The sequence below is a fragment of the Poecile atricapillus genome, chromosome 1 (genome assembly GCF_030490865.1).
Source record: "Poecile atricapillus isolate bPoeAtr1 chromosome 1, bPoeAtr1.hap1, whole genome shotgun sequence".
Lineage (NCBI taxonomy): Eukaryota > Metazoa > Chordata > Aves > Passeriformes > Paridae > Poecile > Poecile atricapillus.
In genome coordinates this window covers 110723239-110788108 of record NC_081249.1, presented here as the reverse complement: position 1 = coordinate 110788108, position 64870 = coordinate 110723239, and the positions used below count along the sequence as shown (strand labels likewise).

Below are 64870 nucleotides of genomic sequence, written 5' to 3'. Positions count from 1 at the left end.
TCCGCCACTTCCTTCCTTCCTTCCTTCCTTCCTTCCTTCCTTCCTTCCTTCCTTCCTTCCTTCCTTCCTTCCTTCCTTCCTTCCTTCCGCCACTTCCTTCCTTCCTTCCTTCCTTCCTTCCTTCCTTCCTTCCTTCCTTCCTTCCTTCCTTCCTTCCTTCCTTCCTTCCTTCCTTCCTTCCTTCCTTCCTTCCTTCCTTCCTTCCTTCCTTCCTTCCTTCCTTCCTTCCGCCACTTCCTTCCTTCCTTCCGCCACTTCCTTCCGCCACTTCCTTCCGCCACTTCCTTCCGCCACTTCCTTCCTTCCTTCCTTCCTTCCGCCACTTCCTTCCTTCCGCCACTTCCTTCCTTCCTTCCTTCCTTCCTTCCTTCCTTCCTTCCTTCCTTCCTTCCTTCCTTCCTTCCTTCCTTCCTTCCTTCCTTCCTTCCTTCCTTCCTTCCTTCCTTCCTTCCTTCCTTCCTTCCTTCCTTCCTTCCTTCCTTCCTTCCTTCCTTCCTTCCTTCCTTCCTTCCTTCCTTCCTTCCTTCCTTCCTTCCTTCCTTCCTTCCTTCCTTCCTTCCTTCCTTCCTTCCTTCCTTCCTTCCTTCCTTCCTTCCTTCCTTCCTTCCTTCCTTCCTTCCTTCCTTCCTTCCTTCCTTCCTTCCTTCCTTCCTTCCTTCCTTCCTTCCTTCCTTCCTTCCTCCCTCCCTCCCTCCCTCCCTCCCTCCCTCCCTCCCTCCCTCCCTCCCTCCCTTTTTTTATTTTTTATTTCTGTAAACAAGATGATGCTTGTGCTCCAATCTGTGCCAAGATGAAAACTTCATTTCTTCAAATCTTGCCAGTTTTAGAATCTGAAGGTTGGGGACAGCTAAAGGGAAAAATAAGAACACAAAGTCTCTGGAGCTGTAGGAATTTTGTTATTGTTATTTTCCTTTGTAAGATAAAAGGGATTTTCTGTAACCTGAAACCACTGGATTTTCTTCTTACTTCACAAAATTATTTTATTTTGTTATTGATATTGCATAGGAAACCATCAGTCTTTGTATGAAAGGCCTAACTTCTCAGGATGCTGGGACCACTTTGATAAGGCTGCTTTCTGCCCTTCTCTTACAGGAAATTATTCTCTTACAGGAAAAATTTATGAAAAAAAATACCACTAAAAATGTTATTCTGCCTTGCAATGGGATCATTTCTCTGACAAAGATGCTTTTAGGGCATTTGCACAACCATATTTTGGTGAGGTACATCTCTGGAAACATATCTTGGGTACTTCCCATTCAACCTGGATGTTCTGGTATTAAAAGTACACAGATGTGCTTTTTGTTCAGATTAACATAGATTGGAATGGCTGTTCACCTTGAAAACAGTGAAAGGTGTCCCAGTCCTGTAGGAGGGAGTGTGGTTATGAATCCTCAGTGGGAGAGTAGGTGCTGTGTTTTGGTTTAGTGTTTACCCAGTCCTGACCTTTCTGATAGCTCTCTGAGATGTCGATAGAGAAAGAGAGGGAGGCTGTGGCTTTTTTGTATGTTCTTGACAATCAATAAATGTTCCAATGCACTGGAATTGCATTTCTGCAGAGGTGGAAAAAGTTGGTGATGTCAGTGGGTCTGCAGGAGAACGCTAGCAGCAATGTATTTGAAAAGACTTCCCTTTGAGCGCAAAGGATTTCTACCACAAGTGCTGATTACCAAAATTAATTTCCTCTACACAGCACATATGCTACAAAATTTCACTTGTCTTTTCTGCTTTTTCCCTAATGGTTTTCTGGGTAAGCAATGGAAAAATGTAGTTGTGTGATGTTCTCACATCTTCCTCTTTTCTGCAGCAAATGTTTTTAGCAGAATTTAACCATCCTTTCTTATTAAATCTTAGCTTCTCTTCTGCAATACTCCTACCTATTTAAAGCTGTTTCTGGAGCACACAGAAGTGAAATGATGAAGGCCTAATCAAGTGCACAAGAAACCTTATTTCTATGGGGATTTTGCTGTGAATTGGTGGGCTTATACTATTCTCTGCAGTGCTCAAAAAAGCAGTGTTTTCTGTACTGTGACTTCAATATATAGGAGTCCTTCAACTTTGTTAGCATCCTAAAGATGCATAACACCTCTTCCCTTGAACTGATGGATTCCATGAATCAAGGATATGATATATGCTTAGGGAAGCTTTAGGTGATGGAAAAATTATGACTTCTGCCTCTGATCAAAGCCGAACAAAGCACTTGGCTGCTCCTCTCTCTCTGTTACTTCAGTCTCCTTGCAGTCAGGGAGATCTCCAGAGGAGAAGGTACCAAGAACTGCAATGCCTAGGAAAAGAGAAGGAACCCTGAGAGAGAATAACACCCTTGAGTTCAGCTCTCTATCTAAAATTTAGGCAGCCTTAGCTGGTGCATGTTCTTCTGCGTGTAATAAGGGGCTGTGATACTTCCTTTACTACAGTCTGGCAGCTGATGAGCTCTGTTACTCTCCCTGGGACTGCTCATCCAAAAGCAGGTTAAGTCCTGAGGAAGAGATACAGATGCAAACTTAACAAGCTGGAGTTTCCTTCTTGTTGTGATATGCTAATGGCAGAAATACGTATTTTTAAAATGCTTGAATTTGAAATGGAAGTGAGGTGATGAACTGTACAGCTGTAACAGGGTTGCCAGTAACTCTGTAATGATAAGGATTCATGATTAGACTAGCAGGAGAAAGTTTACTCCATCTGACTCACAGAGAGGCTGTCCCTGCCTGAGAGCTGGGGCTGTGACTTAGGGAAGGCGTGTATGGCTGGCTGTATTAATGATACTTTCTTCTTCTCTGAGCACCATGGAAACACTTCTACGTAAACCCGTGGTGCTACTGTCATCTGCATTTGCAAACCATGCTGGTAGAAAATGCAAGGATGGAGTACAAAGGTACAGGATTTAGATCATAGCCCAAAACACAAAACATAGGCACTCAAAACCCTGCAATGTAGAAAGTGCCAGTCTGACTCAATAACAGACTCCTCTCAGCCATTTCATATACAATGATTTTCTCTCTACAGAAATGTTAAAACCTGCATTTGATTTCCCTACAGAATACCATCATTTTAATTATGTCAAAATAAAATTCTGATTTGTAATTCAACCCAGTCCATCTAATCTATCTAATTCAAGGGACCTGTACTGAAGAAAAACTGAAGCAATGTAGCAGCAAATAATTTCTGATAGAAAGGATGCATTTCATTTAAATCCAAATAATTTAAACCAGCAAACCAGAAATCTGCATTTAAATAAAATATTTTACTCTTGATTTGTATTTGCACTTTTTTTTCCTCCTTGAAGAGTATCAGGTTTTATTGGTATGCAACCCTCTTGCTGTGATTATTACAGGTAAATAAAACCCCTTACACTGTAACTTCTTACACTGTACCAGGGTTTATTTTATTTTGCAGGAGGGTGTGCAGTATCTGTACAAATCTACATCACTTAGCATGCATTTACTCTCTCAGGCTCTTATTTACTAACTGGTTTGTTTTTCTGTCCAGGATTTGCTCTGGACTGGCTGTGTTTGGCCCTGGCTTTGTTTGGCCACTTGTGTTGGTGATGGCTCTGCCCTTCCAGGCTTTAAAGCAGGGATGGTCCATGCCTCTCCCCTGCCCCATCCAGAGCTGGGTGAGCACTGGGTGCCTTCTGGGGAAGGCAGGACACAGTTCTGGGGAGCAAGTGCTCCCTGCACTTCCACCTTGCTGGTGGGTGCTCTCTGGTGACACCACAACCATCCACATTCAGCCCTGCTGTCACATCCTACTCCCTGTCCAGGTGCTCAGCCATGACATCCATCACGTGCAGCCTAAGCAATCCTTCATAACATTTTCTTTGGAAAATCCATATCTTGGTGGATTGCATCCTGCCGGGCCTGAAACGGTGGTGTGGGCATTTTGTTTCATTTCAAACCTAACTTTATACAGCTATTCCCAAAGCAGCGTCAGGGTTTCACTCGGCTGCATTTGAACCTCCAAAGCCCCCAGCACTGCCTGACACGTTCACAGGCAGGGTTCTTCGGTCTGACACCCTCCAGGCTGGAGGAACACCCGGAGCACCCTGAGAGATGAAGGCAATCGGGGTGCCGGGGGCGGCTGCATCCTGGCGCACGCCCCACGAGGAAGCCGTGGGCGGTGTGAGGTGACTTATGAGGCCGAGCAGCCTCCAGGCACCGAGACTTCCCCCTGCAGCCTGTCAGAGAGGGTTCTGGCAGCCTGTGACAGCAGCCAGGCCCCCATGGCCTGGCACTGAGCCCCCTGCCTCCTCCCGGCCTCAGGGGTGGCCTCGGTGCTGCTGGACCAGGGAAACCACAGGTACCAGGGCAGGGAAATGGGGCAGGCTGGGCTTGTGCTCGGGGGTTGTGGTGCTGGCAGCAGGTAGGAAGGAGAGGGACGCAGTGCAGGGTGCTGTGACTCCTCAGGCTCTGCTGCCCTAACCATTCTGCCCTCTCCTCCCAGCCCAGGAGCTACAGGAAGATGATGTGCCTGCCTGCCTCCCCACCAGCGCTGGCGTCGAGGACGTGCCTGGGGCTCGGGCTCTTCGTGCTCCTCTGCCTTGGGATGGGTAAGCAGGAACCAGGATGGGAGTGTGGGAAGGGGCTGGGCACCAGCAGCAGCACCCCTGTGATGGTCACCAGGGGATGGTGGCCCTCCTCAGGACAGTCCTGGTGCCTTCTGCCAGGGCTGAGCCCAGGCCAGGGTTTGGGGCACTGGCACTTCAGTGAAGAGCCCCCAGCTCTCAGCTTCCCAGGCTGCGGGCTCCCAGAGAGGCAGGGTGATCTCCCATCGCAGCCAGGGTGAGAGAAATGAGGGTGGTTTTGGTCAGCTGATGTCTGTGGGGAGCACATGGCGCAACCCCTTGGGCTTCGGCCTCGGTGGCGGGGTGGTTTCTGCAGCTTTTTGGGTGGTTAAAAGTGGGTGTGTGGTGGAGGTGACAGGGAAAGATGGCAGCTCTGAGTGCTCTGCACCTCCTGGGCAGCTCAGCACAGAACAGAGTGAGTTCTTTCTCCAATAACACAAATCTCCATTGAAGTCATGCCTGAGCTGTTTCCTGTCCTTTTCTGAGGACTTGACACAAAGCTCACACAGATCACTCTTCACCTCAACAGGCTTGGGATGGGTCTTCTCAGATGTGTGAAATGTTAACCTGGAAACCACACAAAATTCACTTCTGAGCTGGAGTTTGTTGTGGCTGCAAGATAAGTCGTAAATTTTAGTGTTTCACTGCAGCTAACAATACTCTAGAGCAAACCTGGGCTGCACTGAGGCTTTCCTTAAAAATCAAGCAATGCAAAATTAGGAACTTTTCATGCTGCTATTGTGAAACTGGGAGATATTTGATGCCAGGTTTCATTTTGAGTTTCAGTCTCAGAATTTTAAGATAAAACTTGGAGAATTTAGCAGGGAATGAATTGCAGAACTCACTTGTAAAGAAATCAACAACCTCAAATGCCTCTCTGGGATCTCTGCTCTTCTGTCTTCCCCTCACTCTTTCCCCTATCTCTGTGTTTGCAAAGCATTTATCAAGCACAAATATATTTTGCTTGTATTTGCATCAGGCAAACAATCTATCATGAGCAGAACTGTTTCTCTCTCAGTGGTTTAAGAGCTTGTGGTATGTTAATAATGTAATTATGAGCATATGGTAATTCTCCACTCATGTAATTTCTCTGAAAATGATTCTGGTTCCTTGGCTAAAGGATGTATACTTGGATGTATAGTTTGATGCATTCTAATATCCACTGCTAGAAATACAAGTTTGATAATAGAAAACTAAGTGTTTATCTAGTTGTACTTTTGAGACACAAATTTTAGATGCTTCTCTAGCAACAAGTCAATGGAAGTCACGGTGCTTCAGGAGCAGGGGCTTGGCAGACCAATAAGAACAGGACAGCTGATGCACTTCTCTCTCTGCATGCACTCACACACACTCTGAACCCTTTCTCTCCAAAGATCAGCATTCCTGCATTAGATTGCTCCATGAAAATACGTGGTGCAGTACCCACAAAGGACTGGGCTTGAAAAGCTTTCCTGGTGCTTGTGGGCGATGCCTTCTCAGCATTGCCCACAGGGACCACAAGGACTGGGTTCTGACCTTGTTGTGGCGAAATAGTGGATCCCTGGGTGTCTGCCACCACCCTGGCAGTGACTTCCCATGCAATACCGAGTGAGTCACCACAGCCAGCATTTCCAGGACTGACCCCTCATGGGGCTGCTCGTGGCCACATCAAGGCACAGTCAGGGCTGGCTCCCAGAGCCCGTGTCCTTGGTTTGGTCCAGGTGTCCTGATGCTGGCACACCCCCCTGATGTAGCACTGCAAAAAGTCAGGTAGCATTCTAGGATGGAAACAGGTGCCCTCTGTAAAGCCCATGAGAGTGAAATAGTAACAGAGGGGATGCCAGGCTGAATTTTCACATTGTAGCAGTGGGAGGCATTAATGGGGGGCTTAATTAGAAGGGATTTGAGGGTTGCCTTTCATAGGAAAGGTTGAAGGTTGATTTGATGGTTGTCTTTCATAGGAATTTCATGTACGTGCAAGCTATGTAGATCTGTTTATTTTCCTTTGAATTGAATTTTGCTATTCTGATGTTCACCTGAGGTGCCTCCCTGAAATGCCAGTGTAATTTAGAGCTGTGTCTGGGATGTCATCTGCTGCTGGAGACACTGATGTCCATGAGCAACACCCCATTGTCTCAGCACAAAGTGGCAAAACAGCTTGGTTACAGCACAAACTTTTTTATTTATGATCTGAATGCACTGCTGGTATCCCCATAGGCTTGGTTTCGTCAAGCCATTGCACCTTCACAGCTACCTACAAACTGTAGGTTGTTCTCAGTCCCCAGTTTATCCTTGAAAAATACAGCTTGAAGTCCCTCAGTATGACCTTTCCCTGCCCTGTGTGCAAGCAAAGCATAGGCACTGACTTCAGTGACACAGCAACCCCAGCTTTATGTCCATGGAGTATTTTTAAACTTCCCTGGAGTATTTTCTTCTAGATGGGGACCACTTAGCTCTTGGTTTCTTCCCAGGGGTGAAATTTTTTGAGAAGTTTGGAAGAAAATTCCCTACAGCTTTTCTAAGTTACTGGAGGGTTGGGAAGGGAGGGGAAATATACACTTCTGTGAGGGACCACTGGCTCACAAGTAACACATTCCAGGAATCCCCTTCCTTTGTGTTACTCCCAGTGGAGAGCTCAGAGTGGAGCTGGGTTTCAGAAAGGGACAATGAGGGCTGAGAAAGAATCCCTGTTTTGTGGCCAGCCCTAAATATTGAATTGTCTGGCAATTTTAGGTGCTTGGTGTCTAATTTCCGTGCCAGCTCTGGTATGGGTTGTGCTGGGGCAGACTTCTCGGCGGAGATGGCATAAATTTTTCTTTACGTACCGGATTTGCCCATTTGATCGCTGGATGCAAATTGAGTTTCTGACTTATTCCTCTTCATGCTTTCAGCTGTTGTTTTAATTTCTTTTTTTTGGAAGAGTTTCTGTCTCCTGTTCCAGACATGCAGAAAAAAAGAGTCCTTCAAAAACAAGGGCCGCGGATCTAAGGAACTCCTTTTTCTGTCTGTCAGTCTAGCCAGAGTGAAACCTGCTGTAAGAGGAGAAACAGAAACCCAGCTAAACCCTACTGCTTTTTGCTTATAGAGACTGTTTTACTTCTTCTCTTGAGCACTTCTTAAATGAAAGAATTATTTAGGAAAAATTAAACCCACAGAAAATTAAACTTGGACAAGCTACATTTTTACACACAAAATACAGTCAAAAGTCTAAATGCCAAGTTTGTAAGGCTGTGGGTCAAATGTTCCTTTCACCCACATAATTTCCTTTTTCCAGTTTGATCGGAATGAACCCACATAGCTCCAGTGACCTCATGTTGCTCTGACTGCAACAGCTTTTTTGCATTTCTGGGATCACTGAGACTTTTGCAGTGTGCATGTTGGACATTCCTGCATTTAAACATGCAAAGTTTGGAGTGGACGCTTTTACTGATTGTGGTAGATTAATTCTGGTAAGCAGAAGGTGCCACCCTTACCCCTTCACACCTTTCCTGCACATCACTGCCTTGATTCTGAGTTCCAAATGTGGTTTAATGGGGGTAATTAACCTGACATAAATGACTGATGTTATCCCTCTCCCTCTCTCGTGGTGAGTTAGTTTTTTTCTGAGCCAGTTTGCTTTTGCACCTATGCTGTGCACCCTGGAGGGGGACGGATGCTGACCAAAAAGATGATGACGGTCGTTGCCACCAAAAGATGCAGTCCTGCTTTTCTCTGGCTATGTTATCCTCCTCTTCTTTGCACATGTCTGATCCCTGGATGATCTACTTCATCTTCCAGCTTAGCAGAAAGTTTCTTTTTTCTTTTCTTTTAAGACTGGTATCTTGAACCAGACTCTGGAGAGGACTGGAAGAGAAAGAGGAGCCAGATCCCCTCTGCTTGCATGGGGAAGGCATGAGATCAGTGTGAGTTTGTTGTCTGCCTGCATCCCAGGGTCATGCCAAGCTGGGAGAGAATTTCCACATTCAGAGAAATTCTCAAAGAATTACAGAGTTTGTGTTGGAAGGGATCTTAAAGCTCCATTTGTTCTAATCTCCCTGCCATGGACAGTTCCACTCGACCAGGTGGCTCAGAGTCCTTCCCAAATTGGCCTTGAACACCTTCAGGGCTGGGGCATCCACAACTTCCCTGGACAACCTGAGCCAGCACCTCACCCCCCCCCCCCCCCATAATAAATAATTTCTTCCTAATATCTTATCTAAACCTTCCCTCCTTCAGCTTGAGGCCATTCTCCCTTGTCCTAATGCTATATGCCCTTGTGAAAAGTCCTTCTCCAGCCTTATTTAAGGCTCCTTTTAAGCACTGGAAGGCTGCTCTAAGGTCCCCCTGGAACCTCTTCTCCAGGCTGAAGGCTTCTCCTTCCTTTTTAAACGTGTTTCCCAGTACAAATGCTGTGCACATGTGGATGTGGCATCTTCCATAGGGTGGCAAGGCAGGATGCAGTGAATTCTGTTCACTTGGCAGAAGGAGGTCAGCTCTGTTTTAAAATAGATTAACTTTATGTTAAATTGTAGCTGTTCTGTCCCCTCGGAGGGGCATCAGCATCGGGAGTCTCAGGAGTTCATTTGAGAATATGTAAATCTTTCCCAACTCAGAAATGCCACAGGCTTTGCTTCTGCTTTTTCACTGTTATGCTTTTAAAATATCATTGGTCCCAGGGGACTCCTGACTGAAAAGAAAGTGCTGACTGATGGCTAATGGTGGCATTTCTACCTATCCTGCACTCAAAGGACAGCCACCTTTTGGCGAGCTCCAATTCCTAGCACATCGCATAAAAGGTTGTTAGAAAAGACGATTGAAGCAAGTCTCCCTGCACAGCACTGTTCTCGCCTTAGCTGGTACCCTCTGGTGTCGTTTGAAATGCCCTGCAGACAAGGATTTGGTCCCTGTGCTGGGGGAAGTGCTTCAGAGAGAACAGAGCTCGCTGTCAGACACCGCTTCCTAAAAACCGAGAGAGCCCCTTTTCCCTGCCCTCAGTGCTCCTGGACGGTGCCTCCAGCAGCCCCTGCCTCTCATTCCACTCCCTCTGCAGCTCCTGGAGCTTTCAGAGCCCTCTGCTCTGCTCTGGTTCCCCGAGTGTCCTCCAGCTCATCATCATTCTCCATGCCACGCTCTTATCTAGGGCTGTGTAATCTCTGCTCCAGCAGCGGGGTGACTGACAGAGCATCCGTGAGTCAGTGCCTGAGCACAGACCAGTTTCTCTAACAAGATAATGGCTGGCAGGCCTGCAGCGTTGGTAGCTGCACTGGTGAGTGTTGCTATGGCTGTGGGCAAGTACTTCAGCAGGGAAAAAAAAAATAAATGAAAAATTGTAATTTTTCGGCTTTGAAGTGGGCTTCTGTGAGAGGTATCATACTTGATTTTCCTGATTACTGGGTACTTTCACCTCCTATCAGTTTCAAGAGAGGGCTGTCTGCTTGGGGAGCATGTGAGACAGAGATTTAGTCAGCACTGAAGAAAACTACAGCCTTAAGCAGTGGGGAGGACCTCAATTTCAGAAACTGCTGTGAGGACAGTAGCATGCATGGCAGTGGTATTGGAGGAATTAGGAAAATTATCTGAGAACATCTTCAGCTGGGAGATGAATATAGAGGAAGTACAAAGTGATCCTGTCAGCAAGAGATGGAGACTGCAGGGGGAAAAATTAACAAATTTATTTTTGTCTGTCTTTGTGACAGATCTCCCCCACCAGCTCGTCTTACACAAATGCCACATCTAGTTTCGGCTCCAAACTGGGAAATCTAAAGAAGTGCTGAGCAAGATACAGGAATTTGATCTCTAAAGGAACTAAAATATGCAAATCTGAGGACATCCAGATTTAGGGGCCCTCCCTGCCCTTTTTTATTGTAGCAGGGTGACATTCCACGGGCTGGGAGTGCAGAAAGGGAGAAGGCTCAGACTCTTCTTTTGCTCATTTCTCCAAGTCAAAGACGTCCTTCTGTCCCCACGGCCGTGTGTCCCTGCTGGTTTGCAGGGGACAAAGCAGGGTCTCTCCATCCTTTCCTCCTTGAGCAGCGTCCGTGTGGTGCACTCTGCAGAGGGGGAACAGATCTAACACACGATCTAGTCCCCATCTCCAAGTAATTCTGGTTCCATATCCAGCTCCTTGCTTGGGTCTGACCTCCTGGCCGGTGCCAAGATGGGAGAATTGCCGGTGATTTGTGCAGAGTTGTGATTTTACTCACCTAACAAACACGGCAGACTGGACATACCCGGCCAGCAGGCTTGTCCCAGGCTGACTCAGAAAGCAGATTTTGATCTCCTCAAGTTCCGAAAACTGAGCTGGAGCAAGAGGTGTCAGCTGGCTGGAGCCAGCCCCTCTACCAAAGTATTTCAGATTCCCTTTTGTCTTCTCAGATGCTAATTGCAGATTGCCCTCTGGTTTTCACAGCCACTTCATGGCTTCAAAGATTTCTTCACTAAAGGTGAAGATGTCCAAACAAACACAAAATAAAACAGCATTACAGTGAAACAGAGGAATACTGATGGAGAGGGACACCAAAACACCCTGGGAGCATTATAATAATTGCCAAATCTACAGTTTAGAGCTGGGCAAGCCAGGGTTATTCTTCTGTTTAGCAGGAATGTGGCAGTGTAAAGATGGGAAGTGCATAAAACCGTGTAAGGGGTACCCCGAGGTTACAGCACAGAAGCAAGCAAGGATGGCCTTCTTTTCTGCTCCCCTCTCTAACCACGTTTGGGATAGGTAATGGAACTTGACCTGAGCAAAACATCTGGATTTGCAGCTGCTTTGTTTCACCACAGCGGCCCAGAGCAGCAGCAGGGCTATGGTTTGTGAGGAGAGGCTGGGCCTGGGGTTATGCAAGGGGAAAGGGCCACTCTTCCTTTTCATGTCTGCCAAGACATCTCTTTGCATGCTGAGCTTGCTGGAGTGGAGTCTGTGAAGGAGGAGCCTCAGAGGCTGGTCTGGCACTCACACCTGGGTTAATCTGCAGCCACAGGCTCCGTAAAGAGGACAGCCAGCACGGCCTTACAGCACCCACTTTTCTCTGTTTCATCCCATATTTATTAGTGCACAGAGTCTTTACAATGAAACACAGAGGAAGGCAGTGTTTTTATGCACTTCTGAACCAGTGTCTCCACACAGAGGTTATCTGGGCATCTACCAGTGTCCTTCTGCCATCAGTGTGTTCTCAGGAGTCACTGATTTAAACATGGAACATTCCACATACTCCCATGTAGCACAGGACATTTGCTGGCTTTTGGCTCCATGGAAAGCCTGGGGAGAATCTCATTCCTCGTTGGTAAAATCACCAGGGATAAAGACAAGATCAAGGGGGAGTGTCTAGTCTTTTAAAGATTCAGCTTTTCAAAATTGGTTTTTCGACTCATTGTCTGTTTTGCTTGGAAATCCCTGCAAAATACTGCATTGCTCTCAAAGGATAAATCAGGCAAGTTTGGGGTGAATGTGCTGTTCCCAGAAAATGAGGGGTCGGAGCTGCAGAACTACCTGCAGAGTGGCAATCCCAGGTGCACAGTCCTAGGCAAAGTCAGTGATGCCAGTAATTTACAAGTAGAGATACCAGCTGCTGTTGCAAAGATAAATAGGGAACCAGAAGGGAAAAAAGCAAGGCAAGGCTCAGAAGGGCAGAGAAAGGGGGAATGCAAGAGAAAAAGAATGGCTCAGGAGCTTCTGTTAACCAGGACTTATTTGGAGGTTTCCAACAGTTTGAGGCTGCTTCTCCAGAGCATTGCTAGGTCTTTAGTTGCCTTTTACTGTCAAATGTCTGCAAGACTTCTGTGCCAGAGGAAATCTGCTCTCATTTGCTGTCTGACTGCATTTGTGGTCAGGATAACAAAGCTCTCTGTGGATGGGGAATTTCTGAGTCAAGGCTTGGGCAAAGAGTGAGGGAAATAGGGATATGGGCTCAACAGCTCTCCTGACTCTCAGAGCAAACAAGAAGGAACAGTTCTTCGCTATATTCCTTTCTGTTCCAGCTAGCCCCGCTGTTTGGGGCATCTGCAGCACAGACATAGTTTGAAGGAAGCAAGCTTTTCTGCCCAGGGAAGAGAAAGTCAGCCCTTCCATCAGTTCAGCATTGACACATGCCACTTCCAATGATGGAGTCATGTGTGTGCACAGCAAGAGAGTGGTGAGCTTCAGAGGGGTGGGAAGAGGAGAGATCTTTTTCTAGAAAAGTCATTAAAAATGATTTCCATGGTGAATACCCTCCCCACAGCCTGGCTGCAGAGAGCATTCAGCATAGAAACGGCACAGAACTGGATTTTCATTTTTGCTTTGCAGTTCACCTCTAAAGCGAAAGGGGACTTTTGTAGGGCTGAATGACTCTTCATGGACTTTGGTTCCTTCAGGCTTGCAGCATTCAGGTTGCAGTTTCAAGGGTGCAGAGCCTTTTAAGGGTAGACATGACATCAGCAGGAGTTTCCAGCCCCTGCACATGTACTCCCAAGGAGGTTTTTGTTCTCCTTTTGGCTGCAAAGGAGACTCTAAGGGGCAAGGTAGGGAGAACCTCATGCAACTCATGATGTGATGTCACCCTGACATTTTCTATACGCCTACTCTTCCCCTATTGCTGCCGAAGAAAACAGAAAATGGTCTTTATCAATCCCAGATTTTGACTGGATGTTTGATTGGCTGCTCTTTCGAGACTCTCCAATAATAATAAGAGCTGCACTGTGAGAACAAGCGAAGATGTGGTCAAAGATAAAAGCACATGTACACACAAACACACACAGAGGTGCAGGAGAAGGAACTTAAAGAATCACAGCCTGAAGTGGGCTGCTTTTAAAGAGAACAGAAGGAAATGCTTTCTCACACAGCATGTAATCAAACTGCACAAGTCATTGCCAGAGGATGTTGTGAATGCCAAAATTATATGTGCATTCCTGAAAGGGCATTCCTGAAAGGGCAAGAACTCTTCCTGCAGGGTAGATCTAGCAGTAGCAATTTAAATGCTGATGTCAAGAAATCCTGAATTTTAGGCTGCAAAGGTTGGCAAGACAAGGCAGTTTCTCTCCTGTGTGGAAGAATTAATTTCTCTCTCATTTTGCTTTCAGCTGATGGCTGACAGAGGTCAGTGTGAGCAACTCCTGGTCTGCCCCAGCTTGGTTGCTCAGGATCTGCAATGCATTAGAAGGGGAAGTACAGGAAGTAAGGGGGAAATATAGAAACTTTCCCTTTGGAAGACCAGTGGAGTGGCTGAGTGGAGGGAAACCAGTTAAATAAGAAGTTTCTAATTTAATTACATATTCTATTTTATTTAACTAATGTTAAAACATTCCATAGTGTCACCAGGACATCCACAGTATTTTTTGGTGTGTTTCCTACAGATTTAATGTCAAGTATGCAAGTGGTGGGTGGGCAGCGGGGGAGGGGAGTGAAATTTATTCCACAGAATCACAGAATCATTTAGGTTGGAAAAGACCTTCAAGATCTTTCAGCCCAACCTTTAACTCAGCCCTGCCAAGTCCACCAACAAACCCTGTTCCTAAGTGCCACTCCACGTGTCTGTTAAATGTTCTGTCCCAGGCTTTGTGTCTGGGCTCTACTCCAGCAATCAGCCCCGAGCTCCAGCTGCGGCAGGGCACTGGCCGAGCATCCCCTTGTCTCCCCCCAGCACAGGCAGCTGTAGGACTGTGACCAAGTCACAGGGCTGTGCCACAGGGCTCCTGTTGTGGCAGTGGCCCCAGGGTCTGTGTGTCACCCCAGGGTCTGCGAGTCACTGCTAAGCAAATGAGGCCTGGCAGGAAAGCAGCTTGTGGCTGCCGTGGACGGCGGCTGAATGCAAATGCTGCAGCATCCCGGTCACAGCGCTGCCTGCTGCCTCTGGACAGCGTGGCTGCAGCTAGCCTGGGACTATCAAGAGTGAGCCAGCACCAGCCAGGCTTTGCTGGGGAGGTGGCAGTTCTGAGACTCAGCTTTGTGCATTGCTCAGCTCACACTTCAGGCAGAGGCTTTGCACGTGGGCTCTCCCCTCCACTGATGGGTGATGCTGCGCTGTCCCTGTCAGTGACACACCGCCTGTCAGGACTTTCCTGCTTCCCCTCTCAGGTGTGGTTACTGAGATGTGTTCTGCAGGGAAAGAAGAGGGAATCTGAATCTTTTCTGTCCTGAAGACAGCTATTTCCTTGTTTTTCTGCTCTCAGTCAGTGGAGTGTAACAGATTGATATCCCACTTCCACCACTGGAGATGAGTGCTGAGGCAGCGAGGCCGAGGCAAGCAGGGCAGAGAGCAGCCTGATCTGGACTAACCAAGCCGAGTGCACATCATCCCCAGGCTTGCCCTAACTCAGGTGAAAGCCCAGGCACCTGTCCTGTGGTGCAGCACAGGGTTGTGTGTCCATGCTGGGTCACCTTGCAGCAGCAGCAGGAGCTCCTTGCTAGGCTGCTCCCTGGATGGCAGCCCCTGTGAACCTTTACCCACTGGAAAGAGGAAGGAGTGGCAAAGCAAGGCGGATCCTGGGAGCGGGGTGCTTCGCAGGGGAATTACTGCTCACGTGGCCAGAGTTGTACCTAATTGCACCCTGCAAGGGTCTCAGTGTTGTCAGGACATGGCTGTACTCCAGGTGTTCACTGCACAGTCACAGGCCAGGAGTTGGGGAACATCTGTGCTGGTTCCAAGTTGTCCCATGAGCTTTCACAAAGATAAATTTGTTCTACCTAGACTAGGCAAAATTGTTCACTTGCTATTGCTGGAAGGCTGATGACAAGTGTGGCTGCAACCTTTGTGTATCATTGTAGGGTTGATTCTAGTTTCTGGGATCTTGAAAGTTTTGGGTCTCTTTTCTTTTACAAAAAGGTAACTACCAAAAGTCCCCCAGCCCTCCTGAACAAATAGTACACTGTGGCCCTGTTAAGCATGCAGAGAACCCATTGGAGAGTGACACAGATTTTTCCAAACACCAGGCTCTGAAAAGGGAAGCAGAGGAGATAGCAGTTTGTGCATGTGCATTTCTATCCCTATTTTTACAGGGGCCAGCAAAATTTATGTTCAGGCAAGCAACTCTCCTGCCTTTGCCTTCAGCAATCCATGCAGCAATCCTTGTGTGCCTGCTGGGTCATGATCCTGAGTAGCAGTGGAGCATGATGTAGGAGGCAATGCCCAGGGTGGCTCCCCTCAGTGCAGAGCTGAAGCTGTGAAACAGCTCGGTGGCTGATGAGGGACGTGAGCAGTCACAGCCAGAAGGGCTGAGCTTCAGGCAGCAGGTCCTGGCACAAGGCTGTACCACTGACTCACCGATTTTGTTTGCTCCTCACCTGCAGGCCAAGCACTGGAGAAGAAAATAGTCAGAAGCAAAGTGGGGGAAAAGGTCAGCCTGCCTTGTTGTCATCAAATTCCCAGCTCAGAAAGCCTACACAGGTACCGGGTCTACTGGCAGAAGAACATTACTGACGTGGTGCTGGCCTACTCAGAGGGGAATATGATCTCCAAGCACGAGCGGTACCGGAACCGGATAGAGATGGACCCCTGGAACCTCACCCTGTGGATCTCCCTCGTGGAAATCCTGGACAATGGCTCTTACCAGTGTGTGGTTCAGCACAACTCCGTTGTTGTGTGTGATGAGTCTGTCATCCTCTTTGTGACAGGTGGGTGGATTGCATCCTGACACCTGAGGCTCTCCAGTGCCGGCCTCTGGGGGTGAAGGATGCTCTTCCAAGCTTTTTCATACTGTAGTAGGTGTGGAAGGTGTGTTATCTGCTTCCATTCCAGCAGCCTCCCTTCTTACCTTTTTTAAGCTACCCCAGGTACAGAAATTTTTTCCCACCACCAACCCAACCTCCTTCCCTTGATGCCTTCCTCTTGTGAAAGGATCCCTCCTGGGGCCCTCCCCAGACACCACTGGTGATGGTGCCTGAGGCAGCCCCTGCTGTCTTTGGGGCAAAGCAAGATCAAGCCCTTAGTGCCTGGCAAGCACTCAAGCTGAAAGAGAAATAGGGTGGCCAGGGCAGCATCCCAGCCCTGCATCCAAACCCCTGTGGAACTGGCTGCACTGCAGCTCCACAGCCTAAAGCCGAATTCATCATAGAGCTTTGAGGCTTGTTACATTAAAGAAACTGAGTTCCTTTGTTCAAAATGAATCTGAATCTTTTCTTAGAGGCCACAAAAAGTTCCACTGACATTTTCCATTTCCACCAGTGTTTTTGTGGCAGTTGATTTCAACCAAGGATACTGGTGACATATATAAATATATGCATGTATTTTAATACCTATAACAGCAGATAGTTACATGAATCTTCCAGACAAGTCAGTGAAGGAGCATGCCTCATCTGGAAGGAGATTGGGCAACAAAAAAAAGACAAGCTCCTGAGGTCTGGCCATTTCCTGCTGGCCTGAGAGGGCATATGTGCAATGAGATAAATTCAGTGATCTTGCTGGGAATTGGTATGAAAAAAGGGAAGTGTACTGCCAGCACCCTTTTTTAACCATGAGGGTTGAGAAGTTAACTGCATAAAAAACATAAAACTATGGATCTCTTTTCCTGTCTGCAAATACTCCAGTTTCTTTCCAGACAGAAATCCCCTTGGCCAGCTGTAATAATTATGGCAGACTTCTGCTCCCTCTGGTGAAGTGGGATCAAGTTATTGTGGGGATCAAGAAAGGGAAATGCTGGAATCAGGCTGGGATGCCTGAAGGGATTTTCCAGGCTGGATGGCAGTGTCGTATTGCTCAACAGACAATGGGCCTGAAGAAAAACTGTCTCTCCTTGCTTGCCACTGGTCAGCCACACAGTGTTGAGCAAGTTTCTTTCACTAGTGACTGCTTGGTATCCTAGACCATGGGCAGAAAAAACTCCCATGGTGACTGCCCTGTGAGTGGGGGGTCCTTGCTTTGACTGTGGGTTTTGGGGGCTGCAAACCTTGCTGTGACCTGACAGAATGGTAACCAAATCTCTCTCTCGCTTCAGCTGACTTCAGCAAGCCCAACATAACTGCTGAAGTGTCCACTGATTCTTGCGAGCTGACTGAGATGGTGATAACATGTTCTTCTCATGGAGGTTTCCCCAAGCCCAAAATCTCTGGAGCCCTCAACAACGTGTCCATGGAGTGGAATGCCAGCTGGGTGTCTGAGTCCAGCCTCAGCCCATACAATGTCACTGGAAAACTGCTGCTCAACGTGACCAAAGACGTCAACATCACTTGCTCCGTTGAATACAGTGGCTTTGCCAAGTCCACCAGTTTGCTTCTGAGTATGTTTTATTAATGTTTTTTGTAACAAAACCATTTTGTTGAATCTGCTGGGTTGCCTTTCTGAGAATGCAGTAGATTTTGTGCAAGTGTTCATGCAAAGATCACCCAATGATCCTGCCTGTGAACTACACAACGAAATATTTCAAAGGCTGCAAGATAGCTGGAGTGGGAAGGGAGAATTACAACGGTGACTGACAAGCAGAGGCAGTTCTGTCTCCCTGCTGCTCTACTCCCAGCTGGGCTGGGAGCTGAACTGGATCCTGTTGTGATCTGGTAATGTCACACCTGGTGGCTCCCACAGGCTGGGGCTGCCACCATCCCGTGCCCCTCTGTACCAGCCCGGTCTTGCTGCCAGCTGTGTGACACAGACCTGGTATTTGAACGAAGGGACCAGAGAAACGTGTGTGCTTTAAAAGCCACAGGCTGCTCTTTAAAATAATTTCCTCATTTAACAAGCTTGTTTGTCCCTGTTTCAGTGAAAGAAACTGTCAGCTGGGGTCTAGATAAAATTCTGCTTTCAAATGTAACATGGGGTTAACTCATACGAAAAGAATTCCATCACTGAGCATGGCTCAGAAGTGATGGCATAATAGATAAGTCTGTGCTTTGAAAAGCTTGAGGCACAAATGGAAACAGCATGAGGGAAAGCAGCACACTACATTCCAGATGTTTTGCAGTAGAAGGGGATTTGCAAGAAAATTCGTAAAACCAAAAGGATTTTTTTTTTAATGTTGTTACCAAAAAAGTATTCTGAAATGTCTCTGGGCCTGATGTTTTTACTGTAGAGATAAGGGCACCTTCAAGGGAAGATAGAGAAGCAGTATGTTTCCTAGGGAATTATACCTTATTCATCAAGGTAGCTTATTCATCTATCTTACTAAAATCAAAGGGGCTTGTGGGGAGAGGTGCCATTCAGCTTCAGAACAAATGCCAGGAACTAGTGCTTTATGAATACTGGCTATTGCTGGATTTAGAGCATAATGTCCCTAATGAAGGGAGAATAAGGTTATGAATAGCTCACTACATAGAAAAAGAAAGCAACAACAACAACAACAAAAGCAGTAATCAGAGGAGGGTGCAGCCAACAGTGACACAGCCACAGCAGTCACAAACCCCCCACTTTCTGACTTTTAGGATGTGGAACCACTCCCATTTTGGCATGGTGTAAATGATCCTCCAAAAAAACCTTTCATGAACACTGAATTACATACAGAACAGAGCCTCTGGTAAATGTAGAAGGCAACCCCTGCAGAGTGAGGGGAGGACTGAACAGCAGATCAGGCTAATTAATGGCTTAGGAGTGGAATGATGCTTACCTGTGCCAGATGCAGATGGTGGAAAACTGAAGGTTTGTGCACATAGGTCTGCAGACCTATGGACATGCAGCAAGTCCTGTCCTGTACAAGAATGGCCCAGTATTTATATATCTATCTATCTGTCTATCTATCTATCTATCTATCTATCTATCTATCTATCTATCTATCTATCTATCTATCTATCTCTAGAATCCCAGTGGTAGAATGGGATTTTCCACCATCTCCAATGGTGAAAAGCCAAAGGCTCCAGACCCACTAAAACTGAACTCTGCCACTGTTCCTGCCATGCAGAAAGAAATTATATTCTAGACTGTTAAATGCATCATTCTCCTTCACCTGTAGATCCAAAGGGAAAAGAATTAGGCATAAATCTGATTAAAGCAGTAAGGAAAACTGCAGAGTACCTTTGAGAACAGAAATTTTCTAGCTGTGAATGCAGGCTTTCCCACCAAGCCTAGCTCATTTCCCTGAAACAGCTTCTGTGTTTTAAAATATTTCCTGTCTCAGTCCTGTTCTGGACAAAGACACAGCTTTTTTAATTCTGTGGATATGTTAAAAATTTCAGCCCATAGCAAATGTGGGTGAATGGAAGAAATTTAGGTGCCAGCTTTGTTTGCTTGTTTATTAAGTCCATTTTCAGGCTGAATAGCTGAGTTAGAATTTGGCCAGAACCCCTGAAATTCACATACCTGCTCTCACATGAAAATGCCAATATCCTGTTGGGCCCTTTTTTAATGTTTTATTTCTCCTGTCTCAGAAAAAACAAACGACTGTGTTGTTCCTCCTGCGCCTCCACCTTATAATGTCATTACTGCTTCAATTATCATCGTTATCACCTTCCTCCTGGCTATCACCCTGGCAGCAAGATACCTCCCAAGGCATGGTAAGTGCAGTTCCTTTTTCAAGAAGGTGTCTCGGTGCTGATGGAGTTTCTATGTAGGATACACATTTATAGAAACTTTACTGTCACACTAGGTATTTCTGTACCTTCTTATTTTTCTCATTTCCTTTTTTTTTTTTTTTCTTTTTGCTCTTCAGCATCCCATGTCACAAAATCTAAGTCTAGCTCATGATTTTTCTACATTTTGTGTGCAGGCAACACTTGAGTTCAGGTTTGAGGGTGAAGAGGTGACAGGGAGTTTTGACAGCAGATCAAAATATTTCCAAAATCAGGTATAATGAAGAGGTTCACAAGGGTTCATTTTTATGTATTAAGATGCTTTAAGATGCTTTAAAATGCCAAGAATGTTGGTGATCATGATAGATACAGCTGAGCACTGAGAGTTTCAAAATAGGATCTCTCTCCACACCCTACTTAATCTCTCAGAAAGTCACTGAGCCAAAGTAACAAAAATACCTAGTGTTAGGGCCACAGGAAAGCATAGCAATGTCCTACTTTTATGAGAACACCAACCAGGAGAGTTAGATTTATATTCTTTGTACGGCCAAAAATGGCACAGGTAAAGTGTCTGGTCCCATCTTATGAAGTCTTCAGTAACTCCAGACAAGTCTCCAAGAGTTTTTCAATGGCAAAGGGGACCTTAAATATCTCAGGGTTAGTGGACAGCTGACTAATTTACTTTTTTCTCTTGAAAAAAATCCTATCTGTTAGCTGTTGCTCCTAATCATGTCTAAACTGACCTTGCCAGAAAGTCCCTGAAGATGTGGGCAGGCATTTAATAGATTTATAAAGGCAGGTAAGATTGAAAGTCAGCAGGAGCAGCAGGTGCCTTATCTGCCCTATGAGCAGCTTTGCAGAGCAGTCCTGGAGAATGACAGCAGGCCTTGCAACACATGAGGATAAATAACACCCAGCTGAGTTCTGTCAGGTCACTGGGGAAGCCACATCTGGGGACAAGAATCCCACACTGAGGGCTCTATGCTCAGGCCACTTACACCATCTGGCCATGGTATTCCCAGTTGGAAAAGGTCTTTCTGAGCAGCAAGGACTCAGCCCACTTACAGATACCTGTAAGTTTGCCATGCTTGTGTCTTGTGATACCTCTACTTCAACTTCAGACAAGTTCACTCCCTAGTCAGATGTGTGGAGGTCTCATTATTATTTTTCTTTTCCCCTCTTCATCAACCACATCCCTTCAAAAACCAACGTGACCATTGAGTCAAGCTGGGCTAATTTCCTTTTAGTATTTTATCACAAAGAAAGGAAGCTTCTGGAAGGCAGTAACTCTGGGTCACACCTGTGCACCTCCTCATTTTCCACCCCTGTGCCCTTATGACACCAGTGCCTGTTCTTCTCCCCTGCTGTTCCCTGGGGCTGTGTCAACAGGAAAGCAACAAGCAGGCTGAAACCAAGAAAATCACAGTTGATCACAGCCTGTGCTGTTAGCTGCATGTATAATGAACTTCTAATTATAGGAGAAAATGAACTGGAATCGGAAGATTTGGCTCTCAACAAATATAGGCTGGAAATTAAAAGGTTCCTTACCATTAAATTAGCAAGATCCTGGAGCACTCTGAGATAGCCTTTTATATAAGAATGGAATTGCTTTTAAAGCAGATGCAAAAAGCAGACCCATGTGGTAGAATGCAATCACCTACAAACAGCATGGCACATGGCTGCATTAACTGGAATTTCCCTTTTAGTCCCACTTCCATAATATGCACAGGGAATAGATTTGCTGAATCAGGTGGTGCTATTTGGTTCAGCCACTTTCCAGGCCAGGCATGGAAGGAACTGTAAAAGAAACTGTAAGAAGTGTAAGAAACTGAAGGCAGAGCCTCCATCCAGCTTTCCAGTTTGTGTAGCTGTCCCATTTCAGTGCTGCTGTGCATGGCCACCTGTCTGGGAAGAGAAACCTCTGCCCTAAGAGTGCTTCATGTGGGTGCTGCTGCAGGTCACCTTTCAAGAGCTCTCCTGGGAGTGCAGAATAGGTCTGAGAGCACCTCTGTTGTTCTGGGCTGTGGAAAGCTGAGTCAGGAGTTGCTAAGAGTGCTTTCTGTGCTCAAAAAGCCATGCTTCAAAGAGCTGAAGTGTGGGAGGGAAGAATAGAAAAGCAGAGCAAAACAAAAACGGAAGTAAGAGTTCTCAGATGCCTGATTGTTGTGGTGGCCAAAACAATCAGGTGCTTTGTTGAGGTTCACAACCACCTACTCTGAGGAGCTGGCAGCCTGTTTTGCAGTAATTTAAGAATGAAAACACAAAGCACCAAGATTAGAGGTCACCTAAACAATGGTTTAGGATTCACGTTGCATAATTTGTGCAAGCACAATTGCACAAGATTCAACTTGAACTACTAAAATTTAGTCATAGATGGTGAGATATTAAGGGGATCTGCTTAATCTGAGTAGATGGTGAGATATTAAGGGGATCTGCTTAATCTGAGATCCTCTTAAAGCACTTGGAAGAGTTTGTTGGTTTTAACACCAGCATTCTTTCACTCAATAGGTAAACTGCAATTAGTGACATGCAACCATCATTATTTCCCTTCTGACCTTATCTCAGCATGTAGCAACCTGTTTTTGTGCCAAGCTGAGGTTCTATCCCTGTGCTAACAAGAGCAGTTTTATCCAATATGACACTATATAGATAATATTTGTTTGTAACAGAGCTTTCTATCAGATCAGATCAGATCAGATCAGATCAGATCAGATCAGACTATGACCATATTCATACAATAACAAGGGATCTTCTTTTTCAGTTTGTTCTCACTGTTGCAAGCACCAGGATTCGGTGGATGAGGGCGTGAAAGAATATACAAAGGCACCCACGAGCTCTAAAGGGACAGCTGAAACATCATCTGTATGACCAGATCACATTTGCAGGTAGTTTTTTTCACTCTTCTCTTGGCAAAACTGTTTCTCAAATAGTATTAAATGCTTGTGCAATGTTAGCTCGAAACACCCCGTGTCATCCAGCTGTCAGGATCTGCAGGAACATCCCCTGCCATTGCCCCTGTACTCATTTTATGGGCTTCCCAAATAAACACTGGGCAGTCTTTTAGTGCCTGTCCTGTTGGGCTTATTTGTGAGTTACTCATCCCCACCTCAGGTGCCACATATGGCTTCACCCCGCAGAGGTTCTGGTTGATTCCCTGTGAGCCATGTGCCTGATTCGATGCCTTAACATCACTGATGATAGAAATTGAGGATTGAGCAAATGGTGGTAAGGGAGGGAGGAAGAAAAGAACAACTCCAGCTTTCCCAGTATGATCAGACACGGCACTCCAATTTTGAGATGTGTCCATTCCCTTCAGCAGCTGGAGGAAAGGAGAAGGAAAAGTTTCCTCCCTCAAACTTGCCCAGAAAACATTCATATTTTAAAAGGAGTTACTTTCGATAATGGGATGTTACAAAAGATGGGCTGGGGAAATCTGGTTTGCCAAGGTTTTATGATTACAAAGGATTATATTTGCTTTGGCTTGAAAGCTCAGCAGTTTTCAGGGCTGTGTCCTCCAAAAAGACACTTAAGTGAAGAGACTTAAGGGAAGATTAGCAGCTAACTGTTTTTATTCACATCATTATCCAGGTGACTGCATCTCCTGCTCTCACCGCAGCATGCAGAATTGCCAGGGTAATGCCTGAGGAATTGCCAGGGTAATGCCCTAGAGCAACAGCCGTGGGGTCCTGGAAGTCACGACTTTGTCAAACTGTGCACTGCAGAATCTAAAAGTTTAATAGTTTTGAGATGGAAAGGAGGGGAAACTCTCATTTGGGCCACTTGTCTCATTTCCAAACCTGACCACCCACTGATGTTTTCCTCTGGGGAAGGCCCTGTCTGGAACAGATACTAGAGCCTTGGTTAGCAAGAATTTTGGGGAGTTTTGTGATGGGAGTGGCAGGAGTTCACCTACAGAATAAACCCATTTTTTTTAATTATGAAAGTTTGCCAAGGTTTTCCTGTAGCTGGTGTAGCTGGAAGCTGGTGCTTCCCGACTCCATTGCCTAGGCCAGCTGCTCTCTGTGGACTGGGATGGAAGCTGTGCTTCCTTAGTGCCTGACTGCCATCTCGTGATGCACCGAGCCATGTCCTACTGCTGCTTCAATAGGGAATCACGTTCATTAAGTCATCCTCACTCCGTTCCCAAGGGTTTTGCAGGAAGCGCTGGGCCAGGCTGCAGCTGGCTGCACTGCCCACTCCGAACAGCTCCGAATTTAGGGACCAGGAGCCCTCTTGTGGAGGGCTCCCGCAGGTGATACCTGTTCGTCGGCTCTGCAGCGTTACTGGGGAACATTTAAGGTGTGAAAAACAAAAACCAAAACCCAGTGAAATCTTTTCCTCAGGTTCTTCACGCTGTGCATCCCGCACTGCAGACTCCACACTGTACAGCGATGCTTGCTGCATGGACCCTTTGGCTCTCTGCGAGGGGGTGGCAGCAGCAGCGAACTGCTCACCACGGCTGACAGCACAACCTCCTGCGAAGGGAATGCAAACCCTGCCTGTGCCGTGCCTTCCTTACATCCAGGTCGCTGGGATTCCAACTGAGAGGACCCTCCGTGTTCCTGCAGCGAGGCAGAAGGATGTCATCGGTGGCACACCAGGTCGAGACTTCAGGAACCTCTGGCTTGATGCTGCCTCTGTGAGAATCAGGGGCCTGCAGAGCCCAGCAGGGAGCCCATGCCCACCTACCCCTTCAGTAACACGGAGCTGCCCTTTGGGAGACCCCAAATCCTGACCTGCAATCTCTTCAGTTTGTGCCTCCATGTTGCAAGTGGGAGAAGCTAAAACTTCTTTTATACTCAGCCTCACACAGGTATCTGTTCTCCCTGCTGGAAGATTTTGGATTTGGACTCGACCATTACAGATACACATCCCTTCTCCCCTAAAGTGGACACATTATTTCATGAGAAAAAGACACTTTGGAAGTGAGTCTATGTGCCTCATGTTTTGCAGTGCTACAAGACTTTCTAGGGAATATTACACACACTGACAGCACTCCTAAGAGCTCATTAATATTGCTTATCCACTGCAGTGGCAAAAGTTCTCATAACCTTTCTCTCCTGAAAGGACAGCCTTGCCAACCCAAGCACTGAGGCACAGCTCCTCCATTCAGTTGCTGTGTGAGGGCACACAACCTGTGCACACACATGGCCAAGTTTTCACGTGCATTCCTTCCCACCCACACCTGTAAAGCCCCATTGGAACTTGTGTGGCAGCCAGTGGTGATCTCGTGTGTAGCTACTGTGGTCAAATGTAACTCGGGGCCTTGCTTTATAAACATGGGTCTGCTTCTGTGTGTACATCTGCCATGGGATACTTGATAGGGAAAGCTCTGCAGATTTTTGGGTGTTTCTCACAGCAACGTAAGGATATTTACTTTGCACTGAACGTTGCTGCTTTCTGCCGGTGTTCTCTCTACCCAGCCAGGACTAGAAGGAATTTCCCTACAGGATGCTAACATTGGACAGGACTCATCGGATCCGGGTGACATTCTTGCCTACTGTGTAGGAAAAAATGGTTTCTCATTTTGAGGGGAAAGGAGGAAAATGCCCCAACCCCCAATATGCTTCCTAAGCAACTCTGCCTACTAACCTAACTCTGCCCTGAGTTTGACTGGAATGTTTTTCCCTTTTGCTCTGCAAGCTGTACCCATTTCCTCACTGTTCCATCCACATTATCAGGGCAAACCAAAGTCTGAAGGCACAATGCCATCCTCTTTGTGGGATGTGTTGTCACTTGAGCTGCTTATCTTCCTAGAACACAGAAAAGACATAGTCCATCCATTTCACTTTTTTTCTACTTGGTACATATTGAGAAACTGCTGGAAAAAAATAGGATTAAAAGTGGTTTAGAGGATACTGAGCTCTGAGATTAAGTAAAAAACAGACAATGCTCCCTTTCTACTCCTGCAGACTCATGCTGTGCCATCACCTTTTTACTGCTTTCCCAATGTACCAAGTGTAATGGGAAGTTCAGAACATTCTTACAGAGGAGTTTTTGACAGAGGAAAGGAGGTAAACTGGGGGATAAGGAAACAATTGCACTTGTGTGTTCTGGTTGCAAACAGGACACAAGTGACAGAAATCAGGCTGTGTCCAAAAGGCAGGACTTGGTGAATGAGTGACATGTCTCACACTTTTCAGGTTTCCTGTTCTTTCAGCCTATGCTTGTTCCAGCACAAACCACCGGCTCCTTGCAGGCTGACCACTGTCTCTTGGCATTCACTTCCAGTTTTGCTGATTTCCAGCACTGTTCTTAGCCACAGCCACACTGCAATTGCACCTTGCCAGCTACACCACAGCTCTGCCAGTTGTACCAGCATGTTTTCCCTCTCACGATCCCATGCTCTCTCTACTTCTGCTCCTGGCTGGTGACTGTGCAGCCTCCCAGAGAAGGGCTTGTCTTTTGCAGTGTGCCAAACCTCTCTACATCACCACAGATTCCAGTAACGCTTTCAGTAATTCCTTCTAAAAGAAACAAAAAAATTCCCTGACAAATATGGCCAGCATCAGGTTATTTTTATATGCTTGATGGGCAGGTTATTTGGTTCCTTTTCTTTTAAGCAATAATACTCTGGATCACATTTTCTATTGCCTTATGCTGTATTCAGTGAATTGCATACAAATGGTTTCTGTGAGACCTTCTCAGCTTCGTATCTGCATCATTGTAGCAAGTGAGCTGCTGTTTACCATGGGTGTTTTGTATATAATGTTGTTTCCTGGGGTTCCTCCTTTCATTGTATTAAAAAATAAATGGTAAACTCAGTTTCCTTTCCTCAGTAATAAAAGATGTCTGTCTATGCACTGAGTAGAACCTCTGTTACTCATGTTAGCCACCATTTCACAGCATCCAGGTAGGTGATGCAGCTGTTGACAAAGCTGTACCAGGTACAGCTGGCATCAAGCCACAGCTCTGTCCAGTGTGCCAACAGCAGTGACAAAATGACACTCAGGTAACCCAACTTGTGACTTCCACACCCCTCACATCTGTCACTGCCAGGGGTTACCTGAGCCATGTAGCTACAGATCATCCTTCTCCCTCCAAACAGGAGGTTCTCTGCAAAAGCAAAATGCAGTGTAAGGTCTTCTCACTGCACCCTTACTACTTGGGTTACCTGCTCTGAAAGTGGAGGGTAAATAATTTCAGTGCTGTGCTCTTGCTGGGGATGGAGGGAGTGGGAATGTGAAGAATCCCTTATAGGTGTATGTAAAAAACAAACTCTGAACCATTTGGGAGTCTAAGAAGTAAGGAAGTGCAGGGAACTAAATTCAGCAGGAAACTGAGAAACAAATGCCTGCTAATCTTGAGCGTAGCTGAAGTCTCTGCTTCTCCTGGCTAATAGGCAGCATAAGAACATGTAGCAGCCCTCCCTGGCACAGACAGAAAACCCACACAACTGCTACACCTTGGCTCTGCTTTCCCTCCCAGGGAAGAACATTCCTGCATCAATGGTCAGGCACAGGAAAATTAGTATTCTTTAAGCATCACATCAAATACCACCAAACAGGAATAGAGACAGAGCAATGGCACAGCTAAATGTCATCAGAGCTGCTGTACAGATAAGAGTGTGGGATATTGGGGGGGGATGTAATAGTGAGAAGATAAAAATGAAGATATAAAAGAAGATACGACATCGCTGTGTAAGCACAATGGCAAAAATGTGACTTAGAAAGGCCCATTTCCTTTTTTTGTGGGGGTGCCAATGACAACACCATTACTATCACCAACACATGCAGAGCTTAAAACTCTGAGGAAAGATGGAAAGATAAATCCATACCTCTGCTTATGCAGATCCTTCACTTACACACAGAAAAGGAAAATCAGAGCTGGTTGATGACAACCCTGAAATACACATTTCTTCAATGGAAAAATGAGCTACACTGGGGTGTTTAAAAAAATTAAATGCTCACTTCAGGAGTCAGAAAACACAACACCTTCTTGAAAGCAAACTGTGCCAAAAATCTGCTTTGGGTGGGTGGAATACACTCTGTGGGATTGACTGTTCGTATTTCAATCAACAGTAATTATCTGGAGAAGCATTCAACCAGAACAGATTCTTTCCTTATGAGAAGAACACCCAAAAATCCTGTAATTCCTTTTAGTAGGAGAAAAAATTCCAACAAAGAAAGGGAACAGGAATTCTGATGTCCTGCTTTGGGGAAACAGTGATGGGCCACCTCACCCTTCTGAGTACAGACCATTTTAGAGTAACTCCAGCACCACCCACAGGTAACAGCTCTGACTTAACAGTTTATCTCTGCAACAAAATAATAGAGCTGACACTCTCGTGGCTCTTGCCTTTGTTACTGCCTGGGTAGAGGAATGTCTGGGGGGATCTCAGAGCTCTTCTCAAGGAATGTCACTCAAGGATGCTCCTCTAGTACCAACACTACTAGCATAAAGTACCTGCTGTACTGATATAAAGAGCTTATGGACACAGTCACCACTGCTGGATGGCTTTATTAAGTGTCTTAAACCACATTTCCCCCAAAGGAAATCCCGTTTTCCAACTTGCAAATGAAATTAGAGGCCTTTTTATTGTTAAAACTGTCCACAGTGCCAAGTTTTCCACCATCACCACCAGAAATAAGACATGTTTTCTGTGGCTCCCTCAGGCTTCCGTTGAGGAATCCAAAACATGCCTTTTTCAGGGTACTTCCATATAATTCTCAGCTCCTCCACCCTTCCTCCACACTGACTGCAAAATACCCCAAATTCTCTAGGAGCCAAATAAGAAACTACCATCAACAAGTTCTTTAAGCACTGTCTGAAGAACAGCTTTCACCAGGGCATAATTAACTTTTGGAATCAGGGGACTTTTAGCACACAAACCATTTATAGGCTCCTTTATCTTGAATATTTCTACATCACTAGTGGTTTGGACATTTCCAGCAGTGAAATGGGTCCTAGATGAGGCTCTGGAGCCTCCACTTCCTGCCAAAGCTAGGTGACATTTTCTGGTCTGTATTTCCACCTTCTCAGGTGGAACAGGTTTGGCGCTTCCAAGCTCTTTGTGCAGTGATATCCACCCCTGTACAATGTTTTCAGCAAAACACTTTTTCACAGGATACAACTGCATTCACAACTCCCATGATCCTTTGACTGAAGGCTTTTACAAGCAGGATCAAAATGCTGTGTAGCTTCTTACAACAGAGATCTGGGAAAGACTCAGCAACTCTTCAATTCTCTTGCTCTCTCCGTCTCTGGTCTTCCCTGGGCACTGTTTTCTGTTTGGCCTAAGATTTCAGTCATACTGAGCCTGGATTGCCTAAGGAGAGAAGAGAGAGTGCAAAGCAATTTTATGCCTGTATCCTCCAGACAGAGACACCACTGCAGAATCCAAGCTCTTGAAAATTTCTCCTAGAATTAGTGAGTAAGTTTCAGTAATTCACATGACCAGTGTCATGGCCTTTCTTCCCCCAAGCCTCCAGCTATCGTCCATCTTTTCCTCTCTTTAATAGGGATGGAAAGAAGGCAGCAGTGAAGGAAAGATTGGGAGGACTAAATCAGCATTTCTAAGACTCGCATGTGAATACCACCAACAACCAAGAGAAGAACTGAGGTTTAGAAAGCCTAGTGTGTCGTGGTTTCTCTAAATGTTTGAACACACAGCCCCAGACACCCTCCTCCAGTCCATGACTGGAAGGGGCAGAGCTGTTCCTCACCACTCTGCCAGCTTCTGTTCGTACAGCTCCCTGCGCTCACGATTCCTCTTCTCCTGCAGGGTCTCACCAGCCAAGCCATACATTGCTATTAGGAGGCCTCCTGCAGGAACCCTGAAGGAGGAAGCAGAGAGGTCAGCAGTCATCCAGGGGACACACAACAGCAATAACTCTCCGGCATCAGCAAAAGGAGCATGCAGCGGCCACATGCCGCATGAGGGGAGCATCACATTCCCCAAAAATCACATCACACCACAGACTAAGGTACTCCTGTTCTACTGTCATCCACCAACCACAGCCTCTCTTCAGCTGTGACTCATTGGAGCCCCTGTGATAACATACTTTGAATTTACTCATTGACAGGCACACATAGGACAAAGGGGTGGAAGCATTTGTGGTGCTCTATGAAGAACCCATAGGACACCTAAACCATATTTCAGGCAGGGACATATGCAGGGACCCCAGCTCAGCTTCCATCCAGCTCTGGAAGTACTTGTGTTTTCACAGGTAAAGCTCCCTAGGCTGCTTCCAGGCATGCCCACAGCTCACACCATCCTGATGGTGCCAAGCAGCATAAATAAAGCTCGTTCTTCTTCAGGTAGGATCCCCAGATTCACTTATGGGGATATTTACAGGTCAGCACTTTGAGAAGAAATCCCAGTCCTGCTTGAAAAGTCAGATTTCTCCTGAGTTAGAGGTGATTGTCCAGAAGCACAGAGCCTCTGAGAGAGAACCATGGGTTCCTCCATGCCCCAGGGAACTTTAGGAGATTCATGGCTGCAAAACACACATGAAGACATGTGTCACCTTACAGTCCAGCCATGCAGCTACTCCCTCAGTGTTTCCTAATGGCTGCTGCTTCACATTTTAGCTTTGGTGGAGCCTATTGTTGTTCCCTCTAATAAGTAAACAACAGCAAATAAGATGCTCTACTGAGAGCACTGAGCTCTCACTACTGGAAGCAGCAAAACACAAAACAAGAAACAAAGAAGAAAAGAAAAACTGTTTAAAGGTTGGAAGAAAAGTGATCATCATGAGGTCCCAAGAGAGATATAGAAAATCCCTCCAGGCAGGGGAGGAAGGGAAGCTCTTGTAGCCCCATCCATGATCCCAGGCTTGGTGTGTGCAGCAGTCACAACTCACCCAAATGCCGTTCCAAACACGATGCCGCCCGCCAGGCCCTGCAGGCCCAAGTGCATTCTGAACAGGGCTCCTGTGAAGGCTAAAAAAAGAACAAACCCACTGAAACTAGAAATAGCCCCGCCACAGACATCTCATATCAACACAGGGAGCTGCTTTGCTGCATTTCTCTTCTCCATGAGCTGACATCTGCTTTTAACAGAGCAGAAACCAAGTGCCATGGCCAGTGGGACAGACCCTCACCACACAGTCACCATGGCCTCTGCACTGAAACATTGCACAAAGTTCCTTCTGCTTCAGAAAAACTGCCACAGTTTTTCCTGTACCACACAAGTATCTATAAAAGTAAAACCAAGCTCTTTCTAGGCTGGGGCATGACATCCTCACCCTTTTTTCTGTTTGACAACAGCTAATAATAGTAGCTGCCATGTAAGGCAGAAAGATCAGTAAAAAGTGTATCCAACTGTAAGGGCAATAAAGCCTGCAAAACTGAACAAGCAGATCACTTACCCAGAGCCCTGTTGCCAAAAGTGGGCATGCACAATTTAGCATGAAAAGGACAGCCTATAAACAGTGTGCTGAATTGTTACCAAGAGTGGAAATAAAAGATGCTTTCCCTGTTAACTAAATGCTTATGAGAACAGGTTATGCATCAAGTGTTGCCTTAACCCCACCCAAGTATTATTCACTTTTTCAAAATACTCCAGCAAGTATCTTGAAGATGAACTGATAACCACAAAACTCCCAATGGTTTCAGCAGTGCATCAATATCTCTTACAAATAAAGGCACGCAGCAGGCAAACAACAGAGCAAAGTCAGTGGAACAAGAAGAAAAACCCAAGAGCACAGAAGCTGCTCAAGCCCAAGGGATGTGGACACTTGCTTATGCTTTTCTGCTAAGACCCTTGCTTACAACCAGAAGCATACAAGGTAACAGCACTCTTACCTCCTGCTGCAGCAAAATTACTGATGGTGGTTTTATCTCGGTATGCTGACAGGCCCGTGCTCACCATGCTGCAAAAGTAAGGCACAGAAGTCAGAAGATGCACGTGGAAAAAGAGAGGTAGCAAAACACAGCCTGGAATAAAGCTGGATTTCATTAAGCCAGCCCTCAGGCTGCCTCTAACTGCCTGGTTGCCCATCTGTTCAGAGCACACACATGCCAGCCACGCTTCTGTGACTTTACTGCGGGCAGCTGCAGAGACACAGGCCAGGGAGTATCAGAGTTCCTGAACTGGATCTGAGATACTCTTCCTTTTTTTTTAATCAAAGATTTTTCTTTCCCATCATTGAATCACAGAATCAGAATGGTTTAGGCTGGAAGTGATGTTAAAGATCACCCACTTCCAAGCCCTCACTGCAGGCAAGGGCACCTTCCACTGGACCAGATGCTCAGAGCTCCATTCAGCCTGGTCTTGAATACCTCCAGGGATGGGGCATCCACAGCTTCTCAGAACTACCTGTTCTAGTGCCTAGGAACATATAATTAGTCAAGGATAAAGGAATCTGAGCAATGAAAAAGTCCTATCAGTCAGTCTGGATGCAGGACATTTACTTCAGAAGCTGATCCATGTGTCAGTAAAATCTTGCCTTATAAACAGTCCCCAGTAAACAGCCTAAGTCACACTCGTGACATCAGCAGGGTCACCTACTCTTGTGGCACCAGATTTCCCTCTGGGGTAGGTAAACCAACTCCTCCTAAAACATCAGCTAAACCCCAAACACTGTTCTCAGTCCAGAAGCCACATACTCCCCAGCCTCCTGCATGACAATGACAAGCCAACAGCAATCCTCTTCTCCTTCCCAACACAGATAAACCCAAACAATTTGGGTTTTAATTGTGAAACTTAAAGTTTTCACAACTGCAGGATGAAGTTTTCAACTTGGGCTTTACAGAAACCATGTTGAGCAGCAAACAGCTTTGTTCAGAACTTTTTCCAAAGGGCTGGTGAAAAAGGGGCTGATCTGACTGCAGGAGAGACACCTGGTGGAAGACGATGAGGTTACATGTCAAATCCAAAGAAATCCAGGAAAACTCAAAGAAATCAAAAGCTCCAGGAGAGAAAGCAAACAGCATGCTAACTAAGCCTAAAAGCAGATACTAAACTAAAGGAAGCCAGAGCAAAAAACAAGAGACAGTGAGGAAGAAGTTCAGAAAGGAACAAAAAAATTAGGGAGACAGAAATATAAAATAATTCCAGTCAATACTGTGGGATCTTAAAAGCAGGACAACTTAAACAGAACATACCTGCAGAGAGAATCAATGCAGGTTTAAATTTATAAATTTACTAGTTTGAACAACAGAGAAGGAGGTATTTCTAGTTTAAAAGGGTATTGCTTAGAAGACCATGCTTAGTTTGATGTTCTATTGCCATGAGTGCACTGAAACAGCCAAGGAAGAAAATCAGGGAAGCAGAACACTCTCTGCATTGATGCTGTGTGTGTAGGAAAAAATCTGAAGGCTTAAACAGGTACGTAGAACTGTTAGGTCAGATATTCAGGTCAAGAACAAGGGAATCCTCTGCAAGTGTCTGAGGACAAGAACAAAGATTTGTGAGTAACAGCAGTGGATACAAAGTAGGAGTAGTGACAATTGTGAGTACCACCAGCATATACAAACTAGGAGTAATGAGACATAGCATAAAGGACAAAAATCAGTGTGGGTTAGAAAACACTTCCAGAAACTGCCAACAAGCTTCAACACTCCCTCAGAGAAAAAACACAAAAAGAGATGAAGCAAAAGCAGAAAGCAGTTGTCAAGAAAGGGAAGAACAGTATTCAAGTCAGTAACACCAGGAATTAGATGTACAATCAGGGCTTTTCCACATTTAGCCTTTGTGTTGATTCATTAGCAGATGAGAAGTCTGGGGCAATTCTAAAAGGTTAAACCCTCTCCACGCTCCTGGCTGATCAACCAGACACGTTATGGCAACACCAGGAGCCTCAATCACCAGAGCTGTGGGCAGTGCTGGCACGGAAAGCTCTTGGCCACTGGTGCTGAAGGACAAGCACAAGGCAGCTGTGCTCCCTCTGCCATCAGGAAACAAACACTCACTTGAATATCATGGTGAAGGCCGCGACCCTCCAGCTCCAGCGCCAGCCGTAGCGGATGAAACTGCGGAGACCAGCACGGTGTGCGGATTGCTGCGGGGACAGAGAGGACACGGCACAGGTCACACACAGCCCCCTCCTCCTGCCAGCACGCTGCAAGCCAGCTCATGGGACTGATGTCCCTTGGGACCCCAACTCTGATCAAGCCCGACACTTTCGGAGGAAAAGCTGCTCCCAGCCACCAACAGGAGAACCAAAAATCAATTCCAGTTTGGAATGTCAACTGGTCCTTCTAATCCTGATGTTGAAAGACATCTGGATGGACTGGAAGAGCTTTTTGAGGACAATACAGGAAAGCATCTATGGAGAAGACAGAAAAACTAGAAACCACTTCATTTTATGAGTTCACAAATATTAATAAATAATAACCATCAATAAATAATAGTCAGTAAATAATAACCACCTACATTAAATATTAAGATACCATCAAGCTCTGCTGTTTAACACTGGCTCTTAAAAGTTTGAGGTTTTTTAAAATATGTGATAAACAGAAGCTTCACAAAAAATTAAAAATGTTGCAGTTATTACCATGAAAGTAAGTAAATTTTCTCTTCCAGTGCTTGTGGTGTAGGTGCTTAGCCTGGGTTCAGATATACCAGAGAGTCACCAGAGGGAAGCCAGGCAGTGGTAATTAGCTGGTCACCACATGAGAGGCCAAATCTAATTTTAAGTGATGCAAAATTTACATCAGGCAGATTTTTAAAAGAGTTTCCTTCCTCATAATCCAGGTAACCAACACTTTAATTGAATAACAAACACCTGGAAGTTCAAATACGTCTATAAAATGTCACAAATGTTCTTTGTTGTGCTGTTGTTCTAAGAGAATTTTAAATGGTCCAAAAATGACTCACATTAATAAGACAAGAGTACAATCCCAGTCTGATACTATGAAGTCTCCTGTCAGCACACTAAAATTTAAAATTTCGAGACATACTAATCAGCCATTTAACAGAACGGTAAAACTTTGTTACCAGCTTTCTGTCTAACGAAGGACACTTTTCTGAAGCTAACCGCGTGCAATTTCGGTAACGGGGAGCCGCTAATTCCCGCAGCACACACTCCCAGCAAACTTTTTGTACCAAAACCGGGCTAACACACGCCTCCCACAAACACGCGGCCTCCTGCGGGCTCCGGTGTCACCCCACACGGCGCCTCCAAGGGCAACTTCCACCGCCGGAACCTTCCCAAGGCCGAGGCCTCCCGGGGACGCTGCGGGCCCCGGGGGCGGGCGGTGCCCGGCGCTCCCCCGCGCAGCCCCGGGCCCGTACCACGGCATCGGCGCGGTTCTGGAAGATCTCGCCGTGGCTGCTCTCGATGAAGGCCTTGCGGGCGCTGATGAAGGCGGGCAGCCCCCCGTAGATCCAGCCCACCAGCCCTGCCGTGAACGCCGACTTGGCGATGTTCACCGTCTCCTCCGGGAACTGCTGCTGCTCGCTGCAAGGCAAGGGCAGCCGTGGGCGCGGGGTCGGCACGGCGGGACCGCCACCGCACAGCCCCGCAGAGCCCAGCCCGGCCCAGCCCACCCGAACCCGGCCCGGCGCTCACTCTCGCCGCCAGAGCTCGCTGAGCCGCTCCCAGCCCGTCTGCGGCAGCGGTGAGGGGCGGCCCGCCGCCACCTGAGCGCCGGGGAGATCCGCCATGGCCGGGCCGGCGGCGGCAGCGGCAGCGCCCCCTGCGGCCCGGCGGGGCACCGCTCGGCTCGGCTCGGCACCGCTCGGCTCGGCTCGGCACCACTCGGCTCGGCTCGGAACCGCTCGGCTCGGCACCGCTCGGCTCGGCTCGTGTAAGAGACTGCATTAGTACTGATTAATGACTCCAAACATTTTCCCGTCTGTGCAGGGCCAGGTTTGTTTCCCCCCTCCACACCCCCCAGAGGGAAGCTGAGTTTTGGGGGCTGCGATGCCCGGTTCGCATTGGACAGAGGGGGTGCAGCCCCCAGGCTAAGAGGCAAATGCTGCACGGTGAGATGGTGCCTCTCATGGTGCTCATTGCCTCCCTGAACCTGCTCACTCTGTGGTGAATTCCCCCGACCCTCGGGGAAGGCTGAGGGGGCATTCCTGGCTTGACTGCAGCTGTCGTGTGTTAGGGGTCATAAACCATCAAGGACCCCCGAAGCGCCCCCACACTCGTTTGTCACCAAAGGAGTGAAAGCTCCCCCCCACCAGGGGAGGTGCCTGGGCCTTCCCACCGAGCCTGTGAGTATTTGAACCCATGGGACTTGAATTCCCGGGATTCTTCCCCCACTCCTGACAAACCATCACTTCAGCCAAGGGCCACCTAAGGTGCAAGAAATCATGTCTCATCGCAAGATCTAGGGGTGGAAAAGCTGGAGCTCTGCAGACCTTTTATTATTCTTCTGAAGAATCAACAAGCACTCAGCAAAATTTCATTTTTGTTTGTTTTATTCCAAAAAGCACTTCTTTCCAAATGGTTTTAAAATATCATACAGAGCTGTTCAGTTTCTTGGAGTGCTGTCTCTCCATTGGCTAAAAATAGAAAACCAGAAAACCCTTTCCACTCTGGCACAGTTTTCCTGGGAAACCAGGCTCTTTTAATGTCCTGTTCTGTTTCCTTTGCTGGGTGGGATAACCCCAGCACTGGTCCCAAAAGCAACACACTGCCCCAGCAACCCACATTTGATCAATAGGGCCAGCTGCTGTGTCCCTGTACTAGGGCTGCAAGGCCTCTGTGAGGGCACATGTGCACTTAAATGTTATTGTTCCATGCAATTTCCTTCTTCCCTAATCCACACAGACTGCAGACTGGCTGAGAGCTGTTGTTATCATCCTCTTCCATGATAATGTGCTTCTCTCAGCCTTGAGGCTGCTTTACCATCAAGGGTGCTCCCCTGGGAGGTTCCTGTGTCCCTCCTGACACCCACTCTCCTGAACAGAAGATGCTGTTCCCTCTCACCTCAGGGGGCACAGAACATTTCAGGAATTACAGTCCTGGGCTGAGAGGCTGTGGTGGGCATAAACACAGCAAAAGCAAGCAGCCTGTGACTGAACTCAAAATGGGTAATGTGAGCAGTAGCTGCTACTGTGTGACTGAAGACATTCCCTCAACCAGACTGAAGGAGATGAGAAAAGAAGTAGTACAGCTGTGGGGAGGAAAAGCAAGTACTGAAGTGACTAGATGTATTACCAATCTCAAAAAAACCCAACAAAACCCCAAACCAAAATAATCCTAGAAAGATTACAGAAGGGGATCAGAGCAGACTCTGCACTTTTGGAAAAAATAAGTGCTGAATCTGCCTCTGTAAATACTTCCTCTGGGTTCCTAAGGGTCCCAGGATGTCTGGCCAGGCAGCTGGTGAGAGATAATTAACAGGGGCTCAGTTGTGCAGGGCTGTGCAGGCATCAAGCTCATCTGTTGGAGGATGAACCACCTCTTGGCAATCAAATCAGTGATTGCCAAGCACATCACCAGCACCTGCTGCTCCCCTGTGAGGTAGGTAGGGTAACTCTTCAAGGATCAGTTATCCTTCCAAGGATACTTTTAAGAACTTTCACCTCTAAAACCCAACATAAACATCAACTCTAAGCTATCGAAAAAGGTTACCCCCAAATCCCAGTACCTGCTTCTGTCAGAGAACACCTAATACCCCAAGTGCTACCACCCAGCTGAGAAAACATTTGCCAAACCAAAGGGGCAAGTATTTGCCAGCTGAGTGCAGCTCACAGTCTGTGTCCTTTGCCATGACTTCTGGTAAAAAGTCCAGTAATCACCTGAAAGGGATTTAGGATCATTCTGAGACAGGTAGTAACTAAGTCCTAAATGCTAGCACCCCTCCTCTAGGCATGACTGACCACCCCGTTAAATAGCCATAATTCAACATGCTGCTTAACATTCTTGTGGTGACAATATAACCAGGTCCCACTGCCTGGAAGCAATGTCAAAGTCAGCCTACTGCTGTCCTCTGTAGTTCTAGTGTAAAAGGTAAGTCTGAGAGACCAAGAGATAAGTTAATATTGATCTTCAGATTTCCACAGTGATCAGTTTGAGCTGAAGAGAAAAACAGAGAAGTCTCTACAGTTCTGTTTTCAGCTGTCCAGAAGTGATCTCACTGTAGCTCTTCCTCCTTTTCACTTTATAAGTCAAGGTTTGGGAATATTCAGACAGCAGATGTTCCCAGTAGCACGAGATGTCCTCCATCTCCAAGTGCTCAGTGATGAACCGACGTCCCCTAGAGACACACAAGGCACAGTCAGGACTGTTTTCCAGTTCCTACAAGAGTCGTTAGTTTTGGTTTGGATGTATATCAACATTCACTCTTCCTTGTTTCAAATGAGAAACAACATGCACTGCTCTGTACCGTCTACTTTAATTTCACAATTTTCATTCATGCTCACAGCTCTGACAGTTGCAGTGCTTTTGCTATCCTCAAGACAGTATTTGCTCTCTGGGATAATAAATATCAGATTTCACTTATCACATACAGCTAGAGCAGCACTGATGCATGCTGCTTCAGACCAGCCTGGATAGATAATGTTTACAGTGCAGATAGAGCTCCCAGGAGCCAGCTTGCCTCATACTGAGACGAAAGCTCCCAACCTCTGCCAGCTTTCCACAGGGTTCCTGACACGGGTCACATGTGAACCAAAGAGCTGAGCACAGAATCCTGTTCTCTGCTTCCCTCTGCTTGTTACGAGTGCTCCAGCCCTCCTGCTGTGATTGCAGAAGATCAGTTATACTGTACCCTACTAATACTGGGTTGTCTTTGATGGGCAACTCCTTCAAAAGAGGTGTAAGAAAATGTTTTGGAAGAAGACTGCCTAGTAGCCAGGAAGGACACACTGCTTACCTCTCTGAAATTTCTTGTGCTATGGCATCATTTTCCTTTACAAACTGTAAGAGCTCCCTAAAATGAAGACACACACAAAAAAAAAAAAAAACAACAAAGACAAACAACTATGAAACAACTGGCTCAGTGGAGAACATCATCCCTTAGCTAAATTGTTGTGGAGGGTGAGGTTGAGTCTACAAGTGAGTGAAGGTGCTGCTCACCTCAGAGCACAGAAGGAACTTCTCCTCTTGATTGTTTCACATCAGTTCTGGACAACATCCTGAAATCTGGGAGCTAACACATTTTTGGCCCACTGGTAAGTTCTTCTTCCCCCTTATCTCTGCTGCCCACTTGCAAATTTAAGTGTCTAGTGCCTGCTGATTTCGGTGAGAGACTTACTCCAGTGAAACTGTACTCCCCAAGTAATATCAGCAAAGGATTCTTTGGGGGTGGTGATGAAGAGAAAACATCATGATCTCCAAGATCTTTGCCTGATGTCTCGGAGTGGAGGCATTTCATGGCCTAACACAAACCATCCCACCTTCCCAAAGGCTTCCCCATGCTATGGAATGCTCCATGGAGCATTTGGGTCTCACACCTGACGTCAGAGAGATCTGACTGCACTGGGATGTAGTGGACCCAAGGCTTCAGCTGGGGGTAGAAGAACTCCAACCACTCTTCTCCGACATGAAAGACCAGTGAGCCGCACAGGAAAAGGTGTTTCAAGCGGAAACTGGCTGCCACACCGCGGAAATTAAACAGGTACCTTTAAAAGGATGAGCAAAGAGAGGGTCCTGATTACACATTTTGTGTGAGGAAATGCACTAAGGTGTGCTGGTCTCCAGGTAGCAGTAAACCTTCCCTGACAGGCAGCAGCTGAGCAGCACACCAGTCACTAAAACAGAGGAAAGGCATTTATTTGACGCTGTTCACAGGAAAGGTGAGCTGAAGTTAAGGGTGTGCTGGGTCAGTTTCTGCTGTCTGTCAATTCAAGGTATGAGGCTTTACCTCTGATAAAGGCCCCTGCCTATGACAAACCCACGAGGTCTCATGGGCATTTGCCAACAAGGCATGGAAGGTCAAAACATGGATTCTATGACCCTATGGGGTCACCCAAAGGCTTTGTCAACCACAAGGAAATTTTTCCTAATTCTCTCTTGCCTTGCAGTGAAGCTTTTCTGTTCATCATTGTGCTTTGCCACATCTATCTCAGGTTATTTTTTCCTCTGGGATTCTGCTTTAATCTGAATGTAATTGCTTCATATTAACTTGGGAATGCAACCCTAGGAGGTTAAATGGGCCAGCACACAACAGATGGACCTTGCAGATAACAAAGAATCCACAATTTTGTTTTCAGTATTTTCTGCCAAGTTAGTAAAATGGGCTTGACTGTGGCAAGGGGGTATTTCTCTTAGCAAACTGTATCTCATAGGGATGTTTGGTTGATTACTTGTTTTCTTTATCAAACCCACATTTCTCCTATTATACGGAAAGCTGTTTTTCCTACGGGTAAACCTCCCCAGAACACATAATTGATCTTTGAAGTCAAACATTTTGAGCTGGGGGAAGAGAGTTCTTCCTTTAATGAAGCTATTTTGGGTGAGATGGAGCTTATATATTATATATATTTTGGACATGATGGGAATTACAGCTAAACTTAGTTCAGCAGTAAATAACAAAGGGTAAATCTGAAATTACTTTGCATCCTTTGTATTACTGAGGATCTCAAGGCAGGGATGAGGAGCTCACTGTATTAGGAACTCAACAAATACATGTAGAGATGTAACAAGAATGATGATCCGGAAGCATGGAAATGCCTCTCTCCATTGTCAGACACAGCTCCCACCATCCATGACCTCAGCCAAACCAGCCTGCTGTAACACCTACACTGAAGGGAGCAGACAAAAGTTCATGTTGACCCTACCACCCTGGGCTACAACAAAAGTGTGTGAGAAGGTCTCAGCCTACACCATATGATGAGCTGGGGAGCATCAGAGTTGGGCAGTGTATGTGTAACAGAAGGGAGAAATCTGGGCTACAGTTTAGTGAAATATAAAATGAGACAAGTCAATCACATTTGCACAAAAACACAGATTCAGCCAAATGACTGAGCTCTTATATCAGCAGATTCTGGCTGGCAGAATCACAACTAGCAGAAGAAAAATCAAAACATCTGACACACAAGTGCGTACACACTAAGAGTTTATATTGTACATAGAAACCCCTGAGAGTATTGCACCAAAAACCTGTCATTAAGTAGTTAAAGAATAAAAACCTTTGTAAATCAAACCAGATTCTCCCAAACAACATAAAAGTTTGAATTAATACAAGTTCTGCTCAATCAGATTTCAGGGTCTCTTTTACTACACATGCCCAGTGGCAGCACTTGTCATGCTAAGCTCCCAAATTTTCAACTGTCTTATATCTGCTCACAAGCTTTCATACCTACATGAAGCTGGATGTTGAATTAGACCTTAAAATAAAATGAGACTCTACCCCATGCAAGGAAAGGCTAACCCACAGCCCTTGAACAGATTTACTAATCAAAATTCTTACTTGTACTTGCAGTGATCAACCAATGGAATTTCCTTTGCAGGAGGCTTTCCTAAGGTGTCCTTAAAATAAAGAGAATTAAAAAACAAAGCAAAACAAAACAGTAAGCTTCAAATGGTGATTTGTTTTCCTTCTCAGTTAGAAACAAAGGTGATGTGTCAAAACCTTCCATTCCCACTTCTGAGAAAACCTTCTCTGGTGGGCTGTTAGAAGGATTGTAAAGAATTCCCGGCCCTTCAAACATGAAAAAAAGCTCAGTAAATTACACACTGCCTGTAAGTGAATGCCAGCACAAACACATTAAATGATAATGTTTTGTTGGCAGCTATAGAGTGGAAAACAGCTTGGGACAATGGACTGTGTGAAGCCAAGTGTAACTGGATTAGCCAAGACTGTCTGGAGAGAGCTGGACTGTCGACTAAGTAAGGAACTAAAAAGTTATCAGCAACAGTTATCAGAAAGTTATCCGCAATAGAATCAAGAAATGGAGAAAACAGAAAAAGGTTTGAAGACTGACAACACCAGAGAGGCAGCTCAGAGACAGAAGGGGAAGGGTTGGCCAATTTTGTTGTTGTGGGAGAGGAGGAGATTGGCAGAGATTCATTTTCTTATGTGTTCTCCTTTCCTTGAACAACAAGCGTAGAAGGAAGAAAAGTGTTTGGCCTGCCAGGCTCCAGAGACTCCTTCCTTTCATCTGTCAGAGAGGTGCAGCCATCAAGGGAACTACAAACCTCCCCCACTCTAAAGGATCACCCACAACTCTCCAACAAGATGTTTCTCTCTCTCATCAAAGCCATCTTGCAATGCCACCTTTTCTGGCCTTCACACTCTGAAGACAGACAAACACCCACACACCTTTTCAGATTTCCAAGCCTGGTTTTTAGTGTACTCAGCGTCAACAAGTTCCGGGTTTTCTCGGGACAGCAGGATGAGAGGATCTCTCTCAGGGCTTGTTCTGAAAAAGAAATGCTGTCACTAATTGCCAATCCCCATGACTCAACATAGCTAGCAGGCTACAGGACTTGAGGCACTGCTTCTTTCTGAGGCTGACCTCCCTGTGTGCCCCCCAAAACATTATGAAGTATGTACCACAGTGTATTTCTGTCCAAGGGTATATTAACAGAAGAGAATGACGTTATGGGTACCAAAATTATTTGACAGACTATATATTTAACACTATTATTTAAACAATTCCCAGGACAAATCCTGCTTCCTTTATCCTGATGGGTGCCAAATGCTTTAATTCCCACCTTACTCAGAGAGAGTTAAGAGATGCTCAGCATCTTCAGCAGCGATCCCTCTGACAGGACTTTAAAACACTGCTGATAAACAAGGTTATGACATCCCTGAGACACATTCCTCATCACCTCCTGAGTCTACCTAGTAAGCCATCAAATCCTTCCCTAGTGGGGAAGGGGAAGAAACAAAGTATTATTTAAAACTGTCACTGGAGAGAGGCCAAAACCAATCTTCTCTTATCCCCCACCACTCAGGTAAGTCAAGGTCAGAATACTTTTCATTCAGTGTGAAGCACTTGCACAGCAAATAAAGCATTCACATTGGTAGAAAGCATGAAAAGCAATATTAAATCTTTAAATTTGTATCATGCACCTGCAGTTCCCTTCACAGAACAACACAAGTGGGTTCCTGAGGTGACAGTTTTAGTCATTAAGAAATAATGTGGCAAATCCATCACAACTTCTGTTTCCAATATTAGGTGATTATAATAAACTAGTTGCAAATGGCAGTTCTTGTGGAGAATAACTAATAGTGCAATGCTGTACAACATGTCTCACTTTCCTTACTTTCGGAAAACACACTCTAAGTTACACTTAATTAGGGATTAGGTCTTAGAGACATGGAAATTTCTACATACAGAGAGCTGTCACAGCCTTGATTGGTAGAATCTTCTGTTGCAGGAAAAAATACTCACCTGGATCCTCGGAAATATCCCTTAGAGATTTTTTTCTTCCATGGCCATTTTTCTGCAGATCTGAAATTAATTTTTATACATGGCAATAAATGATTTCATATAACCATGAAACAACACTCTAATCAGCTTTCACAGCATGATGTCTTTTTCTATTCTTCATTTTTGATGAAAATCACTCTCTTCATTATAACATAAAAAATCTCTCAGCCAGGTCCATTGAAACAGGTTTTCCTGTGACTATTGTGTTTAAGGCAACATAATATAGGCTGCTTTCCAGAAAACCTTTCAGGCAAAACAATGTATTACACACAGCCCCCAACCAAACCTTGAAAGGTATTAAAAGTCTACCTAAGATTTGAATCCACTTTTTGTACTGTGGCTTTATTTTGCTGTACTTCACTGACTATGGATAGTGAAAAATGACTAGAGAGTTTCTAATCAGTCATTTCCCACTACAAAGCAAAACTACCAATCAAGAAACAAAAAACCCATCTAGTGTTTTGCATTTAAAACACAGGAGTTCATTGTTTTTCCCTAATCACTCTCATTTTAAACCTAATCAAATCCTTCAAAATAGTTGTTCACCTGGGGTTTTTTTCTGCCAGTGCAGTCACCTGCCTCACCACCTCTCAGGGGAACTCTGCCATACTTTCCTACTGCAGCTGCTGGAACATGCAGGTCCTGACCCCCAAGCTGATCTCCTTATAACAAGTGAAAACACGAGGATGAGTAAATGCTTTGGACCTCCATTACACTACAACACATTAAGCTTTAGCTATGAATAATCACATGGATCTTCAGATTTCGAAAAGTGCAAGATTCAACCTTGCGTTCAGATGTCAAGTCAATTACATAGACGTGGTTTTTGCTATTTTATTGCTACTTATTTTTATTGTGTTCACTCACTGTTGAACACTTGGTTTGTCACTCTCCATGGGAAGCAGCCCCTTACTCTGCTAATAAGTCAAAAGATCCTGCCAAAAGGAAGATTCCCAGCCAGAAATGTCTTCTGCTTAGCCCAGTATTTACTCTTGATTCTTAGGAATGATTCCAGGTTTTTCTATTGCACAATGACACTCAATAAAAGCAGATCTAAAGAAGGCTTTCCTTTAGCCTTCCAGAAGCTTATACAAACATCCTGGATCATCCCTGCAGTGAAAAAAACACAGCTCCTAGAGAAGTAGTTGAAAAGAAAGAAAAATGTTTCTGCATATCAGGGGAGATTTCTGCACGCAAAAGATAACTGCTACTTTATTGACAAACCTGCTCTCCCCAAACTCGATAGTAATCTGGCCCTGACAGCATGAAGGATGTGCATAGTTTGTCCTCTGCATTCCTTACTAAAGGGTTGCAAACAGAAGAGCTAATTATAACTTCCAGTGAGATCACCCAAGGTTTCCATGGAGAATTCCCATACAGCAGTTAGGCTGTAGGTAGTTAATGTGAGGCAGCAGGACAGATCATAGGCCAACAGACCTATGGTCTTAGACATCAACACTGGCCCAATGCTGCCCAGTACAAGATGGATTTTTTTTCTTCCATGAAACCTCCACCCACACATAACCATTTCCAAAACATACCTTCTGAGGTCCTCTCTCATGAGATCCCAGCGCCCTAAACCTGTTGGATAAATTGGCCAAACAGCTGGTCCTCCTTCCCAAAATGTCCAGGCAGGATACATGATATCATTGTATTCAGATGTCTTGAGAAAAAGGAGAGTAATGCAAGAATGAGAGTAATATCTACTTTGGTTTACTGACTGAGCCCACCAGTAACAAATGCTCCTTCTGCGAGCTCTGCTGGCTTTCTCCATTATGTGTCCAAAAGAGGCCACAAGAGCTTTGCAGTCACCATTTGCTGGGCTTACAGAATCACAGAATTATTAGTGTTGGAAGGGACCTCTGGAGATCATCCAATCCAACCCCTCTGCCATGGCAGGGTCACCTAGAGTAGGTGACACAGAAACACATCCAGGTGGGTTTGGAATATCTCCAGAGAGGGAGACTCCATGACCTCCCTGGGCAGCATTTATATGAAGACAGCTTGATACTGAAATGCTTCAATGATTTTTACTTGTGTGATGACACAGGACTTTCATGTAGTAAATAGCAAAAGAGATCCATGATGCAGTTGATTAGTAAATAGCAGAAGACCTGAGCTCAACTCACTAAAGGCTTGTGCCTATGTGTAGCTAAATATGTTTTCTTCTGATGATAAGAGGCATTACTACCTCCTCAGAGACAGAGGCACATAGAGACACTTTGACATTAAGGTTTCCAACACTTCATTCCAGACTTCCTAGAGATCACTTAACAGTTCACTGTAACAAATATCCAGGTCATGTAAAAATTCCAGTTCCTCGCTCCTGTTTGGTTGCTTAAGTCCCCATATATTACTGGAGGGAAGACCAGCACTTAAGACTAAACCCTTCCATAAAAACAGACTATAGGCAACTTCCTTGCACTAATAGTAAACTTCCTACACAATTATCCATCTATCTGTTACCTGGAGATACTGGAGAGTCCAAGGCCAATGAGGTAGTCAGGAGGTTAGTGCACACAACTTATGAACAGGGGCTGAGGAATGGGTTTGTCTGTGCACAGGAAGAAGAGGCTTGGGGAAATGTAAATACCATCTCCTACTGCCTAATGGAAGAGTTCAAGAGGAGACACACTCTTCTCTGAAGTGCAGAGCCAGAATGAGTGGCAGCAAGTTTTGATTACAAGAGGAGAAATTCCAGTTAGATAGTGGGAAATATGTTTTCATTCTGACAACAGGTCCAACTCTGTCTGTGGATGCCCTGTCCCCTGGGATGCTCAGATCTGAGAAGGATGCAGCCCAGAGCTGTTCGAACTCTGAGCAAAGCTGCTGGACTGGGTGACCTTCTGAGGTCCTTTCCAACTCAAATGAGTGTGTGCTTCTCTATCTTCTCAGTCCTGCTACAACCAATCACTGGTAACAGACCACAACAGCTCCATGATCAACTTTCTGAGATGCAGAACAGGAAAATACCTCAATCCCTTACACTTTCAGCTTTAGAAAGCACATGGGACCAGCACCCTGAAGTCTTTCTAACACTGGCTGCTGAAATGTGAGCTGTGCATGGTCATTGGGTTTCAATTAAGATAGGGTTGAGGTTACAGTTCAGATACTGGGCAATAGTGAGCACAGAAACTCAGTTTCTTGCAGGGTCTTGCAGGGGACCCAGGGGCAGAATTATGAAAACAACTGCAGATTAAACTCCCACAACCTACTTTGCAAAAGCTTGGGTTCTGCTGGCTAGAGTTAAGGTTGTTCAATGGTCAAGGGGCAAGACAGGTTGGCTTTACTGCTGCATCCAGCAGCAAACATGGTTATTGCCTGTACTGAAAATCTAGAGAGAATTTTAGGATTGCTGGGGAGTAGGCTATAGTTATGGATCATATTATGACTCAGATTGCATGAGCTGAAGACTCAGGTTCAGAGTAAGATGCTGAAAAGTAGCAGAAACAGAGTTGGGTTTGGAACTAGCAAGACCAAATAATTAACTGCTTCTCCTTGTACCTTACTGTCTGCTGGACTTCAGCCAAGAATAGGATTTGTTGTAAAAATGCAAGATTTGGGCATACAGAACATACACTAAGGCAAAGCAAGATAAGCCAAAGCTTGAGGTGCAAGAACATTTTGTTGTAAAGGATGAGACACTATGCTTCAAGTCAGGTTTAACAGTGGGAGAGGTAGGAAAATATGCATGAGGGTTCTTGAGTCTGGGAACAGAGAAGCAAAGATTGACTGTCCCCATGCATGCGTGTGCCTCTGTGTGTGTGTGTGTGCACATCTGCAGGTAGAAAAGGGAATCCAAGAGAAAAGGGTTCAGAGAAGATGACAAGATTATAGAAACACACATCTGTGACACCACAAAAAAAGGACTAAAATATTCACATTAAATAAGATTACTGTATGACAAGTGTATGACAAAAATCCTTAATATTGCTGATAAACTATGGCTACAGTTTTAAGAGAGGTATTGTAGCATATGGGAGGAATACTGCCACATATCCCACCCAGCTGTGTATGATTCCACCGCAGCAGAGGTACACTTTTTGACCTGGAAGAGAAGCTAATGAGGGGGAAAGCTGATCTATCAAATTGATCTGCAAGTCTGTCTGCCAGAAAACTGAAAGCAAAAGGAAACGAAAGGCAAGAAGTAGTAAGCAATTCTGAGGCACGGAAAACCTGCAGAGAACCATCCTCAAAAATATGTTCCCACGAGAAAGAAGAACATGCACATCTTGGAAATGCTCAGCTTTTAAAGGTGTGTGTACCTTGCTGAAGGAGAAGACTGGGATAATGGGTTTCATCCACTTGGGAGCCTGGGGGTAGTCTCGCACATTGATCACCATTTCCATGTCAGGGAGGCGGTGGATGACCCCCAGAATGAAGTGCTCAACTCCACTGCATCTGTGGGGAAAAGACACATGGCAAAAGAGCTGTAAGGAGGCAGGCTCCTGCAGTCTCTTGCAGGTCTTCCTCTGCACAGAGACAGAAGAGATGGCGAGCCTAAGCTATACCATGATGCAAACTGGGAACTGACTACAGCAGCCTCCAAGTCTCACTGCACTATGGACACCAATGAAGCAACAGATCCTATTAAATCTGGCCTGATCTGATCAGGATCCCACAACCAACCAACCCTTTGTACACTGAAGTGCAACAGTGACACTTTCCTATTGATGCAAATAAGCCTATGAGTTTATTTTCTGGTCTCCTGCTCTGATGAGGAATTCAGACCTCTGAAATATCATTGTACTCAATAACTTCCAACTTGGTAGTGTTGGAAGTACTCTTCTGTCCCAGCTAGGGAGAGGAGATCCTCTGCACAGCTCTTACCTTGCAGGGAACATGCAGTCCTGCTCACGATACAGTTTGTTTTTAATTATTTGGTAGTGGGTCCCGAGCTTCCGGCTCACCACATCTGATATTGTCTCCTTGGAAATGCCACCTCGAAAAGGAGCCAGGTCCTGCTTCCAGACACTGAAACAAAACCATTAGCCATTATTATGTACCACAGGGAGGATACTGTGCATTAAATTACTGCAGTGTGCAGAACAGTATTCTAGCTAAAATAAGCTCCATGTAGCTTCTAGGAGCTCTGGTGTGAGATTTTAAGTCACTTGGAAGTTCCCCAGAGACTCATAGGTCCATGTTTCACACTTTTACCTATGTGCTGTTTGCCTGAACACAAAGCCCAGCATAGGACAACTCTAGTTACTCTCCCACAAAAGTACCTGACATAGCCTAGCACATTTTGGGTAAAATCCTTCAGCTGACTTCACCCTTGTGCTCTGGCACTCCAAAAATGATGGGGCATACCAAGGCCAAATTCTTCACAAAATCTCATGTTATGTAGACATTAAAAATGTAGGTAACAGTCTAGTTACATGAAATACCATCACCCAGGAAAACTGGGTGAGTGGAAGCTGGCCCAGAAGGACAGGCCTATGTAGCACATGTCCTGTGACTTCTGCACATCACCAGTGACCTCCAGGAACACACTATGGAAGCACAAACCTAATGAATATAAGAAAACACAGAAGGAGGACTCGACTTACATAAATTTAGTCTAAAAGTCCCCTGACCTAGCTGCTCTGAGCATGTAAAAAACACTGTCAGATTGTAACAGCCAAGGAAACATTCTTTGCTTTTAGGTAGATTGCATCAATGTTTCAATTTTAGAAAATACTGTCAGGGTGATCCCACTGTGTGTAGGTGGTCAAACACTGGTACAGGTTGCCTCGAGAGGCTATGGAGTTTCTTTGACATATTAATGTCAAATAATACTCAAAACCTGACTGGTCTCAGTCCTGGCAACCCTACTTCAGCAGAGGGGCTGGACTTGATGATCTCAAGAGGTCCCTTCCAACCTCCAGAATTCTGCTATTTCCTAATCGGGTAGAGAACAGTGAAACTATGCCAGGAATTGCCATTGTACAGATAGTCTGACCACAACAGCATGAGCAGTTGGGTAGGGATGCAAACGGAATGAGCCTGAGAACAGGAGGAAAGCTGCAGTGCCATGGCACATCCTCACTTCATGTTACTATTGCCTATCATGTTCTGCAGAAGTTTCGGAGGTTGTAACCACTTGGGAAGGTGTTTTGCCCATAGGTGGGCAGGAGCTGGTGGCGTGTACATTTTAAGATTAGGACATGTCTTTAGGCTGTATCTGGGTTGGAACTTAAAAAGGCCGGAAGGCTCAGCTAGAAGAGACTTTCCCTCATCAATATTTCAAGAGCAATGAAGATCAAAAACTCCAAACAGAGTGTACAAACAGTTGCTCAATATGACTCATCTGATTTTAAAAGCCAACATAGTACTCAAACCCCAAAATAAGTGAGCACATCTGATACTTTTAAATAGGAGGCTTGAAGTTGGGCATCTGTGTTTATGCATCTGAAATCTAATCTTAAAGGCAGAAGAATATGATAACCCCTAAATTAATTTTCCTCCTTTAAATAAAAAGGCTGCTTATAGGTATCAAACCACCCCAGTCCTACTGAGTGAGAAGGCAGAAGTGGCTTGTTAAGAGAAATGTCACCAGTTATTTGTATGGTTTATTATGTGGTCATACATGAAATGCCAACACACTGTACGTCCAGCTGCAGAGGGTAACAAGGTGTGTGACCAGCGGCGGTCCCATAGCTGCAGATGTGACACCTTTGGGCCAAAATATTCCCTAGCTAATCCCCAATACACCAGTGCTGCCGAAAGTATTCCCTCCTGCGTCCGGAGACCTGCGCAGTCGAAAGGAAATCAGTCTCTCACCTTTGGTGGCAGCTGCAATTTTCCTTTACACACGGCTCATAGGCTTCCACAGCTTTCTTAATTTGGCCAGTTATCGTTTTCCACTTGGCATCTAAAACACACAGGAAGGAAAAGCCAAAGGATTCGATCCCTCCGCCAGCAGAACAAGCGGCGGGCTGGGAAGGCGGGGAACGGGCAGCGGCTCGGGCGTGCCTTCCAGCCCGCGTTCCGCTGGGGGAGCCACCCGGCCGGCCCCCCGGCCCCGTTCCGCAGCCGCGTCCCGCCGTGCCGCCGCTCACCTGCGGCCAGGGCGGGCCCCAGGCGGCACAGCGCGGCCGCCACGGCCCACAGAGCCAGCGCCGCCCGCCCCGCCGCCATGGCCGCCCCGCCGCCCGGCCCAAGATGGCGGCGGCGCCCGCCCCGCGCGGCCATGGGAGCTGGAGTTCCCGCCCGAGCGCTGAGGGGGCGGGCGGACATGGCCGTGTGGGGACAGAGCCGCGGCGCGCTGCGAGAGAGAGATTGGGCCGTGCTACCCAGAGGAACTCGGAGCGTGCAGCTGGGATAGCCCTCGCGAACACCCGCCCAGCTCCGCCCTCAGGAATCCCGCCAGCCTCACACGGGACTGGGCGCCTGCCTGCTGGCCTCGCTCCCTTCGGGCGTTCTTGGGGGAGAACTTCCCTGGGCGCCTGGATTCATCGAGCAATCGGTCCAGCCTGTAAGCTCCTGTCCAGCTCTTTCTCCTGGCCCGACCACTCGCTGTTGCAAAGGCCTAATTAAATTTGAACATCCAGGGTAAAGTCACAAATCTCATCGTTTCAGTATAAAGGTTTAGGTTTATTTGTATAAATTTCTTTGCAGCTTCAGGGCTGTGGACTGCAAGGAATCATAGAATCATCGAATGGTTTGGGTTGAAAGGGACTTTAAACATTATTTAGTTCCAACCCCTCTGCCATGTTCAGGGATGTTTTTCACTAGACCAGATTGCTCAGAACTCCATCCAACCTGGCCTGGAACACTTCCAGATATGGGGCATCCACAGCTTCCCTGGGCAACCTGTTCCAGTGCCTCACCACCCTCACAGTAAAAATTTTTTACCTAACATCTAATCTAAACCCATGCTCTTTTCCTCCTTTTCCTATCACTACATGCTGTTGTAAAATGTTCCTCTCCATCTTCAGGTTCTGGAAGGCTGCAATTAGGTCACACCTAGGGTGTCTTTCTTCCAGGCTGAACAAACCCAGTTCTCTCAGCCTTTCCTTGTAGGAGAGTTCCTCCGTACCCATAGCCATTTTGGTGGCCCTCCTTTGGACTCATTCCAACAGGTTGATGTCCTCCAAGGATTAGATGATCTTTAAAGATCCCTTCCAGCTCAAGCTATTTTATGCTCTGTGAAAGAAGAGAACTGAGAATCGGTGGTTGAGTACCGTCAACATAATGTGTAACGTGACTTTCACTTTGCAAAATGCTTTGTATGTGCGGTATTCAAAGCTACCCTCTGCTTAGCGCTTGGCATTTGAGTTTGGGTCCACTTGGTCATATTTGGCTGTCCTTCAGGAGACAGGCTTATCAACTGTGTGCTGGATGCAATACCCATGCTGATAAGCACCCAAATGAACATAGGTCAGAGGGGCTGGGGATAAGCAGATACCATCCAGACACCAGTCAATCAATGTTTCTTCACAAGACTGAATGAGGGAAGGTCTGTCCCATCTTCATACAGTCTGTGTATTCAAATGTGAACACTAAACATTCATTTTTCCTAGCCTGACGGCTTTGGATTTCAGGAAGAGGAGCTGTGGTTGCTCATAAATAAGAAGGAGCCACATTTAAACTAAGTTTCTAGAGAGTGAACTCTGATTAGGCACAACAGTCTCCAACTCCACTAGTCAGCTCACTTCACCCTTGTGCTCTGGCTCTCCAAAAATGATGGAGCACACCAAGACTAAATTCCTCACAAAATGAGGAATAGGCCTCTTTTGTGTGAAACTGAATTGGTCCTGTAGGTATTTGTAGATTTGGGTGGGGAAATGATTACCAGAAAACAGACCAAAGAGGAAAAGCGTGTGCTGACAAGGAGTGTGAAAGTTTCCCAAGGACTGCTAAACTCCAGAGACCAGTAGTTCTACTGAATTTGCAAGAGCTGATAAAATCCAGGCCCCAAGTCTGCTCACTCTGTGCAGGGCCACAAGTGAATATTGGGATCAAGCCCTGGCTGCATGACTGGAGGGCAGCAGCTCCTACAGGCAAAGTCTGCAGGACCATGTGTGTTCCCATTGAAATTAGTCACTTTGAGGGACTTTCTGAACACCTGCTTGGAAGGTGTTAGTGCCAGCACAGCCCTCTACTGAGGTTGTCCCTATGAGTGAATCTTTGTGTTTCATCTGCTATTATTAGTAACACCTTCCTAGAGTGAAAACCTTGAGTATTTCTGGCTGTCTCATCTTAAACTCTTGTTGCATAGCCAAACATTTTTTAAGCAAATCAGGAAAATTAATCCCTTCTTTTCATCTTCTCTTTGAGATCCTCTGTCTTCCTTTTGATTTCTAGGTAGGGGTCTGCTTTCTTTCTTTTCCTCTACAGTTCTTCTCAGAGCTGCAGTAGTCACAGATCCAACTAGAGGCTGGTCTGAAGACACCCTCAAAAGTGTGAACCTTAGTAAGATAAAAATAAAAAATTGTCAATACTCTTAAATATCGATCTTTACCTCCACTGTCCTCACTCAGTCTTAACATTGCTAATCCATCCTTTAGTTCTAGAAAAGTTTTCTGTCTTCCCTCTCAGGTTCCAGACCAGATTTTCCTGCTTCTTTCCTGGCTGACTGAATAGAGACATCAGCGCTCTCTTCCAACACCATTTCTGTTTGTTTCTCACAGCTCTCTGCTAGTCTCCTACACAGCCAGTAGAGCTGTAGTAGTTCACTCTGTAGCAAAGGTTATTTCGGGTACTTTCTCTGAAGCAAATAGTAGGAGTGGCAGTCAGCATAAATGTTTAATAGGCCCTGAGAGCTAAGACTTTAAGATGAATCTCCTTTTGAAGCTACATTTGCAGCCTCTGCTCTCCCAGGCTTTGTATAATGAAAGCACCCCAGGCCACTGTGGTGTGGTTTTGGCATGTGCTGTAGTTCCCCCCGAGCACCTTGGATGGTTGTAAGCCTCAGAACCCCTTGACTCTCACTTCAAACACAGCCTTTGCCTCACCTTCTCTACCTTCTTAATTTCCTGTAAATCCAGAGCTCTGTGCAGGAGCATCTGGCTCTGATCTTTGATACCCTCCCTCAAACACAGCCCCTCCCTCATTTTTTTTTCTCTGCCAAATCAAGCATAAACACCCACAAATTTACTTTCATCCTGTTCCATGTGCCCGGAGTGGAAAATCACTTGGCTGTAAATCTGGTGTCCTTGCTTTACATATTCAACATTGGTTAGAAGAAGGGTGCTAGGGAAGAGTTTGGTTCTCCAAGCTGCTTATAAGATTGAGTTGAACAAAACATACTTCCTACATGTTGAGTTTCTTCTGTGGTCTGGCTTTTCTTTGCTGCTATCTGCTTGAGTAGGGGTGGCAGTGGAGGCTGTCCTCCTTTAATTCATCCTTTTGTGCCAAATGGAATCCTAGGCTTCCTGAACTCCTCAAATAATAGGGAATATTTCCTGTGGAGAATGGCCATCTCAGCAGAGGGAAGAAGGAAGCTGTACAGGCTGCTGAGCTTCAAAACCTGTGATTTACATTACCAAGGCTTCTGGGGATGGGTCCAGTCTTTCTCATAAGAAGCCACACAGCTTCTGGAGAGCCAAGATTGTTTCCTGTTGGTGAGATCCTTGTGGAGCTTCTTTTCCCCTTGGCTCTGAGCTGTGTCCCATAACATGCAGCCCTGTGGAGGTGTCGGACTGTGGCTGTCAGGATTCAGGGCTGCAGTACATGGCTTGGGGATGTTTGGTATTGAATATTCAATTATTTTATGCAAAGGAGGGGAATTATAAAAGTGTTACAGCAACTGGAGCACTTCAGAGAAGTGCAATGCCAGAATAGGACACCCAGTAAGGGCTGGGGTCATGAATGAAGGCTCAGACTAAGACTCTGCAGGGTCTGCAGGACCTTGGGGTTGGACTGGGCAAAACAATGCTGGAGACCCCAGAGTTCGGTTTTGATGAAACCCCATCAGAGTGTGCCAGTGAAGGAAGTCAGTAACCCAGCCCTCAACCCAGCCTGAGGATTTTGCAAGGCAAAGGAAACAATGGAGCTTCCAAGAAACAGTAGGAAAGGCATCTGTAGCTCAAGCCCAAGGTCAAAGTTTAAGTAGTTGTGCATGCTGTGTGAGCAACACAAACCAACTACATCTGGTGCTTGGGAGAAGATGCAAGAACTGCAGTGGTTTCATCCCTTGAGGGATTTGTACGTGCCAGAGGATTCCTGTGCTCATGACAGTGATGACAGTGTCATAAAACTTTTTTCACACTGGCAGCAGGGTGTAGCAGCCCCAAAGAGGAAGAAGGACACCTATTTAGTGTGAATTGAGTATATAAATACACTTATAAACATTGGGCCAGGAATATATCTAAGGCTTTTTATTTGTACCACCTAGAAACAGTACAGATAAATCCACCTTTCTTGGAGGAGTTAAGAAAACCTAGGACTCTGCACAGAAGGATGAACTTGAGTTCTGGTTCATCCTCAAGACACAGCACTTGTCACTACCAGTCTCATTACTGCAGCTACTATTTTTCCTGAAGGCTGCCATCACTGGAGAAATCCTAGATGTTTGTAGCTCCACAGACATTAAGTCACTGGAGTTGTTAAATTATCAAAGCATGGAACTGTAATTGTGAGCATCTTGTGAACTGAGGTTCTAAAGTTACCAACACCCCTGTACAAACCAAAAACTGGAAAAGGCAAATTTGTAGTGGTGGAGGATGGCGGGGGGTAATGTTTTGAAAGTAAAAAGCCTCATCAAGAGGATGTATTCAATATTTGTACCCATTTGCTTTTGCATTTGAGTCACAGGACATCACCACAAGCTGAAATTGAGCACATTCCTATACAAAAAGCCTTGGCATTAGGCCATGGCTGTAAAGACTTTTAAAAATCTGTTTGAGAGGCCATGTTAACTAAAACTGATCATAAATCACTTTTTGCCATTGCCAGTGGGGATCTGGCAAGCACCTTCCTGCAAACAGAACGTCTCTTTCTTTAGCTGCAGTTGTATAACTTGCAAATTGAATGCGAACCTGAGAAAGATTTAGTAGTTGCAGGCACACTCTCTAGAGCCTTTGACAAAAATTCTGTGGAACAAAGTCCCAGGCTAGATTATGGATATGTCAATTGGGGAAAACAAAATAGAAAAACCCCAGCCTTGTCGGTTTTAAAATGAAATGCAGAATTTTATTGCTGCTGGTTTGCTGAGGACGAGACACTGCAGGATGTAATTAAAGTTCTACTAGAAAATGATTTGCACAGCTTATTCTGCCCCTGTTTCAGTTTAAAACGATTTAGATACCACTTCTCTGAGGCATGAAGAAAACTGATCCTTGAAGTGTTGCAGGAAAATAAAGACACAGAAAGCCATTTAGAGCCTGAAGGCAGCGTGAGACATCTCTGCCTCCCTCAATAGTCAGAAATACAAGTGATGTGAAATGGAGGAGTGCGTGCTGGTAGAAAACACTCACCCTCTGGAAGGAAGTTAGGGAAGCAGGCTGGCATCAGCTTGATATGGGAATCCTGAGCAGCCATTTTCATATTGCAGAGTAGTCTCTGAGGGTAGACACCACTGCTTTGTAAGGGAGCAGGTCGCTGGTATCTCTTAATAGTGGATTTCATATTCATAACAACATGTCTGTCGATGCACTGCAGGTCAGTGCAACCTTATGTGCTTCCAGCTAATCCCTGGTGCCTAAATCTACCACAACAGTGGAAAGCTATGCCGAAACTCTGCCAGGAAGGGGGCAGTGTCAATCTGTTGCACTCCTGGCACTACTCAGTTGCAGTGGATTGTCACATCTGTGCTAGCAGAAACTGATATCATAGTGAGGGTGGGTTTGTTGAGATAAGCAAATGGGAAAAGTGGAACAAAAACGTGGTGTGATTTTGTAGCCTGGGATTGGCAGTGTTCCACAAGTGATAGAGATGCACAGTAACAGAGACACTCAACAACTGATGATGGGCTGTGTTCTGTGCAAACCTTGTGATCACATGAGGGGGGTTGTTGTAGGAATAACAGGAGGAATAGATGAATAGATTCACGTTTCCTGAATTCCACAGGCCAGTGGGAGAGTGTAAATTGCGGCCTTCCATGCAGGTGTCAGCTTAGAGTGGCTTTATGCTAGAAAAGTAAGCAGCTTTTCAGTGGGTTTTTTGCTGACCATGGGATGGGTTCTCCAGAGGACATGGGACATCTGTGGCAACAGATTGCCACATTTCTTAGGGGAACAGACACCTTGTATGTACTTGTGGTGTCTATTAGCTGGGTGTAGCTGAACCTGTGTCCCTAGGGGAGCTTTGAGGATCTGTACCTTTCAGAAGCTCTTGGAGGAAGTACCATTGAGCAGAGGCTTGTGTGAGCAGCACCCATCAGAGCTCAGACAATGATCCATGCAGAGCTCTTTGGGGTTCCTGGTTAGGAGGCATTCCTGGACAATGTGGAACGTGGGAGTTCTTCCATGCTATTTCAGCCAGTGACAAAAGGTGTGTTCAGGTACAACGTGCTGAGCACTGAGAGGGCTTTGTTTCCTCCTCCTAAAGTCCCAGTTCTTGTCACTGCCACTGTCATTGCTGCAGCTACTCTGCTTCCTGAAGATCATCATTGCTGGAGAATTCCTAGATGTTTGTGACTCCACAGACATTAAATCATTGAAGTTGTTAAATCACTGAAGCATGGAACTGTAATTGTGAGCATCTTTGTTACAACTTTTTTGCAGAGCTGCACAAAATTCATGCTTTTCTCTGTCCTAGCATTGCTTGACTGTAATAGAATTTCCTTCTGCTAATAAACTGAGGCATTAAGTTTCTAATTTAGGGATGGGATAAAATGAGTTGTGCTGTGATTTCTAATCACGGGAGAACTCTTCTAATGTGCACACATCCAGTGTTTGTCATATAAAAATGGTTCCTTAACAATGCCCATTGCAGCTAATTTGTAACTACACAGTGTAAACATTGATTTCTAAAGTTTTTTAATAGATCCCCAAGCTACTTAATTATCACTTACTGACCCTTGTTTTCTAATGGTGATTAGTTTAGTTTCCTCAAACTTTATAAGAGCTGGGTCTCAAGTGGCAGTAATATGGACAAATTCTTACTCCATATTTAATAGGATAGAGGGTCTCCAAAGCATTACTAGATCATTCCCAGATTCCCAAAATTAGGCTTTACCTTCACAGTGATAGCCCTCTTAGCTGGACATTTTGAATGTTCTATCTGGTTCAGCTAAAGCTTGTATTAAAGTCAGGGAGAAGCAAATTCAAACCAAAACTCTGGGATTTTAAAAAATGTTGTTTGAGAAAAATCACGAAGTCTTGCTTATAGTAGGTTTCTTTCAGGTCTGGCACAGTTTTTGGCCTATAAACCTGTTGGATTCTTCAGCACACATGTTTATATGAGTTCAGGAAAGAGATCAACCTGGTTCCTGAGAACAATTTGCCATGAAGAAAGTGTGTAGGCTAACTTAATCCCTATGCCAGTTTCACTGACTCGAACAGTTAGCAGAGCTGAACTTCTCTTTTACACTTAGTCTTCCACTGCACTCTGCATCTCCCTACACTCTTTAAATGACTTTGGCTGCAAGGCCAAGAGAAAAGCTGCTTTTGACCCCCTTGAGATAGAAAATTGGAGAAAGGCTTTTGCTGATCAGAGAGCAGAGCTTCTGGAAGAGACTTCCAAAAGCAGAAGTTGGTTTTCTTGTCACCTCCTATTGTCAGAGAGTTATGTGTGTTTTAAAAGAGGTACAAGTTCAGAGACCCACCAGTCTGAAACAAGCAGTGAAACTTTTCTTCTTATCAAATATGATATCACTGAAAAGTCAGAAAACAGGACTGAAGGGTGCATTGGGATGTCTTCTAGTCCATTTCTCTATCCGATATCATGGCCTCTGTCTGCCACTCTTGACCAACACTTGCCCTTTTCTTAAAGACATGCAGTGATGGAGCCTGCTCAGACTTGTAGCAGTTTTGGGCTCATTTTGGGCTTGCTTTCCTTGTGAGTTCAATCCTGCCTTGACAATGCTGACACTGTAACTCCTGTGTAGCCAGTCCTACTCCTGTCTACTAAATTTGAATAGCTGATTTTTCCTAAGCAACTATTGAATTTTACATGTATTTTTTGAATTCCATCCTTTTTTTCTTCCCAGACTTTCTCGGATAATCAAAGATGTTTTGAATACTAAGTCTGTTTTCCAGCATATTTGCAGCCTCTCCCAACAACATGCCATCTAAAAGTTTAATAAGCTCAGCTTCTGTTTCTTCATTCTTCTCATTAATGAAAATATTGAATAATACAAGTTCTGGGAGAGTTCTCTATAAAAACCTTTCCTGTTTGATGGAGAAGGAGCAGTAACTTCCCTGGATAAGAAATTTCTCTTTCCTCCAACTGACGGTCAAGAACAATAATTTTTGCATATTGTGAAATATTCCAAGTTTCAAATCTTTTATTAAGAACAGTCTCCACAGGCCGGGCAGGCACAGAATGCCTAACAGCAGAATTTATTCATAGATTTTAGAGGATCTGTGCTCTAGCCATAAAGACCATAAACATTTAAAGGGACATGATCTGCTCAAGGAAATTCTTTAAGTATTTATGGTACTTTGCTAGACACCTAGCAGGACAAGACACCTCCTGGCCTTAATGCTGCAGTGTTACAGAAATAGTCTCAGCAGATTGTTGAAAAGAAGGAAAAAAAAAAAACAAAAACAACCCACAAAACTGTGGATTCAAGCCTTCTGTAACGGGCATGAACTCTACAGAGCAGCTGGAAATTCCTTAAAGGTTTTATTACTTTGAAAAAGTTTGCATGGTTTGGTGCTTTTGACTTTTGGGTTGCACAGTGATCTCGTACTGGTGATACAATGATCTGCATGGAGTTAAGTCCTCCTCAGACAAATTTCTAAGGGTGCTTAGACATTTAAATGGCCAACAGGAGAGCTTAAATTTTTCAATGTAATGATGCCTTGTACCTTCCAGATTTAACTGGTACCTGGTACCAACTCTTTGGTAACAGAAAGACACTCTGTAGAAGGCAAGTTATCCCAAATAGTTCTGATGTAGTTCAAATGGGCCAAAACAGCTGGGAGAAATGGGCCAGTGGGAGTCTCATAATGTTCTACAAAGCAAAATGTCAAGCTCTGTCCCTGGGCAGAAATAACCCCAAGCCACCAGAACAGGCCAGGGACTAAGAGTCTGGAAAGCAGCTTTGCCAAGAAGGACCCATGGGTCCTGGTGGGACACCAAGCTGAACACAAGCCAGCAATGTGCCCTTGTGGCAAAGGAAACCAACATCCTGGAAAAATATCACCAGCAGATTAAGGGAGGTGGCCCTTCCCCTCTGCTCAGCACTGATGAGGCACACCTGGAGTGATGCCCAGTCCTGAGCTCCTCACTACAAAACATACGTGGACTACTGGAACAGTTCCAGCAGAGGACAAGGAAAATAGTTACAGGTTTGGGACACTTCTTATGTGGGGAAAGGCTGAGAGGGCTGGGACTGTCCAAATTGGAGATGGATGTGATCTTACACATGTGCATAAATGCCTGATGGAAAGAAGACAGACTCTTCTCCATGGTATATAGTGAAAGAACAAGAAGCAACAGGCACAAGGTGAAACACAATAAGTTTTATCTGAAAAACTATTTTTTTCTTTCTTTCTTTTTATTTTTTTTTTTTCACTGTGATGATGTGTTGAATACTGGAACAAGTTGTCCAGAGAGGTTACCAAGTCTCTGCACATGAAGATGTTAAAGATATGATATAGATCTGATAAAGACCTAATAAAGATCTGGATACAGGCCTAAGCAAGCTGCTTTAATTGAAGCACCTTTGATTAAGGTTGAAACGGGCAATTTTCAGAGGTCCTTTCCCAGATTTTTTGTGTCTTGGGGATACTCTTACATATTCCTCTTGAGTATCCATGTGTGGCATCATCAAAAACAGGGCACTGACTTGAGCCCCAGTTTGCACAGAAATCCAAAGAAGGGAGTTCACATTTTGATGTAAGGGAATGAGAGGAAGGTGTCTGTTCTTTGTGTCTCTCACACTTAGCAGAGACACCTCTGTGTGTGCCAACTGGTGCCAAATTTGCATTTTACCCATAATTGACTCTGGAAAGGCAGAAGGAGGCAGTGAAGAAAGCCCTGTGTGATGTAAGTGCACACCTTTCCATGTGTATAGGTCTGGATCCATGATCAAGAAATCTCTCATTCTGTTAGACACTTCATCCTCTATTATCATAGAGTTTTCTTATCATTATGTTTTTAATTACAGGCAGGCATAGATGGATATGTAAATCATTCCCTGCTGAACTAATGAAGAAGCAATTCCATTCTCTTTCCCATAGTGGGAGAGGACACTAATAAAGCCACAGTCCTGACACAAGGTACCATTGGTTCAAATGACCTGTTTGAAAAATATGTGATAGGGACTTGAGGAGCTGCCACCTGGAAAGTCCATGGGAAGAGCTGGGAGCTTTGCCTAGTGACGAACAAGAGCTTGCTCCAGAGGCAGACTCCAATTTCTGTGCAGGAAAAACACATTCTTCATGCATTTCTACAGGGTGTAGGGAAATGGGACTGGAACAGAAGACAGAGGCTGTGTATCAAGAAAAGCTTTGCTGCTGCAACTGATATCTTCTCCACATAGAAACAGCAGAGCCTGGAAAGCTGGGCAGTGAGCAAACAGCATACAGGATTTTATGTAAGGTGCATTAACAGTGTGTATTTTCCTCAGCTTCACAGGTAGAATATTTCCTGTTCTCTCTGTATCTAATTTCAACGTTCTTTTTCTCCAAGTTGTACAGTCTTAGTGTGCAGTGCAGTGACACTTCTGTCTGTCCTACAGGCTCTGATATACAGCTAATGCTGCTTTCTGAAGGCATCTATAGGATCCTGAGGAAGAAATAATTCTTCAGTGCACAAGTAGGTCAGAGGGCATTATCTATTGCTCAAGTACAAGATTCCACTCCTACTGTGGGGTGCAGAACCTAGTGCTCCTACTTCAGGTTGTTTTTAATTAATATCTGCTTGGGTTACACCGTAACAAAAAAGGCAAACATTGGGAAAGGGCCATTTTAACTTGTAGCTAAAGTCTGATTGGTATTTCTATGCAGCTTCTCTATATCACAGAGCAGCAGTGGTCCAACCTTTCTACACTGACACAAAAATTCTGGACCGAGTTTGAGGGCTGGCCTGTTACTGGAATGTAACAGGTGCTGTGTGGGGGAGAGCAGCAGAAGGGGCCATTTGTGTCTGCACCTGGATGCCACAGACAGTTCCTGCTGTCAACAGCTGCCCTCTGTAACCAGGTGGTTTGGACTGGAGCGGCAAATGATGTTGGTATCAGCATGTTCTGGCTGCAAAGGCATCAACCCCTGAGTGCCACCTTCTGTGGAGCTGAACTGGCTCTCTCTGAGGGCATTTCCAACAGCATCCAAGATGCAGTGAATAACAGCTGTCTGCCACTGTGGCACACAGACAGCTCTCTGGCATGTACTCTCTCCCTGGCACAGCTGGCTGCTGAGCTCTCCGAATCCCAGTCCTGCCATCCCCATAGGACCTCTGCAGTAAAATAAAATGGCCTGCAGGTCTGGGGTGAGGCTGCTGGAGCTTCTATTATCCCAGATCTGAGACTCCAGGAAGAAGGAAGAATTTCTTCTTCCCAGAACAGTGTTTCTAATTAGTTTTCGTTTCAGGCAAATAATTTTTGGATGAACTGGCATCCTTCAGCAGGATGATAATACTTAAATGTGCTCCTTTTGGGGCCCTGTGCATTGTGCATTGGTCTCTCCTGCCTTGAAAGAAGAAATGTCTGTATTTACAGTTTTATCTAGAAAACATTGTATCCACATGGCGTAGCATACACTGAAACTTCAAAATGTGCCAGACTCCCTGTTTTGGTTTTGTTTTTTGTTTTTTATTTTTCTGCCTTTAAGCCGTAGGGTGTTTCTGATTTGTTCTTTACTGTGCCCTCTTTGAAAGGGAGTAATGTTGTCTTGCAGCCTTAGGCAAGATGTGGTGTGTTATTCTTCTCACCAGCTCTGAGGTTCAGTGCCAGCACGCTTTACCTTGCTCTCTCCTCCCCTCCTGTCCTTTCTTCCCTCCCGAGGAGCAGGGAGGAAATGCTGCCCCTGTCATTAACCTGTATCCATTCAGGGGCTTCTGCCTCGGTCTCCAGCAGAAGTGGAAACAGCCCCTGCTGCTGGAGCATCTTCAGCTGCAGCCCCGCTGAGGTGCCCCTCCTGCTGCTGGAGTGTAAATCCCCAGCAGCTCTTTTAACCACCCTTCTCATGCTACTTGAAAAATAACTTTCTCTTGTCATTAACGCTGATCTATAGCCGCATTAATGTGTGAAATCACTGGGTGTGAAAATAGTGTACTAACCACTACTTAATGTAATATTACCACAGTAATGTCTCTAAAAATATCTTGTCCACTTGATTGCTTTCATTGTGAACTAGAGATAATGTACCACTTACAGCTGATGATTAAAATTCATAAAGCTTTGGTTCTTAATTACAGCAACTTGCAATCAAAGTGAAATGTCAGATCCTGAATGTTGTTTATCTGTATACAAATTCTCAAAACCAAGAAAATATAAGGATCGTCTACACAACAAAGCTGAGCTGCTTTGCTTTAAGGTTAAGTAAAATAAATACTCATGTGAGTATATATTGAGACAGGCTGGAATCAGTGAGCATGAGATCTTTGACAAGGCAGAACCCACCTCGTATGAAGTGCACATCTTTGGAAAATATATTGATGAGGATGGAAATGTAAACTTCACAGAAAACTGTTGTGGATGGATGGAAGTAACTGTTTGATGTGCTGTGAATAGAAATTTCGCAAGTCAGGCTCAAGGTTAAACCAAAGATGCAGATATCTGAAAATGCAGAGATGGATTCCCATTGCCATTGGGAATTACCATGGTGGCTGTCAGGAGAGGGCAGTGTCCTTGGTTTCCAATGTCAAAATGACCTAACTATAATCATGCTCTTGGCCAGCATTGGCACTGCATGACAAAAATCACTTTATTTTGGGTGCCCTTAGCACGGCATTTCCAGAGATATGGTAATTCTTTTCAAGTTAATGCTAAGCCCTGAGGGCTTGCAGTGCTCTGAGATGTATCTTACCCTAAATTTACTAACACAAGCCCTAATTCCATGTCATCATAGCTCCCTCCCTTTGCCCTTTTTTTTTTTTTTTTTTTTTGCTTCTGGTATGTGAGATAGAGGCATAGCTGAGTGTTGGAACTACAGTTCTATTCCATTTATAGTCCTACTGGTGTTCTTCATTTGCTGATCTGTCCTGTGCCAGTTTGGAAAAATCCAAACCAGAGGGAGCCAATTTGTTATCATTTTCCAACGTCATTAAAACAAAATAACACTAAAACAATAGGATCACTTCCTTACCAAATCTGAGTAGCTCCATTTATTTCTTCTGATTCAATGTTAATTTGAAGGAGAACCATCGAACCATTATTTGTAAACTTCTTTAGAAAAGCTTTATTTTTTCCCACAGGATACTCCCACTGTCTCCACACTGATTATTTTTTGCCAGTAGATTAAAAAAAACCACTTTGCATAAATGGGAAATCAAAGCTTGACAATGATATTCATTTTCTGAGGGTTTCCATACCACATCTCCCTTTGGGTGTTACTCTTCCTGTCAGTTTTGGGCCTCTTTGCAGTGACACTGATGAGGAAAATGCTCGGTTTTAGAGCTGCCCCAGGTGTTATTGCCTTGGCAGTTTGTTCCATAGGCATTTGCTGGTTGCCTACCTCTGTTCCAGCTGCACTGGCGAACGTTCTCAAAACACAAGAACCATTTCCTCCACTGGCTGCATCACACAGCTCTGATTCACTGGGACCTACCCTGGCATGGAGTGGTCCTGCTGGCTCTTATGGCTTGTGACGGCTTTGTAGCTGTCTGCTGGTGTTTACACCACTTGTGTATCTTGAGCAGCACAGTGAGTTTGCAGCAGGGAGGGATCTGTCTGGCTGTGTGGCTTGGTGAGCTCCTTGGTACGTGCTCTCTAACATCAGGCTTAGCCACCAGCAGTTCCTAACAGCTGCACACTTCTGCCACTGCTACTGGAGCTCTCCTGCTCAGACAGCTTGTCTCCACATGGATCTTGCTTTAGTTGGAGTGAGCCTGCTCCTGGTTGCCCTTCTGTACCTGTTTCATGGGTGCCATCCAGAAGACATGCCCAGCCACAAACAAAGCAGAAGCTTCTGAGCAAGCTGAGACAATGTAAGTCACCTTCTCTCCCCAGTTCTGCCCCTTCCCGACTTCAGACTAATCCCTTGCTCCTCTTATAGAGTCCTGCTTGAAGCTTTCTTCTACTTAATACCTGATCCCTGTTTTGGCATGTAAGGTGTGTGTGGCACAGTATAGGCCAAAAAAGAACATTCTCATAATTAAAAAATACTGTTTTGTTCCTCCTCTTGACATTCCAGACAGAAAACTAGAAGAAAATTTGATGCAAAGGTCCTGCTCATTTTTTATGTTGTGGATAATTTGGCCCCTTACATCTCAAGCACCAAGTCTGCAATAAATTATATTCTGCAAAATCTGTAAGACCCACTCTTTCTACTGCCAGTATCTAGTGGTTTATGCCAAGTAGTTTGCAGCTGCAACCAGCATCTGTATGTAGCTTTTAGTCAGCTTCCAGAGCTCCTAGTCTTCTTCCAGAGCCTCCACAAGCTCATTTGCCAGTATCTCAGGTATCCCTTCTGTGGCACTGTATTCCTCTCAGCTTACATTCAGTCCCACTCCTGGGACCATTCAT

General features: G+C 45.4%; 3 protein-coding genes across 4 annotated transcripts; 1 reads left to right on the top strand and 2 right to left on the bottom strand.

The window, feature by feature from the left end:
• The first annotated feature begins 4165 nt into the window (after positions 1-4165).
• Positions 4166-28231, top strand: CD80 (CD80 molecule). Of its 2 annotated transcripts, none has more exons than XM_058838373.1 (7): positions 4166-4296; positions 4441-4546; positions 15783-16106; positions 17426-17707; positions 19782-19907; positions 22684-22807; positions 24266-28231. In XM_058838373.1, exons 2-6 carry the CDS (start codon positions 4459-4461, stop codon positions 22788-22790), a joined length of 927 nt encoding a protein of 308 aa, XP_058694356.1. In that variant the 5' UTR covers positions 4166-4296; positions 4441-4458; the 3' UTR covers positions 22791-22807; positions 24266-28231. The 2 variants fall into 2 exon arrangements, with proteins under 2 accessions (XP_058694356.1, XP_058694365.1); XM_058838382.1 differs by having other exon boundaries at positions 22684-22810.
• Positions 28232-28365: 134 nt separating this feature from the next.
• TIMMDC1 (translocase of inner mitochondrial membrane domain containing 1) lies at positions 28366-35539 on the bottom strand. The gene is made up of 7 exons (XM_058838394.1): positions 35381-35539; positions 35104-35269; positions 33780-33868; positions 31671-31738; positions 30728-30806; positions 29588-29698; positions 28366-29190 (listed from the first exon to the last, which is right to left on the bottom strand). Exons 1-7 carry the CDS (start codon positions 35473-35475, stop codon positions 29091-29093), a joined length of 708 nt encoding a protein of 235 aa, XP_058694377.1. The 5' UTR covers positions 35476-35539; the 3' UTR covers positions 28366-29090.
• Positions 35540-36219: 680 nt separating this feature from the next.
• On the bottom strand, positions 36220-50426 carry POGLUT1 (protein O-glucosyltransferase 1). Its single transcript, XM_058838362.1, has 11 exons — positions 50190-50426; positions 49912-50002; positions 47977-48120; positions 47412-47547; positions 44688-44809; positions 43108-43167; positions 42030-42129; positions 41178-41236; positions 39220-39387; positions 38640-38696; positions 36220-38021 (listed from the first exon to the last, which is right to left on the bottom strand). Exons 1-11 carry the CDS (start codon positions 50365-50367, stop codon positions 37865-37867), a joined length of 1272 nt encoding a protein of 423 aa, XP_058694345.1. The 5' UTR covers positions 50368-50426; the 3' UTR covers positions 36220-37864.
• Positions 50427-64870: the final 14444 nt, after the last annotated feature.

Coding starts and splice junctions, on each gene's coding strand:
- TIMMDC1 (XM_058838394.1), bottom strand. CDS start 35,475: ATGGCGGATCTCCCCGGCGCTCAGGTGGCGGCGGGCCGCCCCTCACCG. Junction 29,699..30,727: donor GTGTTTGGAACGGCATTTGG/GTGAGTTGTGAC, acceptor TTCCTCCTTCAG/GGTTCCTGCAGGAGGCCTCC. Junction 29,191..29,587: donor GAACAGAAGCTGGCAGAGTG/GTGAGGAACAGC, acceptor TTCTCTCCTTAG/GCAATCCAGGCTCAGTATGA.
- POGLUT1 (XM_058838362.1), bottom strand. CDS start 50,367: ATGTCCGCCCGCCCCCTCAGCGCTCGGGCGGGAACTCCAGCTCCCATG. Junction 50,003..50,189: donor GGGGCCCGCCCTGGCCGCAG/GTGAGCGGCGGC, acceptor TGTGTGTTTTAG/ATGCCAAGTGGAAAACGATA. Junction 38,697..39,219: donor TCAGATCTCTCTGACGTCAG/GTGTGAGACCCA, acceptor TCTTCATTTTAG/GGAGCTCTTACAGTTTGTAA.
- CD80 (XM_058838373.1), top strand. CDS start 4,459: ATGATGTGCCTGCCTGCCTCCCCACCAGCGCTGGCGTCGAGGACGTGC. Junction 17,708..19,781: donor GTCCACCAGTTTGCTTCTGA/GTATGTTTTATT, acceptor CTCCTGTCTCAG/AAAAAACAAACGACTGTGTT. Junction 19,908..22,683: donor AAGATACCTCCCAAGGCATG/GTAAGTGCAGTT, acceptor CTTCTTTTTCAG/TTTGTTCTCACTGTTGCAAG.